The 71,459-nt window shown below is 40.7% G+C and overlaps 3 protein-coding genes across 3 annotated transcripts; 2 read left to right on the top strand and 1 right to left on the bottom strand.

Moving 5' to 3' along the window:
* Nucleotides 1-37,270: 37,270 nt before the first annotated feature.
* Nucleotides 37,271-43,398, bottom strand: C18H17orf67 (chromosome 18 C17orf67 homolog). Its single transcript, XM_054846764.1, has 4 exons — nucleotides 43,281-43,398; nucleotides 42,499-42,599; nucleotides 39,266-39,405; nucleotides 37,271-37,730 (listed from the first exon to the last, which is right to left on the bottom strand). The coding sequence occupies exons 1-3, from the start codon at nucleotides 43,333-43,335 to the stop codon at nucleotides 39,289-39,291; spliced, it is 273 nt and encodes a 90-aa protein (XP_054702739.1). The 5' UTR covers nucleotides 43,336-43,398; the 3' UTR covers nucleotides 37,271-37,730; nucleotides 39,266-39,288.
* Nucleotides 43,399-45,172: 1,774 nt separating this feature from the next.
* Nucleotides 45,173-61,556, top strand: DGKE (diacylglycerol kinase epsilon). Its single transcript, XM_054846721.1, has 11 exons — nucleotides 45,173-46,260; nucleotides 47,942-48,101; nucleotides 48,589-48,708; nucleotides 49,614-49,757; nucleotides 50,803-50,960; nucleotides 51,247-51,298; nucleotides 51,449-51,562; nucleotides 52,063-52,134; nucleotides 52,652-52,779; nucleotides 53,649-53,760; nucleotides 54,078-61,556. Exons 1-11 carry the CDS (start codon nucleotides 45,803-45,805, stop codon nucleotides 54,267-54,269), a joined length of 1,710 nt encoding a protein of 569 aa, XP_054702696.1. The 5' UTR covers nucleotides 45,173-45,802; the 3' UTR covers nucleotides 54,270-61,556.
* Nucleotides 61,557-63,733: 2,177 nt separating this feature from the next.
* Nucleotides 63,734-69,482, top strand: LOC129214681 (meteorin-like protein). Its single transcript, XM_054846719.1, has 4 exons — nucleotides 63,734-63,843; nucleotides 64,775-65,184; nucleotides 66,648-66,707; nucleotides 69,166-69,482. The coding sequence occupies exons 1-4, from the start codon at nucleotides 63,734-63,736 to the stop codon at nucleotides 69,480-69,482; spliced, it is 897 nt and encodes a 298-aa protein (XP_054702694.1).
* Nucleotides 69,483-71,459: the final 1,977 nt, after the last annotated feature.

Genomic DNA, 71,459 nt, shown 5'->3' with positions numbered 1-71,459 from the left:
TTCAGAATGGAATCTATGGCAATAGGAGATTTAAAGAGATACAGAGGGAAATTACTTATGCAGTAGCCTGATAGGAAAGCTGGAAATGAAATTCATTTCTTGAACCAGAAATCTGCTGTGCACTGAACCATGTTTAAAACTTTTTTAATGCATGTTCACCTCATTTGGAAAAGGAACCTTCTAGTAATTTAAGTGGTTTTCATGTCACTCCATTACTCTGTTAACAGATGGCTAGATAAATTGGCTCCTTCTAGTTCCTGGTATTTCTGCTGTTTCGGATCACAGACTTCATGTTGGTACCACCTACTTCGCCCTTCACTTGGGAGGCTTGTGTGATTTATGGCACTGAAATTACTTTTATTATCAAGTCAATTCACATTTAGTAATTTCCAGTTAGAAATGATCTACCTTCCAACCCAGCAAGCAAGTGAACATCTTGGTCTGGATACACCTGTAGACGAATCTGTGACTGGTATCTAACCATCCACTTAGTGAAGTTTAGGCAGTGTAATATGTGTCACATACATTGTGTAACAATTCCTGAAAAAGTCTGTGGTTGCTTTCATTAAGTCTTAGAAATTAACATCAACAGCCATAGTTTCTACATAGTTTTTCTGCCTCAAACTAAGGAAATGCAGGCACTTTGAATTACAGGAGTACAAAGTGATGAGTTGGTAGCTGCTAGGGGAAAGTGACATATCACATAGTGGTGTCCATCACTGAAATACTCTGCAAACATCAGCCCTCATAATCCCTCTTTCAAAGACACACGGAGGCAGAATTAGTTTAAAATAGACTATGCTGTGACTTGTCCAAGAGCTTGTATTAATTCACTGGCAGATGCAACATGAACTCAGGCTTTATCAGTCCTGTTACCGTGCACCCGGTTCCCCCGCTCTGGCATGGTGGCTTTGTCCTGTGCTGCTTGTCCTGGCCAGGCTCTGCCAGCTTGAGCTGGTAACCTCCGTAGTGGGACGAGCTGGGGAAAAGGACCGGTATTGGCAAGGCCTAAATCGTGAACTGCTGACCTAAAGTGTTTCCGTTCTTTGACGTAAGATTTCTTCAGTCTCTGAAGAAATGGGCCTTGCCATCCCACACCAACACAAATGGAAGGAAATAATATTTGGTGTATGTAAGGAGACCACAATGAAGAGCACTGCCACAAAAAAATTTTGTTTCAGAAGTTTTGGGGTGGTTGGAGCTCTAGAGTCAGGAAAAGACAGTTCATCTAAGTTTTCAATTTCCTTTTTTTCAGCATGCTTTATCATAATTTATTATTGCTGAAGTCTAAAAAGGAGTTGTGTGAGTGGCCAGAACATTTTCTGGTGAAAACTGCTAAAACTCCCTGTGACTTGAGTATTGTTACTTTGATTGGCATGGCTCGGGCATGGTCTTTCTGGAATTCAGTGGAGCTCCACTTGCATCAAAAGCAATTTTGGTCCAAGATGCACTCTGATTTGTGTTTAAGGTGCCTGGCAACATGGTAATGAGCAGCTTTATAAATAACTCCGTATTATTATCTTTATGTCTTAGTAGTAGTATTGTTATTTTTATGGTACTGTAATGTTTATTATGGCTATTTTATGGTGTAATTTGATTAGTGTGTTACCCTAATGTCACATAGAAAAGGGGAGGGCATTCCTGTCATACTTCTGAACACTACTCCTTCTGTTTTCATCCAAGGAACCCAAAGCCCTTTGGCGATCATTAATTGTCCCACACCATATAAGTAAACTCAAGCACAGAGAACTTAAATGATTCCCCCAAGCCCACACAACAAGTCAGTGGCAAAGCTGAGGGTTAGACCTCAAGAGTCCTGACTCCCTGATGTCTGTGTTAACCACTAGAAAACATTCCCATCACAGTAACAGCAGGTATAATAGAAATGAAGATTGCCACTTTGGAGTTTTTTTAGGTCAGTTGTAATGAGAACACTCAATGTTTTATAAACCCTTTAGGTTTCCTGTTTAGGACTTGATCAAACCATAAACTGCTCGTTTAAATAAGCTCCAAAAACAAAATGTACTAGAAAGCTGAGGAGTAAGGAGACAACATCCAACAGCAAACTTATGTTTATTGCTCATTTGCTTTCCTTGCTGGGATGATGCTGTGTACTTAGATTAAATATGCAGAGCCAAATTTATCCCTAGGGTGTAATTTTTTTTTGACTCTGAATGACACCAGGGTGAATTTGGCACATTTACACTCAAAATTAATATGGGTTTTACAAATATTTGGAACGGTGTCAAAATGTTGTGGGTTAAATTCTGTTCTCAGTTCCACCAGTGCTAACCCAGGTTAACGCTGTTCTGATCTCGCACTGGATTTACAGCAATGTAATTCCACTGGCGCAGCGTTCAGCTGGTGTGAATTAGTTTATCTGCAGTGGAATGCAGGCAGCTCAGCTGCTTTACACCAGCTAAGAATCTGACCCATATTTAAATAGAATTACTCCTCAAATACACAATGGCAAATGCAATGTGAATTAGGGCCACTGTGCCCCTAACTTGCAGTGGGGAAACAGTTCTGGTTCTGCAGCTGTGCTGTGCAACAACACAAGCTAGTGCTGCAAACCTGAATCTGACCCCCGTTCGGTCTTCTGATGCTTTATAAGTTTTAAAATAACGCCGCAGTAAGTGTTACACATGCTGCATGTGCGTAAATCATCCCAAACTGCTGCAAATCATCGTCCGTTCTCTTGTTTCAAAGCAGAGATTGGGAAGTGCTTGGTGATATTTGGGCTCAGTTCAGATATTCCAAAGCTTGGGTGGATGGATTGTTTTGATTCTTTCTTTGAACTCCTTTCCCACCCCTGCTAAAAGAAACAGACAGATCCACTCAGTTAAGCGACAGACAAGTTGGAGACAATGCGCCACTGCCCTCCCCAGTACCACCCCCCACACGCCAAATTTGCAGACATCTGCTAGCTGGAGCACAACTCTGCGGTAATAAAGAAGTGCTGGTATTCATGTGATGTACTGCCTTTAGCATTCACAAATGACTGAAATTAACCTCTGTTCTATGGGCCTTAACTTGGTTTACGACTGGGGGTCTTTTGTTTTATACCACTATACAGAGGTGCTTTTGCCATGCTAAAGATTTAACTAAATTATAATGAATGATCCTCACCAGTGCTGTGCCCCTAATTAGAACAAGTCGCACAGACATATTGTCTCCTTGATTTCCTCTGTTACATTTCTCTCACTCTCTTTCTCTGCCTGAGACACATGGGTCCCATTAAACATTTTAGCATTTAATGTGGTTCCCTTAAATGACTTCTCAAGTTTTCAAGTTCCATTTAGAATTGTACGTTACTCTCCTGACTGTGGTTTTGATCATTTTGTTATGTTTCATGCATTTAGCCAAAGCAATTGCTCTTCTCCCCCCTCTAGTGGGGAGTAGCTCGGGTCTGTGGAAGCTCGTGTGTAAGTATGGTGTAGCGTCTACCTGTACATTTTGGAGACATTCACACAAATCTCTCCCTGTATGTATAAAATGAAGAGATGAGAAAATAGCTCCTAATGACTGATGTATGCAAGCATGGTTGTGTGATGTTTTTCTGGTGCGGTTGATTTGTTAATGAAAACAAAGTATCTATTAAAGTTATATCCTATTTCTATCAAGATCACTTTAAGTGTTACTGTAATACACAGAGCTTCTATTTAGGTTGAAAATATCTAAAGATTAATAAGAAATTATTGACAAAAAGATTTTATAGCATGTGGTTATATGTACAATGTATATTATTCCCACTATGTATCTCTATTGTACAGATGGAGTGCTGAAGGACAGAGATTTTGTTGTCGATGATGTTGTCTGTAATGTAGTTCCTCAGCAACCACTACAATGAGAATACCAAATTGTCCTTTCCAAGAGTATCAAGTCAAGTTCAAGGTCTGGACCCTAATCTTCAAGGTATTTTGTGGCCTGGGCCCAAGGTATCTCATAAAGCTTGTCTGTGCTTGTCTTAAAGCTTGTCTATACCACTGTAGTTATCTCGTTTCAGATCTATGCCTGGATAATTATTTTGGAATAAGAATGCCTCATTTCCCCCACTTTTTCCCCATTTAGCTTATGCTCCTCTGAAATGGTATATACCTATTTATAGGAAAAGGGCATTCTTATTCCAAAATCTCTTTCCAAAAGTGGCATAACAGTGAAGAATATTATAATAGCATAACTTAGCAATATAATTATAAAAGGTAACTTTTATTTGAGAGAAAAGCCCTTTCCATAGTCATAAAGGAAATCTGTTACAACAGTGAGCAGTAAACCTGGGTTTCCTGGCTCCTGGTTACATGAGTGGCATCATACTGAGGACCGGTATCTTTAAAGCTGTTCACTTTCTCAGTACCAGACTGACACCGGTTGCTGTTAGGATACTGTTAGACTTGCGAATCCAGAAGCTTATTCCTTCCTGTTAAAAGCATTAATACCCTGGTTCTGATACCACTGTCGCAGTATTTTAATGGTGGATTTTGACATGCCATAGCAAAAACATAAGGCATAATTTCAATGACAATGTCTTGCTGCTTAGATCCCTCAGATGTGAAATCAGCTAAGATTTAATTATGGTGACTTGTTCTTTAGATAATTCTTAAAAGTTTCCGTGATGTATTGGCTTCCAGGTTTAAGCCACAAGAAGCTTGAAATTTATCTCTGGAGCTGAGATTTAGGTTTCATTAACAGTTAAGCCTTCGTCTGGAGTGCTGATGCATTCTGCAATGGGTAACTCAGCTTGTTAGTAACATTAGCAGATTTGTGAGTCCTCAAACATGTCCATGGATAATTGTGTTTCAACCTTGTGTTCTTTATTATAATCCACTGTCTGATAATGGGTGACAGGGTAGATAAGAGAAGGAAATGTGCCAGTAAGATTTCATTCAATCTTGTACATTCTACCCACAGCTGCTGTTTCCTCTAAGGTGATGGCTGACTTGGCATCTTTTGCTTTAAAACAGAGAAAGCCACGATTGATGGCAGGCTGTTAAATGTGTTTCTTACCAGCCAGTCATGGAGACTTTTAGATCACTGTAAAGAGATATTGCAGGTCTAGGAGCTGCTTTCTGGAATCATTCTTCTTGCAGTAGTGCAAATGGACAGCTTTTGTTTCTATCACAGCAATGATCACTGTTTAAATTAAATAGAGCTCTTTGAAATTTTTTTGACAGAGCAGTTTTCTGTTGATAAATGTAGTTTCACTAAAATTGAAGTGTTTCTCCAGGGAGGGTATCAATTTTGGCACAATTTTCCATGGGAAAGTGAAAAAGAAGCATCTTGGCTTTCTCGAGAGGAATTTAATGAAGTTGAAGCATTTTCTTTTGACTTCATAATTTTAATTAATGTTCAGATTTTTATTTTTATACAAAGGTTGCAAAGATAGATATTTAATAACATACAATTGCATTACTATATTTCATTGTTTCTACATGATTGTAATGAAAATGTTTAGCTAATTCAAAGTCTTAGAAATATTGATTTGTGGGGAAAATCTGACATGTCAATTTAGAATGAAAACAAATCTTAAATATTGGCATTTTCTGTTAGAAGTTCTGGTTTCTGACTAGTTCCTGTATTAAATGCAGACATTACTAATTTCTCTAGCTGATCTTTCAGTTCTTCATAGCTCTGCAGCCTTCTGGAAAAACTTCTATTGCGTGAGAGTTGTTCCCTAGAAAAGATTATTGTGACAAATATTTGCCTTTCTAAACTAGAGAGTAGCATTTCTTCATCTTTCGCAGAAAGGTAGCCCTGTTTCCTACTGGACTTTTCTCACAATAATGATCATTTCACATAAGTGAATATGAATACGTTATTATGAGTGCTTCTGCTGTCTTTGTGGTATATTATAATCACAACACTGATTCTGAGGTAGAGTTTAATTTTATTTTATGATTTAAAAAAAAAAAAATGTGGCAGAGAAACTAAGATCCAGACTCTCAAAGATTCTTATTCTGCTTTGGCTCCAAGTGACTTGCTCCGTTATAGTCTTCCTGTATGATCTTGGGTGAGGAATTAAGTCTTAATTTCCCTGGCTGCTTTGTGGCAAGCTTCTAGCAGCAGCTATGTTCTTCTCGTGGACGACAGCCCATGCTGAAAAATCCTGACTCATGTAACTCAAAGGGTTAAAAATTAAGGAGGCAAAGCACCAACAACAAAATGCCATGCCTTTGATTTAATAAAGAGATAATCCTCTTTCTATTAGCTACGATAATAATGACTCACCAGTAGTAAATGAAGGAATATACACAGAATGACATCATGTGAACAGCACAGTGTCTGTGGGACTTAAAACGAAGAGGATTATTCCAATATATCAGTTCTGAGCCTAAAACTGGCAAGGATGGATCTGGAGTAAAATTTAACATGAGAAATGTTTATTGAAGCACTAACATGAGAAAGGAATTATATAACTGAAGTTATTAAAAACAATAAGCTCCTATTTCAAAAGCTTTAATTTTGGTAGAATAATATACACCCAGATCGACATAAGGCTGTAATTCTATTGAGTCATTCCAATGACATCATGAACCACAAAAGGGGATGTACCGTGGTTTATCGATGCCTGCAAACCACACCCCATCCCCCAGATGGAATTACAGCCTCCATTTTACACTGGAGACCGGAGTCTCATCTGGTTCTTAATGTGGAGGGAATTGCCCTGAAACCAGCAGAATTAGTCTGGACTGACCCTGGTGTAAGGAAGAGGAGTTAAAGCAGTGATTGCTCACAATTCTGCATTTCCAGACCTTCTGCTTCTAGATGGGCCATCAATGTGCTATATCACAACAAGCGTTTCCAACTCCTTTATATGGATCAGAGATCACTTAAAACAAACTATAAAATATAGCAAATTAACATTTTGGTTATGGGGTCTTAATCTGATTTTTACAGACAAGGGACTTGCTGTAAGTTGATTTTGTGGGTCTGGATTGTCCCTGGTCACCACAGAGATAGCCTTGATCCCGTGAAGTGGGAGGTGGGAGTGGCTGGAAATAGCCACTTTGTCTAACTTTAGGACTAAAACGGTGGTTTTACTGTACTGTGAACAGAGAGGGGTTCCTATAGAGAATGATTCCAAGCAAATGTTGAGTAAAATGCAGGAGATATTCAGACTACATGGTTACATGCTGGGAGGGGGTGATACAACCAACTGTTCAGTGCCCCGACGCAGGCTTGGAAAGGTTTCTCTGTAGCTCTGGTGGCCCCGTCTGGAGGTAGAGCTGTGTAGGATGCACACCTGAATCTGGTCCCACAAAATACTTTTGAAAAATCTTGCAGTCCACCGATTTCTCTGTCAGAAAGTGCAGATAGTATCACTTGTGTGTTATCTAGATAAATTGGGCTAGATACCAGTAAATTTTTACTCATCCTAAGCTTGGATTTCACATTTTACTTATAACAAGTAAGGAAATGCAATTTAGATCTAACAGGCCAAAGCCTGCTTCTATTTGCTATTCTTATATTTAGATACTAAATCCTGAATATCTATTTCTGGTAAATTGGATTCCAGTGTCAAGCAGAAGAATAACTCGGAGGTCAATGAGATTCACAGTGGTGCCACTAAGGACAGATCCAGTGAGTTTTGTTTGTGCTGATGTCAACGGGAGTGCTGGGGGGAGGAATCTGCCCGCTCCGTTACTCAGAGGGTGCTGACAGTATCTTTTATGAGGAGTTTGAAATATTCTGGAATCTGCTTCCTACCCAAAGGAGCAGATGTGGTGACTTTCCAGGCGTGTTGCTAAAGACATCCATTTGTCAGAGATCTGGAGAAAGTGAGAATGTGCCTCTGTTCATTTGCCCTATGAAGGGGGTTGGTGAAATGCTGAGGAGCTGATGTCTGATTATTTTGTCTATGCTGAGATACCTGAGCTGACAACTTCATTATCTGAAAACTAAATAGGAAATATATACAGACTTGATTTGGGAAACTAGGCAATAAGGAATTCTACCTGCAGTTTGGGGGTAGGAACAATTCCTTACACTTTGGAAAGAAGGAATTGCACATAAAGACTGTCACAGTTTCTGACAGTCCTTCCATGTGTTTCTCTTGTCTTCCTCACCCACCTCTCCTTCCCATTGAATGATAAATGTAGAAATATTTTGTTATTAAAGGAGCTGATTTCTTGTTTTGGATGCTGGTCTTTGATAACCTAAGTTTCTAAATGCCTGATTAAATTTACCCCACTCTGCTGCTGCAGATTGCATTAGAAAGGCAATTACTAGATGAAGCCACATCAGTAAAAAGGTGGATAAATAAATGAACTGGGAAGAAGACATTTTGGAGCAGAGCTCTAAAACTTCTGAGTAGGGTCATTTTTCTAATTATAGGATGGTGAGGCCAAAGACTCCAAGTGCCCAGGCAAAGGATGAAAAAAAGTATCCAACTGAATAAATAAATCTCTTAAAGAAAAAGATAGTCGTCTGCCAAGAAACTTAATATGAAATGTTGAGAGTGCAGTTCTGAAAAAGATTTAATTGGAGATATACTCCTAACAATATGTAAATAGTCTTTCAGTTTCTTAACTAAAAGGAGAAACAGATGCCAGCTCTAAGATCTGAGATCAAATATGAAAAGTACTGAGGCCTCTAAATGTCACTTTAAACGTATATAATTAGATTCTTATCTTGCTAAGAGGTTGGGCAGTGCTTTTCTAGTGGAAGGTATAAATTCTTTAGGTACATTTTACAGCAAATGGTTCAATTGTCTGCTTTAAATGCAGTAAAATTCAAACATTTAGATTTTAAAATGTAATTTAAAATTTTAGGTGGCCTTAAGAGAAAAGTGATATGTCAGTTTTCACTAGCCAGTGTTTTGGTACTCATTAGTTTGGACCTATTGATTAGGGATCCAGTATCTATTTAGTGTTTGGGTACCCCAATAGTAAAAATTTCAGTGATGGCATGTGGACTTGACTGTGACTTCAGTTATAATACTGGATAGATCAATGAATTTGAGTAAAATAATAAGTAAATCCATTTTTATTCATTTAAGGCCCCAGTAGTCAACAGAATCGTAGTCCTTACACATGAAGGACAGCACTTCTGTGGGGTTGGAGGTCAGTCATTAAATTGCATATATTTTTACCCTCCCTGACTTTGGTAGGAACCATCAAGGAAAACTCTGAATCATAGAGTAGAAATTAATGTTGTCAGAAGGGATGGCTCAGTCACTGCCTGACATTGCAATTTTTCATTTACACGAGGACATTAGATAATTCAACAAAAATTAGTATACTCCACTATGCCTTCATCATCAGCCAACAGACTAAGACCCAGCAGTTTATTTTGTTTGTCTGGGGCAACAACTCTGACTCCAGTTCTACTGAAAGCCAAGACATAAAATGACTGTGGCATTTCTGATCCAGTAGGAATTTGTAAGTACCAGAAAATTCAAGCAACTTTCACTCCACAAGTCACAGGTTCAGGTAGGAGGCTTGGTCTTGGGCTCATTTTGTTCAGTTTTGATTACTGCAATAAATCTGAAATTAAACCGAGCTTTCCAACTCTGAGTTTCCAATGATGCCAGGCTAGATTTATGGTTCTGGGAACAAACCATACAGTTTTGCAGAGATTGTGGTGTTGCCATAGAATCATAGACCTAAAGAGTCTAGTCCGGTCCCTCTGCCTGCTCTGAAACAGAATGAATTCTACCTACAACCTTTCTGTCAGGTTTGTCCAGCCCATTTTAGAGACCAGTAATGGTGATTCTTCCTAGATGTTCATAGAATAGCACTTAGAAAATGAAAATAAGATGGGCCGGCTCCTTTGGTGCACCCAGCTGTACCTCAATGGCAGTCAGTGTTATGTGGCTGTGGCTCATACATGATGAAACCAGATCTTCCATTAAATGTTTCCATTTTGCTGTTCAAAAACACTTCAGTGAAACAGTTTGTACAAAATGATGGGGGGGCAAATGGTTGAAATGAGTCTGGTTCCTTTATCTTGGGAAAAAATCTTGGTTTAAAGCTTAGAAAAATCAGTACTTTCTAGTTTTTCCAAAGAGATGTCCTACTGTTAGAAGTTGCGACAAAATTTAAAATTCCCCAAAGCTGAAGTCTTCCAAGCGTTCCCAGCAGAAGGTCAGTGCAGTGCTAGAAACAGAATTTTGTACTGGTCCCTTCCCACCCCGTTCTGCTGGACGTGCTTATCAGCCCTGCTTCAAAGCTGCTTTAGAAAGACAAGGAAAGAAACAGCAAGTGAATGTTGTTGTCCATAAAACCAACAGGAAACCTTTCTGTTGCCCTCTGTACACTCTGGAACAGACCCAAACAGAAAATCAGAGAAGGATAAGGGGTGCCTAATCCTATTGGGTTCTTCTGCGTGGCCTTCTGTTATCTCTGTTATCCCCAAACACAAACTGCAGCTGTACCAGAAAGCACTGCTGCCTCCACTCACTGTCCTCTGTACTAAACTTTTGTAGATCCGCACCATAATCCCAGCACGCTGTCCTTTTTGGAATCGGCAATAAATGTTCAGCCTGGCCAGGATAATATCTGGGAGGGATTTTTACTTTTGGGGGGACAGTAGCCCTGACTGTTGTGCAGGCTGCGACAGGGCCGGCACAGACGGGTTGGCACCTCTGCAAAGCTGAAAGCATCACCTTTGCCTTTGCTGTCTGCCTCAGCACTCAGATCTCCCACACGGTCCTGGAATGTGCCTCTTGTCTGCTACCCGGCTGGCTGGGGAAGTTTTGAAAAGGTTTAATTTAGCTCTCATTTGAGTCTCTTTGCGCTGCCAAAAAATCTGAACTTTGGTTCCAAGCAGAGCTTAGGAATCTCGGTTCCCAGGAGAGAAGAGGAGGGGAGGACAGGGGAGAAAAAGTTGGATATTTTAAAGGAGAGAGAAAGAGATGATACCAGATAATTATTTTTATTTTCCTTTTTAAAGGGACAGTTGGTTTGTGTTCTTATCTGCTTCACGCTGTAGCACGGAGGACGAGTGACCAGCTCCAAAATCTGCGGTAACAGCGACACTCCGTGGCCAGCTGTAGCCACCCACATCGTGATTTCCTGGGGCCCTGAGGGCTCTCCTAGTAGGTGACAATTCTCTGCCTTATCCCTCTTTGACATGGATAGATGTGTAGGGCCAGCCTGCGGTCTGAGGAGCACCAGCATGGTCCCGTGTGTCGCTCACGACAGACTCTGCTTCATGGCGTCGCCACGGCAAGAGAGGTCCCGCTGTGCCTGAGGTTGGGGACGGAGGTTTCCCAAGTTATTGCAGGGTGCCAGAGTATCTCTGTTGTGCTACAGTCTTGCGCCTCAGAGCACAGGCGGAGTGAATGGCAGGCCAGCTAGCCTGGCTGCGTGCGGGGTGGGGGTCCACGGAGCTGGCGCAGGTGAGATGTCCAAGGCTCAGGTGGGCAGCGAGGGCCTGAGGAAAAGGCCAGGAGAGCGAGTCTCATGCATCATGCCGCAACATCTGTGAGCAGATTTATGTATGTGCAGCTGTGAACAGTATCTGGCCTACAGAACTGTGTAGGTGCAGAGCGGAATCGAATTTATTGTTTCATGGACAAACCAGGGACTACTGTCTCTCCTGGTGTAAATCGCCATCACTCGGCTAAAATCAATACAGTGTTGGTAAATCTTATTGGAAGTCTACCAATATTTGGTGCATTGCTTAGAACCCCAAGTCCTGTCTCATGTGGATGCACAAGAATCTCAGCTTTCATTTTGAAGCTTGTACTTGTGGGGAAAGCTTGATAATGTGACCCAAGCATTCCATAAGGACTTAAATAATCTGGAGGTGAATGGAAAAAACCCCAAAAAATCCAGTATGAATTCTCCGCTACATTTTCAAACTTTCAAAATAGCCTCATTATTCTGGAGATCCTGGTGGCTGCTTTGCTAGTTGGGTTGAAATGAAATTAAACAATTTGCAGTGTCTTAGGATTTGATCTAAATATCCCTAATACAATAGCATAGGTATGGAAATAAATTCTTCTTTCTTGTAAGAGAAGGACGTCTATTAGGAGCTGCATATGCCATTTCCTACTAATTTTTTAGACTGCTTTCCCCCTTTTCAGTGACATTAGTATATCCAGCTACCTATGTATAACACAGCAGCTTTGATCTTCTCACTAGCTGAGAGAGTCAACATTTGTGACTTATAGCTATTAATAGTTTTTGGTGCCATCCCAGTAATTAGACAAACAAGACACTTTGCGTGTGTGTGTAAGGAGCAGTTACACAAAGTAGCAGTCACAGGGACCACATTTGCAGGAAGATATTTCTTTCCTATCTGGTTTTGTCATCTATGATAGGCAGTTTAACAACCAGCTGTCAGGGAGAAAACTCTGAGACTTCTCAGAAGATCAGCAATGGGACATTTCCAATGATCTTGTTGACCTCAGATGTCAAACATAATCAGGTTAACACACCAAGCAGTGAGCTGTGTAGAGCTGTCAGCTTATTCCAAAACTAAGACCCAGTTCTGCAGCCTGTTCACCAGTCAATGGGACTCCTGATACAGGAGAGTGCTGCAGGAATGACCCCTAGGAAGTATAACACTCCAAAAAGAGTTCTGTATGAAAATATTACTGGTCATTAATTTACTTAATGGCTGTGGGCTAAGTTATAATGGGAAGAGCAAGAATAAAGGCATTTGTGTCTAGAGAGAGGAGGTTTTACTGTGGAAGATATTCATGCACTGTGGCAAGGGACACCAACGGCCAAAGACTGTCAAGTTTTCAAGCTGACTACAGCATAGGACGTGAAGATGGCACTAGTGCTTACACTGGAGATGTCAAAATATCTTAGGGAGTTGGGGACCTAAGTGCCAGGCACATCTGAATGGCAGTTAAGTAGAAAATACAGAAATCCAGACTTGTTCTGTACAGATGTAGAATATTATGAAGTCCTCTGCGACTGTGCAATGTAGATTGCAAGGATCCAATTCACAGATGATTATTGGAACTATACTTCAAACTTTTATACTATAAACTATACTATACAAAATTTTAAGTTTATACTTTAGCTGAGAATTGTATCGCCTGCTGCTGACCATTTCCAGACATGAGAAATGTTACCTGTTTTTAAAGTAGTATAAACTCAGACTAGGTAAAAGCCTGATGTACACTGTGGGAAGGTGAACTGCTGCAATAATCTGCTGCAGGATAAAAAAAAGAGCAGAGCAAAATCTGGGAAAGAAGGGGAATGGGGTGGGTGTGTGGAATAACCAGCTGGGGAAACACGCTGGCCATTTCGACTTAAAATTGAATTACCCTTATAACTGAAAGATCTTTAGTCAATTCTAAAAGCAGGAAACCTCAGCTTGAATCTGTTCTTATTACAACAACATAAATAATTACTTTGGAGACTTGTGTAATAATGCTGAGGTAATTAAGAGGAGAATTGGACCCGCTTGATGGTTAATGGAGAGCCTCAAAGTTTCAAAGGAGCAGGCAATGATACTTTGTTTTGATGTTGCTCTTCAAGTTCTTGAATGCTTCACAAACAGTAATTAAGCTTCAGAATAACTATTTTACAGATTACCAGACTAAGGTGTAAGGAGATTAAACAAATTGTCTAGATTGACAGAGAGTGAAAACAGGAGGAAAAGCATGAATATGTCCTGCTTTCCTTTGCAATGCCCTAACCAAGGTGCTGTGAAAATCCATTATTTGCGGAAGCAGCATCCCATCTAATTGGGAGACAGGTGCTATTTCTGTGTATATGCTATGTTTAAAGCTAGTTACAAATTTGATCTTCTAGGACTATATTAAGATTGGCAAACTTGAAGTAATTGTATTGGTAAACTAGGCTATTGCACATCACCAGAAGTTCTCAAGAGCATACAGTGCCTCCATATATATGACTTCAAATAATGTTGTATAAAGAGGAAACTAGGAAAAGAGTTTTTCAAGAGGGGGTGGTCAAAGTTATCAAAGTTACGGTTCTCTATAGCCCAGATGCTGCATAAATACCACTCACATTTCATGCTTCATTAACTTCTTTTGTAGGTTAATCCATGTTTGCGCAGAATGCTTTAAACCTATCTGCACTGATCCCATGTATTCACCACACGCCTTGCAGCTGAGGGCTGGTTGATCCCACTCTATTAGCAGTTCTGTGGGCTATGGGATATGAGCTGGCCGGCAGGTACATGCCCATGGGTATGGACAAGGCACCGAGGTATGACCTCTCTGATGCCTTATTCGTGATAAATCCATTTCTGCAAAGTCATTGTAAATCACCATCATTCTGATCTGGCTTGATTTCCCATTTCATTCACACTGCCCTGAACATACTGACTTCAAGTGCTGTCACACCTGATTAGAGCTAGGTGGGTAGAAAAAGAATTGGGTTCAAGTGTAGCTAAACATCTTAAATTCATGCTGTGGGCCAGATCTTGAGCTGATGAGTTTCAGCAAGGATGTTATTCTATATCTGCTGAAGACATAGCTTCTGTTTTTTGATTAGCTGGAAAATAGCTTTTAAAAAGCCTGGGAATATAATATGCTGGGAATTCTTCACAGACTGTTTTTCCATTAGATCTGGCTGCCAGCCTGCTTACGAGGCTGTCTGACAGGTATATCTTTCCTAGGAAGTCTCCATTATCTGATACTGGTATTATTTTTGTGCCAATGATTGAATTAAACTATTCTGTTCTTATTTCAAAATGAAACCATTCTAATGTAAAAGCCATGGATGGATAATATCCTTTAATTCAATTGGCTGAAGACACTTCCTTTTGTTTTAACCAAATCAACCTAAAAATCGAAACAAAGTGTTGATGGTCAAGAAACTGCAGTCCAAAACAGGTCACAAGTTGTGACAGAGCTGATCAGACAGTTGTCTGAGACAGTGGAAGTAAATTCTGATCTCATTCGCGCTGATCTAAACTTAGAGTTACATGATAAAAGTCATTGGAACCACTTCGATCAGCTCCAGGCTGAGATCGTAATCACCAGCTATCTAACAGCAGCATTTGACTAGAGCTGCAAATTAAATCTTCTGTCTCTATAAGAAAGCACCCTGTCCAGCTTCAGCAGTGACTTCAGGAGCAAGGAGTGTTTGAGGAATTTTTTTTTTTTTGTCCCTGACTATTGCTGAGGAGAGACTGATGAGGTGTTACACTGAGACACCTCAAAGGAACTGATTTTTGGAAGTCCTCAAACTATCAGGCTTTTCTCAGGGCTGGCTCAAGTTAGGCAACCCGGAACAAGCATGCAAAATCACTAGTCCCTTTTCAAAAACATCAGTCTTCGTTGGTCTAGCAGACATATTGGGGAAATCAGGGTAATGTAGAAATATTAGCTGTGAAAAGCCTTGAAAATTCTACAAATCTAAAAAAGGTACTTATTAGTGCCTGTAAAATCTGTATGTATACTGCAAGACTTTTCTTCTTCCACTGAGCAGTAGAACATGTTGTACTGTAGCTATCATCCCCATGAAACTGGTAATGATGCTATATTTATGAATAGTCATTAGAAAAAGCTAACTGTCTCGGCAGTTTTGGTACTCAGCCAGCCTGCCCGCTTGCCCTTATTCTAATAGAACTGATGCTGACTGTGATGTGTTGCTTTTGAGGATGAATTAAGGAAGGGAAGGAAATATTTCTGATAATGATGCAAACTTTGAAAATGGCTTGGTTCAGTTCAGATGAACTGTGCTCTAGGTTGTTTGGGAACCAGCCCAAATCGGTTTGAGCCACTCACACAGATCTGTTTACGCACATTGCTCTCTTATGTTAGTCCTAACAGGACTAATTAACATCAGTGAGATAATTTATTAAATATTTGAGTTCCCTTTGCAGTTAGAGACCACGTAAATAGGAGTTCCCCTGGAAACACATTAAGAGTGACTGCAACATGTTAATACAACCGCATCGTACTTTCAGCTTGACTCTAGGAACATGTGGAAAGGTATTGGTAATCCACCACTGGGAACTGAATACACTGTGATACATTTATTCAGGTGCTGGATTTTTTTTTCCATTTCTGCCTCTTACCTACTTCCACTAGTCCTACCCATGAGTCTCATCCTGGGATTCTGATAAGTACTGTAAAAATTCATGTGTTGGCTTTGAGAGGCAAAGCGATTCTACCCGTCTATGATGATAGTCACATTTACTAAAAACTAATGAAATAGATGGCATTATGATGTCAGGAGGATCAGAGCCAAAGGTGGTTTTCTGAACGGAGACTCTGCATGAATCTCCCCAGACTGCCCAGCAGTCAAGGAGATTATATTCTCAACTGTTAAAGCTGTTTACACATACCAACCAGCACTGACTGCCTCTTTGTGGCAAGTTGTTTACATGAATTTATTTTGGGAAAATTCCATTAGACGGGACCAAGATTTCTTCATAAATCATTGAATTTAGCTTGTGTACTGATAAAATCTGGTTAGTCATTTATTCTTCTGAGCAGTGCTTAGTTATGAGTGTTCATTACTTGTAAGGAGCAACTTACATGGGTAATATAAATATAATGCATCGCCTATGGCTGTTTTCAGTGGTGGAGATTTTACTCTGCTGGGAAAAGATGTATTAGAAAATGACCCTTCTTACCAATTCATCCAATAAAACAAAGGACTCATTAACTGGAGTCACAGACCTAATGTGTGCTCTGAAATTTGCTGATTTAGCCAGCAAAAATCTCCCAGTGAGACACTGAAACCGCTTTGAAAATGGTCCTGCAGATCTGTTTGCTGTAGTCTGTATTAGCTGTGTCCCCTGTAGCAGTAGGGATCTGGCTTGAGATATTACTGCTTCTGCAATGCTCGGTTCTTCCTTAATTAAAGGAGAATCAATGCTATTGGACTGGACTGCAGAGTCCTAATTTCATGCACTACCAGAGAGTGAGTTTTCACAAAAGTACCATTTACCAAATCATGGGAGGTATATATAGAGTTTGAGAGGACACAAAATTCATTCCGTAGTTTTGAACATAAACTGATTCTTACTTTGAACTAGCATATGTGCTTGCTCTGCAATTTCAGGTGAACATATGAAATGTCTGAAAAAATCTAATACTCTTAAAATTCTATAATTGATAAAGCATCTTTCTGGTGATTTGTGGCTTTTCTACTAGCATTTGCTGCAATGCATTCATTTAGCCATATATCATCACTATAAAAAGATGCATTTTAAAAAGGCCCAGAAAGCAAGACTAGGATCTAGACATCAGTTTTAACACAAACTTCTGGCATGTTCAGACCCAGGATTTTGGTCGCTTCATTTCAGGCAAATGGACCAGGGTCAGATTCTTTGTCAGTACAACTGGAATAACTTTTTTTATAACTGTCTGCATCAGTTTACACTAACATGGAATTTGACACCTTGCCATCAAATGGAAGGTGGCTTTTCATCCTCTAAATTCACACAGACATATTAGTCCAACACTGAGGTTTGGCATAATCTCTCATTTTATATAGCACATTTCTTCTCCAAGTGCCTTACAAATATCACTCAAATGCAGCCATGTCTGGTAGGGAAGTTAGAAACATTCCACAATGCTCACCAAAGAAGGCAACTTAGCACCTCCTTTTATTAAAAATAACATTAATTCAGAGGACCACAGTTTCAATTGTGTTGGAAATATTCAGTCACTCAGACTAAACGGCACGAAGCTCAGTTAATGAGGTGTTTAGCTGCTCCTTCCAGAATCTGTACCTCTGCTTCAGGCAGTCTCTGTGTCTTCTTGGATGATTCTAGGTTTTTACCTGGAATTAATAATTTGCATGTAAGAGGTGTTCTTCAGAAAATTGTTTATTGTAATGTACAGTTGCCATAAAGACAAATTGATTATGCCTCGTGGAAACAAATCTGTTCCCACTGAAGTTAAATGATAGTAAGCAGTTGGCAGTAATGCTCAAGGGTAAGCAATATTTTGTTATGGAAGAAATATTTCTGATACTTGACATATTTGGTGAAGTTGAATTTCTTGTTCCACAATGCTGTATCTTCACCTTCACCAAGAAACCTAATATGTGAGTTATTGTGTCTGCTTGTATGTCTCAGTCCAAAAAGCAGGTCCTCTGAATAAGATCTTTCTCTGTGTGCAGAGAACTCAGATGGAGATTAGGCTGTCCTCTCAAGATAGAGGAAAAAATACAAAATTCTGTCTTCAAACAACAGGAGAAGGCTAGGATGACACAGGTGGTTCATAAGTTAGTCTCTGGATTTAAAGGTTGGTAGGATGGACTGGCAGAACTGGAGTCTGGATGTTGGTTGCCTGTGCAGGCAAGGGAGAAATGCAAGAGCTACCACAGCACTCCCATAAGCTTCCTCCTTACACAGATGCCGATTTCAGGGCTGCTCTTTACCTTTGCAGAGGCAGCGGCAGCAGTAAGTGGAAAGCAAGTTCTACATGTGCAGGTCCAGGTGGAGGCATTGCCCTTGCTGGACTGCAACCTGCCACATTGCTGCTCATGTTCAGGAGAACTTCCCTGAACATAAGCAACACCTTTATTTTCCAGCTTGTGTTCCTGAAGGACTCTGTCAGCAACCTTTCCCTGAAAAATGCACAGAATCAGCCTACCTCTCAGCCAGCTCAGCCCTAAACTCTGCTTGTTTGGACCAACCAGCTTCAGGAGCTCACCAGCCACATCTAAGCATTTAAGCCTCCCTGGAAGAACAGATGTGGCTGAGGGAAAGAACCTGGGTGTGAATTGGGCCCCAAAAGAGTACACTTCCCTCTTTACTTACACTTAGCACAATGTGGGAAGTTCTTGAGTAGCAACAAACTTCAGGCCAAGCAGTTACTTAATTTTTTTCCTCCCTTTATTGATTGTTTGCTTTAAAAAAAAAGTTTGGCAAATCCAATGATCATGAAAGCCCTGGATGAATCCAGATGCAGTGTGGGCAGGATTTGCGTGAGTGCCTCCACAGAGCTCTGCCAATGCACTTTTGTCCTGGCCAATTTCTTCTCTTCTATTCCAAACCCTGGCTTCTCCAGTGCAGACACTACCAAGTCAGGAAGAACTGAGACATATTATTAGGTGGTTTTGAGCATGGATACTTGTATATCATTTTCTGTAGGCTTGCTTTCTCCCCCAGACCAGACGCAGTGCTTATGCGAGGCTTCCAGAGGCAGAAAGTGGAGCAAGACTAAATGTGACTAATATGGAAAGGAAATGATGAAGGGCCATGTTCAGACCACTCACCAAAATATGACCTGTGGTGAGGGCCTTGCCGTGGGAGTTCTGGGGATGTTATGCTTTCTGGAGCATTATGCGATGATGTGGCTCCAGTCTGTCTTGGGGATAGGATTCCCCTTGCTGGCTGAATGTGGAGACCTCTATCTTAGGTTGCTGTGCTATGCCGGTCTCCATGGTGTTCAAACCCATCCCTGGCTAAGGGCAGAACCTGCAAGTCCTCCTGGTCCCAAAGAACAAGGAGGACCATTGTGGCCTCCCCTAGCCTGGAGCTGGTAGGTCGAGGTGATCCTGGCTGTTCTTCCCCCTGACAATTCACATGTACACGTGCTGGGGCTTGCTATATCCAGGTGCTTGGCACAGGACCAGAGATCCAGAGAACTTGGTTTCTGCCTGGCTCTGCCAGATTTGCTGTGTGAGTTTGGGAAAATGACTTGGCATGTCTCTTTGTCTTTACCTTCTTTGCTTTTTACACGATCTTTAGGGTAGGGCACTACCATATAATTGCATGTACTGGAGGGGGCTACTGTGTTATAAATGATCATGTTCTTCAAGCTGGAAAGTCTCCCACTGAACTGAGAAAATGAAGAAACTGTGAGGGCTTTGATGTTTCACCTGATAGATAGCAACTTTTAACTAAAAAAACCCCCACAACCAACCAAAACGAAAGTAAAGATAAGTAATTAGAAGAAAGCTATCTATCAAACAAAATACAGAACTCACAGAAAACAGTTTCCCCTATGGCTAAAGGCATGGGCTATAAAATAGAATTTTTTTTCCCTTCACAAATCATTTAAACATAAGTAAGAAATCAGTAGTTCCCTCTTCAGAAGCACCCTAAGGAATAAAAATGCAGTGAATCATGGGTATTTTATTACTAGTCTGTGTGTCTATCTGATGGCAAGCATCAATGGCTTCCCTTACACAGGGTGCCCAGGGGGATAGAAGAATGCAGGGAATAGCTTACTAGTTTCTGTGTCTGTCTAGTGGCAGAAATCCATGTTTTCTTATGGAAGACACTGCGGTAATGCACGGGCAGCATTTCAGCGTGTGTGCCTGGCTTTCTGGTGGCAAAGCATAAAGTGGGATTGAAATGTTGCCACTCATGAAGTGCCTGCTGTGCCAGCGAGGCACGATTCTTGGGCTCAGCCCTGGCAGTAGAGGCAGATGCTTTTGCCATGCAGATTTGTAAGGGTAGCCAAGGACAAGCGTTAGGAGACCGAGAATGCTGGGGGGGGATATCCAGAGTTCAGTAATGAAACAGCCGCTGATATAGGAGTTTATTCTGCCATGTGGAGGGGGAACACAGGTAGAAAGAATTTTCTCAGTGGTTGATGCTCTGGTTAGGATGGGAGTGCAATAAGGCATTAAACACTTAATGTTTGTACATCTCACTGGTGTCAAAGAAAGCTGCTTCTGTGTGAATCTTGACAACGGTGCAAACTAGGGAGGTCCTAATGCTTGACTCTCCGCATAGTCTGAAGTTCACAAACAAGAACAGGGGGTCAGGGAGGGCCAAAGCCAGCCAATCCCAGAGGAAGTAATCTGTTCTAGGGCTGATGTCTGAAAGGGGTTTTATTTTATCTGCATACTCTTTAGAGAGGGACTGTCTACCAGGCCATGAGCATCATCCAGTGATCCCTCCATGGAGCCCATAATATCCGTCTGAGCTTTAATACTGCTTATAGAAAGTCAGCCATGTTACATCTACACTGGAGACCACAAGGAAGAGTAAAGATACATAGAGTGACTTTAAATAAGCTGGTGGGGCCAGAGAGCAGTGTAGCTGAACTCAGAAGGGGATAATCTATCCTACCAAACAGCTGGATAAATTGGCCTCATTAATGTGTACTAACTATCTTTCTACTGCTAGACTCACGTTACTATATGAGCTAGGTGGTTTTAAAATGGATCTCATGTCTCTGCTTTACATCGCAGCGTGACACACAGACATACGCCAAGTCTTGATTTAAGGACTGTAAGTAACAGGAATCTTGTTCATCCCTAGATAAGATACCACAGTGATTAACTGCCCTCATTGTTAAAATTGTGCATGTTATTTATTAGTATAGACACAGTCTCTAATGCTGACATTCTGGTCTTAAAGGGAAAGGCTTTCTAAAGATCATGGCTGGTGCTCTTGAACCTCTTGGCTGCTTCTGAAGGTTGCTTTTTTCTGATAACAGTGCTCCAAGATCTAGGCAAGAATAGCTATTTGCTCCTTAGTTTGGTTCATGCTTCTGTTCATCATTTCTTATAGCAAAACATAATTTAAAAAACAAGCCATATAAAATTTTGTTCCTCTAGTGATTTATTTTATTTTCACGGTGTCTGGAGACATGATGTACTCCCATCCTCTCAGAGTGGTTATTAGAGTTTGGCCTGGCTGTTTCTTGTGGAAAATCATAAAAATATTTGGTGAGCAAGAGAGAGATGCTGAGTGCTTTGGTGGTCTGATCAGGGAGGGTATTTAGAAAAGACTGCGTGTTTTGTTTTGAATGAAATGACTAGCTGTATCCTTTATTGACAGCAGAGACACATCAAATTGCAGCATAGTTCTGTATTTTTCTTTTAAATAATCCTTTTCATTTAGAATTAATTGAATTCTTTTCATTTAGAATTGAATGTTTTGCCTGAAAGTCCTAACTGGTATGTTTTCAGTTTAAACTACGTCTGGTGTTTTGGTGAAGGTAAATAAGCATCCTGGCAAGGCAACCCTTGGAGCAGGCCAGTAGCCAAGGCCAGCTGAAAGTTAATAAGACAGTTAGAGGGTGAATAATTTCCAGTGTCACAGAAGATCAAGACATGGATAGTGGGTCTGAGTCAAAGAAATGGAAATCCACCTCAGCAGGCTTTGGATCAGGCGAGTGAGAGAACTGGCTAGCTGAGAGAGGACAGCTTCCCAGAGGAAGCTTGTTAATGCTTCAGAAGAAACTTCTTTGGGGGGAAAGCTGTAATCAAACCTTATTAGCACCAGAAATATCCTTTTCCCAATGTCATAATAAACATTGAGCTTATAGGGAATTAGAGGTACAACTTCAGTGAAAACATGCTTCCTTAATTCAGTTTTAACAAGAAAAGGAAATTTTGTTAGATTTTTCAGTGCTTTTGATCTATGCTATTTTTGAAAGAAAAGCCATTCAGAACTCTTTCATAAATATATTGAAATCAATAAATATGAAAGAACAAACTTGAAAAGAGCTATCACTGAAATTATACTGATATAACAGAAGCTTAAAATATTCAGTTGCTCAATATCAAATTAACACCTACAAAATTAAAAACAGGAATCATAACAGATTATCAGAAAAGCTAAATCATTTCATTAAAATTGCAGGTAAACTATACAAATCCTAATCAAAAATTGAAGAAAATGGCAAGAAATAACGTTCACTATAAACACTCTGGGACATGGCTACGTTCATAGTGGCATATGGATAATAGTTTTATAAATAGTCCTAACTCGCTTGTGGACCAGGCATGGAGTTACTGTTACCAGCATTGATATTGGCGTCATTATTGCAATGACCTAAAATAACATTGTGCTGCTTCTTACCCTGTAGGATTCCTTGGATCTCAACACATCCTAATTTATTGTGCTTCTATGATTTCTGCAAAGATATTGTCTATGTTGTAATCAAGTGGCTAAAGAGCTGGTTCATCCCTTGGACCTTTCATTGCAGGCTCTCAGCTGATTCAGGGAAGCATTGGCCCAGAGTTTCATGGCTCTTTCCATGAAGTAATGTGCAGGGAATCACTTGGGGAAGCTGAACCTTCACATATCTGCCTGTTCTAGCCCAGAAAGGTGATGTCTTAGGGAAAGTAGAAAACTTGCAACAGGCAGTCAATGTTTTGTCCACATTCTGTATCAGTCAATATTCCATATCAACCCCTTTTTGCTACAGTCCTCACTTTCTATCTCTAATGTATATGCATACACATACACGTTTTGATTTACCACTTCATTTAACTCCTCTGTGCTAAGAAAAATACTAATATTTATTTCAGAACACTGTAAAGCTTTTTTTGCTGCAATGTCTGCTTTCTGATTCCAGGAGAACACTATCATGTGAAAGAACCTATTCAAAATCCATTGCATTCCCGTCCTTTTAATTTATGCAGTCAGATTTATACTCTAACTTCACATATCAGTTCTTGTCTGCTCTTGAGTTCATTTGCTTTCATAGCAGACGGAGCTGCTAAAGTGGCTGCATACATACCAGCCTTCTTACACTGGAATGATATTGTCCCTAGGTGGGTTTCCTTATAAATGCCACAGATCCTCCCAAAAATTCTGGCAGAGCGCGGAGCACATCACAAGTTCAGCGAATGTGAGACGATCAGATGATAAAAGCCTGTTTGTGCTGCTCTTACTCAGTAGGAGTAATAGCTGATTCTTCACATGCCCAAAATGAAATTAAGGGGGCTACTCAAAGAGGCTGTGGTTACATGGTCACTTTAATCTGGCATAAATCTGGCTGCTGCTGAAAGGGGTTGTTCCACTCCTCTCCCCCCTCTTCCTCTGCACCCAGTCACTTTTTTCACCCACTCTTGTCTGACACCAGTGTTTATATGGCTGTGCAACGAGTTGGACCACATGGAACTGATGCAGCTGAATATCAACTCAATTTTTAAAAAAAAAGCATACGACTAATTAGTTTCTCAGGGTAGCACAGCCACATGAATGCTTGTGCTGGCGTAAGAGAGCACAGAAATGAGTGTCTAGGGGAAGAGGGAATGGAAGAACCACTTTTTCAGTAGCAGCCCAAAGGGCCATTGAATGATGGCCTGATTAGACTAGCAGCATCCAACCCACGCAAATGAAACTAGGCTAGGCTGTGAACTTCTCACATTCCTTGGTAATTCCTCTGCTCCTTTCTCATAAGCACCTTCCCATTTCTCAGTAGCCACTGAACACTTACGGTTTTCAGGCACTCTTTGTTCTGGGAATCCTCTGCCCTCCTCTTCAGTGGTAAACAGTTATCTGCAGTGCCACCTTTTTTCAGTTTGTAATTTCTACAATTCCCCAGCAGTCCTAGTCCCAGCATGACAAATTAATTCAAATTTCTTGTTTGTTCTCATTTTTTTCCTTTTTACCACAATGTGCATGCCATCCTAAACTTTTCCGGAGACCAGTAAACCAAAGAAAAACAAGGTATTTTTCCAAATTATCTAAACAATAAGCATTTCAGTTCTAAGACACAGTCCAAAGATCATTTCCCAATTCAGTGAAATATTGTCCTAGTTCTGTTGGGCTTAGGGGCAGCGCACAGTATACACTTGAGTTATCCCAACAGCAAAGCAGTGCTTCAGTTGTGGCTCCTGGGTTTCTTCCTTTCCAAAAGAAGCAATCCGTGTTAGCATTGTGCTTGGCTCCGACTGCGTTCCCCTCCTTGCCGCCTGGCTGCCTCGGTGTGCGAGGGGTGCCAAACCAAAATTCCTCAGCTCCCCTTCCCAGCCCACCCGTTCCCCACCCGTCTGTGTGGGAACAGGGAGGGCCACTGCTGGGACCTGCCACACCAGCAGCCAAGGTAAAAGAAGAAAGGGAAAACTCTCTCTCCGGAAACTCTACCACAAGAGAAAAATTCTCGTACCCACTACTCAGACCGGGCAGGTTCAAACCCATGGCAATAATAACTTTTGTAGCATCTGTGCCTTTTTTTTTTTTAATTTGATGTAAAAAGCTCTTGTGTGTGGCACATTTGCACAAGACTTGAGCCTAGAAGGTGCTGACAAAGGGAAGCATCAAACCCAGCAGCAGAACAAGAGAAAATGCAGGCTCACCCTGGAAAGACACAAATCTTCCAGGTCAGTTTGTTCATCCTTGTTCCAGTTTTATCACAGAGCTGATGACAATTATCGCTAGTTAAATGCACCGTCTGAATCCAGTTTTCTGGTGCAAAACAGCTTAACAAACTCCACAGATTTCAGCCTTTTCTGTGCCAAGAATTCCAAGAAATCTAAAATCTCGTTACTGAAATGCAATCTTTTGGGGAAGCAAGGTATCCATGCGCTAAGATGTGTGACTGACGATGTGACACTAACCTATCTCAAGGTATAGCCTCTCTTTATACCTGCAGTTGTGAGTTAGCTCTGACTGCTTCCAGGACAGTCTCGCAAGCCGGCTTTCAGACACCATCAGCTTCCACTGCCTGAAATAGAACAAATTTATCAAAACAACACAGAATAAAAAGTGACCCATTTCAGATCCCTCTACCACTGTTTCAATCATAATAGGCCAGAGTCTGTGACGTTTGCTAGCAGTTAATATCTCTGTATTCCACAAACCAGCCTATTCAGTACAGGTGGCAGAATTTGGGTGTAAACTATTACAGAGATTTGTTATTTTTTCCCCTGCCACAGTGGTGGCCGATATGCATTGAAGTCAGTGATCTGTCCAGGTTTATAACAAATGAGGGTCTGGCCATTCAACTTAAAACCCCTTGTTGGAGAAAAAAATTATCCTGAAGTGAGGATTTATTTTCAGATGGAACCTCTGAAATCAGCTTGTTAGGACTTGCCACGGGGAGTACTATCATTCTACTAAAATCTGGTCCAATGGGAAATACTTGTACTATTACGATAAAACTCAAGGTGAGAGTAAGGGTTGCAGCTTTACCGTAACTATGCTCTGAGATAAATCATATGCATAATTATCAAAGATTCTATGAAACGAACTGGAAGTTCCAGCAGAGAATTATCTTCATGGTTTCAATGAAAACACAGGGCAAAGACACTTAGCTGCTTTTTTTATTTTACAAAATTTTATTAAAAATGTGCTCTTACTTTCTTAAAATTATTTTTTGGTAGTTTAAAATGATTTCTTATTCTCTGAACTGCTCTGGTCTGTTATATTCCCTCCCTGCTCTTGGAGGTAATTTCTATTTCTTTGTCTCAAAACATGATTGTATTTGTATCTTCTCCAGGCGGGTCACAGGAGGTGCATTGCATCCACACTGGATATGTTGCACATCTGGTTTATATCCTCCTCCACTGAGCTACTTCATATCCCAGAATGCAGCGTTTCTGTATATCAAAACACGAAGAAAGACAGTGGAGCTAAGTGGACGCAGCGACATGAGACACAATTAAAAATTCAATTCATTTAAAATAGCCACTTTTAAGCACCATTCCTGATTCTTGAAGTAGAAGCAATATTGATCTGAAGAACCATGCAACACAATGTAAACTTCTCCACTAGGCAAAAAAGGCCAACAAACTCAGTATTCTGGGTTTTCTTTGCAATAGCCGTTTGGCATTCATATATAATCCTGAGAAGACTCGGTTTAGGGACAGAAAATGAAATTTCTGTTTAGACAGAATTTGTGGCAGTCTCTCATTTTTCATGATATGGACTAAACCAGAGATGGCTATACTAGCTGGTTTTTGTAGATTGCTTCTCAGGGGCCCATGGACCATAGTTCAGGGGCTTTAACAGAGGGGATAACCTATATCCTGCAGGTGACCAAAGGACAAACGCAATGGGAAGACAGACACTTGGTGCCTTCAGACTGGCATTCACTGCCCCTTCTCTGCCAATTCATCTACTTTCCTGTCACGAGACAGGACAAATCTTTCTCGGTCAGCGCAGGACAATAGCTCTGGAGGCAGTGTGAAAGGACTGCGCCAACAATAATCCCTGAGCCACCACCACTGTGGGCCAAGAGACCCTCACAGCACAGGAGAAAGACGACGAGGGTATATACTTCATGCTGCCTTGAGCTTCTCTGGCAGTCTCACTGTGAAAGCATTTTGTCCCATAAGCAGGTTTGGTTTGGCCTGTTATCAGCAATAGAAACTTTCTTTGGGTTCATTTGTAAGTTGGAACTAATTACCCAGATCTGCTCGGTGTTTCAGACTACTGCAGCGACAAGCCAGGCAGGGTTACAGCCGTCACTTGGTGCGATGACCGGACACGGTTCTGAGGCAAGCAGGCAATGCTGGTGGGCTGCCTGATGGACCGATGGACTGACGGACAGACTGCCTGACAGACGGCCGAGCAGACAGTTGTGCTGGGCAGCCCCAGAACAAGCAGGTTCCTGAGTGACTGGAGTGTGCAGCCCCTTGGCACCGCAACCTCCCTGCGAAACTGCAACATCACGAGGGCACCAGGCATCCCAAAGATGGTATTGCAGCTCTTGTAATTGAAATCTCTGCTTCTGTAAGCACTTGGGTTTGAAAAAAAGGCTGTCTGGGGGTCAGACCTGGGCCCTGGAAAGGTGTGACAGCAATGGGAGCTGGCGCGGGCAGCGCAGGGATGAAATGTGCTGGGAAGAGAGGCAGCACTGATTGCCCGTCGCCTCCATCCTTCCATCCATCCCCCCAAACATACGTGCACACCTGCACCTACACACACCCAGTTTCACTCTGATTTGTCCCTGGATTGCATTAAGCTGAAGGATCAAAGAGGAAAGCTGGGACACTGCTCTGAGAAACCAGCCCAGTGTTTATCCCTGCTGGCCTCACCTGATTCAATCAAAATACAGCCAAAGGACTTCTGTTTCCAGCCCCAGCTCCCTCCCATCACATCCCCCTCGGGTTTCTTCCCGCATGGGCTCCTTCCAACTTTGCCCCATGTTCTCCAAAATGCCAGAAAGTGTAATTCCTTTTTTACCCCCCTGGAGTTGGCATTAAAGCTGGAAGCAAAGACATTTCTGTCTGGTCAGAGGGGGAGAATACCTGTTCCAAATGCTTTTGAAATAGGCACATCAAACTTTATGACACTCCTTTTAGAATAGTGGATTCTATTTTCCTTTCATAAACTTTGGCGGAGCAATTTTCCATGTCTGCATAGATGCAGACTGCCTTACTCCTGGGTTTGGGGAGGCTGGGTCTCCATTAATTGAGTGGTGCACACAGTTTCTTAAACAGTTTCTTAACATAAGCTTGAATTTTTGGAAGGATTACATCTGCAATTTTAGCTTAAGGTTCTATTGCAAGTGTAATAAAATAAACAATAATATACAGTTATAGACCTTTCAGTTAAATGCAAACTCTTAGTGCTAATTTAAGCAGAATTAAGATACTTTACTTACTGGTTTGCTCAGAACTTGCAGTTCATTATTCCACCCTAAAAATTTTAGGATAGTTGTGGTGATGTATTTATAGTTCCTAAGTACCCCAGCCCAATAACAATCAATGTGAACGATGGCGTGCATTGTTCATGTGATAGCAACGGAGATCAGAAGGTGAGGTTTGTAGGTAGTAAAATCTGGTCATGAGGCAGATGAAGTGAGCAACGTCTGAATGCTACTGTTATGGTAAACGCTGATCTCCCTGATTTTCAGTAACCACTACAATTGCTTGCAACATCTAATCAACCCTGTCACCACATGGGTGAACACAGCCATTGCAGGCCAAAGTTAGTAAGTTTGTCTACATAATATATAGGGGAGATGTTTGTACACTGCTCACCATAACAGGATTTGAGTTTTAACGGGGAACATGAGGCACTTCTGAAACTGAATTCCAAAAATAAAAGGAAATTACCAAAAAGTGCATAAACTAATAAATACCTAGCACCTTTTGTGGTCCTTCGCCGCAGATAATGCTCTGTAACCATCTGTTACAGGATAGAGATAGCAGAAGAGCAAAGTTGAAAATAAATGAGACACATGTGTGGGCTTAAATTGGAGCAACAGTTAAGGAAAAAGTGACCTTGCTGTCATTTCATATATTTTCTTGTCTTGTTTAATTTAAGAAGTCATGTTCTAAAAAATCACGTTTTGGTATTTCTGTTGTCCCTGTGCTTCTCTCTCTGCGCTGGTGATTTACTGTGTGTAGCCCAGAGCTGTAATCCATTTCTCCGTGGCTCAGAGGGAGTCGTTCTGGGCACACGTGTGTCCTGCTGCTGACAGACTGGAGCCACAGGTGCTGTTCACTCCAGACCTGCTCTTGAGAGAGTGTGGTTTCAACAGCAAAGCTGTTGATGCATAAGGAGCAGAATTAAAAGCTCGGGAATAAATTAACTAGGTGGCTTGAACATTTGTCATCCCTGGTAAATAGGAAATAGAAGAGCAACTGAAATGATGGAAGTAGCTTCCTCTTACCCCTTGGCAGCCATGAATTTCAGACCATGCAGGATAATTCCTCTTCAAAGCAGAACTGAAGATGCATCAGTCTGAGGGCGTAAATAACGCTGCAGCCCTTGGTAAGCCCGGTCAGTATATCATCCGTGCTAGAACCATGCCTCCTCGGGATGGATCCTAGCCAAAGTTAAAGCAATGCCCTCTGTTCGGTGCGCTGTTTGAAATCTTCCGTTAGACTACTTTGTTTGAGGGAAACCCCTGTTTTTTTCTTGGGTGGGATGAAACACTGAGTATGTTTGGGGTGAGTCACCTCTAGGTGCAGCTGGAATGATTAGTGCGCAGGATGGGCTGTTGCAGAGCTAAACAGGACCACCTTAGACACATTAGTAGTATTGGGTAAGAAAGCTTTAACCTCCTTGGGCAGTTTAATCACAGCTGCAGAATTTACTGAGTGGAGGAGGCTGTGCAGCTGGTAAAAGCACCCTGACCTGCAAGGAAGCATCCCCAGTTCCTCACAGCCGGCATGGAGGAGAGAGAACCGAGATAGTCTGATTCACACATAAAGCTTAGGGTGAGAAAAGGAAGACGTTTCTGACTCCAGAGCACATAATCTATTGCATCTACAAACTATTCTTTACTGAGGTTGGACTGGAAAGCTGTAACTGATACAATCACACATAACGAGTTCTGTAGGCATGCACCAAAAAATAAATAAATTGGCTTACTATCAGCTGGAGGGATTTTGGTCTTTGACTCTATTTTTGTGATTGTTCGCTTTGCTGAAACTCATTCCATTGAAGTGCCTCTTAAGAAATGCTTTTAGCCCCAAAGCCATATTAATATTTAAAATGTTTTTCTCCAGCAGTGCAACAGCTGTGCAATTTGAAATAGAAGATATTTTTCTCTCTTTCCCTGGGCAGCTCTAAAGCATCAAATGGTAAACAGAGAAGAAGGAGGAAAAAAAAGAAAAGTTTTGTTTCTGCTATGGCTCTTATCTAAAATACCAAATATGAACAGTCCACACACACACCCAACCCTTCTCCAGGGCTATAGATTTGATGTTAGCAAAACTTTGTATATCACTGAAATGCCCTCAAATATTGAGGACTTAAAAATAAATTACTCTGGCCAAAAAATGTTCTTGAATATCTTAATTTCTGCAGCCGGAATGCTGAAATGCAAGTCAGATTCATCCACTGTTGAAACATAAGCTTTATTTCTGTAATTTAGAGTACATTAAAATATCTGTAAATATATACATATATAAAAATAAATATAGATAGACAAAAATCTACTACATTTATTTGTTTTGCTTCTGCTTTGAAATGAAGTTTGTTGCCTGTGAGCCTAAAATTGTGGGTTTCACAATTGGAAAATGAATAAATTAATATTTATTTCTTAATTATATTTTTAAATTATTTCTTTTTCAGGCTCAAGGCCTCCGATCATTGTGAATCATAGTATTCGGTTGTTGTGCAGTCTGAGAGTTTTCTCTACCGTGACCTATTTGAAATGTGATTCATACAATAATAGAGTATAGCTGTAGTGTAAAATAGCAGCAGTAGATAATACAGAATAGCACAGTGAGGACGGTAAAAAATAACCTAATACAGACTAGAAACAAGTCAAATCTAGAGCTGCACAGTATTGCTGTGTACAATTTCCAGTACATATAGTTGCTGGGCACAGGCTTGGCTGGTGTGTGAACAAAAGAGTATGTCTCCCAATAGTCTTTGTTTGCTGTGCAGGAATCTGTTCTTATTTAACACTAAATACCTGTCAGTTGCTTCCAGGAAGAATTTGCTTTGTGAACATAACATTTAAATTTCTTTTTTTTTTTTAAGCCATTGGAGTTTCATTTTTAGAAAGGTGAGGAATCCAACACATCCGTGTCTGAGTAGGGCTCTTTGATGGGTTAGGATGATGCATGAATGATAAATACATCCGCAGACTCAGAGTAAATATTCAATGGCATGTAACTAAGGTATAAAGGAGTAAATTTTATACAAGTTGGCCACAGACACCTTGTCATTTCCCAGTAAATTAAAGAGTCTTCCATTGGACCTATAAATTTATCGTACTAGTATTCTTGCATGACTATAGAAACAGCCTGACCCTGTTTTGATGGAGTGTTCCGTTCCCCACAGGTAACAAGAGTCCGGTACCGTTCTCACACGTACCGTGGCACCAATAAATCGAGCACAAATCCCTTTTTGCGGCTCTTCCCATGGCTGCCTCTCAGCATTGGTCTTTCTTTTTTACTGAGTTTTTTCCCCAGAACTTTGATCAGAGTCTTTGACAGAAAAAAAAGTGCTCTGCTAATTACTTATAGGCTTATAAGCCATGTTCTGGTAACAGAAGCATAGCAGTAGGAAGGAAATCTTTCTGCTACTACGAATCACATGGTAGGCCGCCAGTATTGCCCCATGTCCCCAGTTGCTTCCCAGCAGAAGTTGTAATGTAAAAGTAATGGAGCTGAAGGCCATACTATTAGCCTGGATTAATTTCACACTCCAGATTTGTGTGTTTCTGAGGTAAAGCTACTACCTTCTTTGCTTAAAATCCTGTATTTTTACATACCTTACCCCTCCTCGTGACACACTGAATGCCCGTGATTGCAAAGTGTCTCCTGGGGGAATGGATTGATGCTGGGCTCTGCAAGGAAGGGAGACTTCTTGCGTGGTGCTGAGCTTATGAAATCATCCTTGAGTGGTGCAAAGAGCAGGTGGGAGCGAGCTGGGGCAAGGAGGGAGAGCCCTGCTCTTATGCCAGACGGGTGAAGCCAAACCATGTGCTGTGAAGGGTCTGCCACATCCTGGGCAAGATTTGCTTGTACAGAAAAATGTCGCCATTGCTCTGTGATTGGAGGGTGAAGATTCTCCCTCCCAAATGTCCCATGGGCACCTGCCTCTCTCTCTCATTAGCTATGGACAAAGATGCCGCCAAGTGAAATTCAGAACTTCATAAGTGTTGGATGCTTTTCAACCCCAGGAGTAAAATGTTCAAAGTATCATGAACACAGGCATCTCAGCACAAAAACAGCCATGTCAGTGCCACACAGTTGTTGGTTTTGCATAATAACTGAGGATCAGACTTTGAGAAAATTCAGTTACAATTTTTACAGACTTCAGGTCCCTCCATAATCAATGAAAAGAAATGAACACTAGTAGAATGCCCATTTTAAGAATCTGTTTTAGGATTATAGGAATCATGACCTAGAAAGAGCAGATAAATCCCATCTTCGTTCATTATTATTTTAAGAATGCTTTATTTACTTTTAATCCATTCCTATTACTGCTAAGGCTTGCTTTGATGTTTGGCTTTTTTTTCTATGCAGGTATGCAGAAAACCTTGTTTATTTAAATCAGCCATGAGTGATCACACCTCAGATCCCTGTGAGGTAGGTGAGCTCTAGTATAGTCATCTTATGGACATCGCTTGGCCCGTTGTCTTCCAAGCAGGGAGGGGCAAACCTGTCATTCTGCAGGGCTTAGTTTAAGCTGTGCCTCTAACTGATCAACAGAGGCCGTGAAAACAGTCAGAGTAGTCGGGCTGTGTCTGTTAGGCCTGGTTTTGGCCGAAAGTAAAACTGGCCCGCCAAAACATGAGCAATCTGCTGGTTGAACTGGGCAAATCTATGTACTCAAACTATATATATTAAATAACAAGGACAAGCTCTTACTCTGCAAGTAATTATGTGTGCGAGTAATTTTTCTCATCTGCTTGAAGTTTATTACTGATGCTGGAACTAATCCTATGCAGTACATGGGAAGAATACAGAAGTACATCCTGATTGCGTTAAGTGGAATGTTGGGCTCTGTTGGTGTCTGGACAGTAGAAGTGCTGTGGGTCTGATAATCAGGCTTTTTGTGAACTGGATTCTGGTCTCATTTTTATAGGCAAATATTGAGAGTCACACCAAGAGAGTTCAAGAGCAAATCTTTAAGCCAAGTATATTCTGAACATTTGGAGCATTTTGCTGAATTCATCTTTTGAAGCCACTCAATAGTTGCTCTTTATTCTGAAAAAAAAAAAATCAAAATTAAGCAATATTCTGCCTCATGTTGTCTTTTGTCTAAAATCTCCTATACTTAAGGTTGGCTCACTCAGTTTAATAAAGGTATGTGTATGATACTCATGTTATATACACTGTGCAAAAAAGAGAGATGCCCAAATGGATCCTTAGATCCAAATCCCCCCAGATCTGGGAAAAAAATTGTACTTCAACTGATGATCACATAGTGAAATGTCCTGAAAAAAAGACATGAAGTACCAAGATAAGCTTGAGATTTGGAACAACGCTAGTGCTTCCAACTTTTCACTTCTTGTTGAGCCTACCCTGGGCTGGACATGCCTATTTGATAGAATAAGGATAGTTATATTAGCTCAAAGTTCATTGAGCCTTTTCTGCTTTTTACTGTTTTTCATTTTAGCACACATCTCTACCCCCAGACCTGGAAAAGGATTAAAATGCCAGAAAGGAGACAGATCACTCAGCATTTCTAATCACATACCAGAAATCTCAAGACACATAGTTCTCACAAGATTTTCTACTCTTTGTAGACCATAAAAGGCTCAGATAACCTTCCAAAGTCCACTCTGATCTCTTTAGTCATTAAAAAATAAGTTTTTACTGAGAATCTAAGCTAAATTCCTACGGCAGTGATCACATTCAATCAATCCAATTTCCCTCCACTGTTTCAGAAGTTATTTATGCATTCATTCATTAAGACAGAGTAACAGAAGTCTTCATTCAAAACAAGATTCTAACATTCAAAACAAGGCTGTAACTATTGCAAAGAAAGCCCCAGAGTACTGCAGGGAAGCATTTCCCTACGTATGATTTCATTTCAGATTTTTATAGTCATTTTCTTTGTCTCTCTCTTTCATGTTCACTTTTCAGAACCGCTCCAGAGAAGCAGTCCTGCCATCGTGAATAGAAAAGTGCACTCACCTGTTCAGCCTCCAGGAGAAGCAGGCGCGTACTGGATCATCTAAACTACAAACTGGTAAGTTTAATTTTGCATTTTCCGTTACCTTCACCACTGTGAAAGTGAATTTCAAATAAAGCAACTGATTACCTTGCTTTCAGTGAAATTTCTGGAAATTCCAGTCTTAGTAAGTACTTCCAGTGCATGTTCGCCTGAAAGGCAAGGCAGTCGGGTAGAAATAGCCAATTAGCTGAACCGCCAAATTGCTTAGTGGCAATAGTATAACTACTTCAGATACTATTTATCTGGCTGTGAAAAAATCTTTTAGTCTTGGCCTTGCTGAAGAAGTTGATGCTTTCAAAAATTCCAGCCTTTGTCTCTTTTTCCCCGAGTTGTTGCATATTTAAATTAAAGTTGATATTATTTATCTACTCTTTATAGAGGGGTACTGCATTTCAGACCCTGGGCACAGTCTGCCTTTTCAGTACAGGTTTGTACAGCACCTAACACATAGTCCCCCCAGCTGCTAAAGATAATAAATGTAATAAATTAATGTCATGCCATGAAGAGTGATGCTTTTACCAATTAGTCTGCAGCTTACATTTTGGGCTTACTGAAGATAGATCAAATGGGACCTACTCTGAGAGGGAAGAGCTTCTGCAAACACACAGAATCCTTTCCTAGGATCTGTGTTTGAATGGCAGACTGTAAAAAGTCACAAGCCACTACAGTGCGCTGTGTAGAAACTTTCAACCATTTTCTCTGGTGTAATTGGGTGCACCCACTTCACCAGACACCACACTGACATCCTCATTCACAGTGATCTTGGATCCAAAGGGGAAAAAATCAGCCATTTGCTAAAGGTCTTTTTTTTCCAGTTAGAGATGACTCTTTATTTCAATCATCTGAGCTGAACGTTTTAAGAAAAGGAGTGAAAAAACAAGGGGAAAGGAGGAGGGATACAGTATTTTGAGTCAAACAGCTATTGAGGGCTGTGATGCCCTTGATACGCAGAAACAGTGGCATCTAGCGGGCAGTTTTTCAGATGAGAAAAGACAAAGTTAGCAGACATTGTAAACAAGTCAGCGATTGAAGTTAATGATATGTTTATCTCTTTCATAGATGAAAGATTTTCCCGTGTTTGTTGTAATCCTTTTCTGTGAAAGCATTTCGAAATCAACTATTTTGCAAATTTTCCTGTCTTCAGTATACAACTGTTGGAACACTTTTCTTCCTATTGTCATTATATTAAGCCTTCTAATGGCTTTCACATGCAAATTTTAATTACTTAACGTCATATAGATTTTCATAAATCTTCACCCAGTAGCAAAGCTAATGGTTTGCATGTATTCATAAAAGGCTACCATTTTCCCCCAAGATTTTAGACATGGATAAAAATAAACCTCCAATTAGTCGTTGAACACACTTCATCTAGTTCAACTCATTCTAGTTCAACTTCGGAAGATTTCAAGCACAGCATGGCTTTGGAGGAAAGATCTCTGTAAAGGAAGAGAATAAAAACACAGTAGAGCTGCCACACTGGAGGACTCTGAAAAAAAGCTTAATTACATAATTTCTGTAGCTATAACAGAAATAACTTATTATAACTAAGTGTAATGTTTATGCAGTGTTAACTTTTTATGCTAATTATGTATGAGTTTTTTCACTGCTGAGTCATAATAAATGCTTGAGTTAATTTATTTATACCTGACCTTAAGATCCTGTTCTTTTATTAGTCCACTGGATTACATGTAAAACACTGTATATATTTTATGGACATACAGAAATATATAATAAGCAGGATGAAGGGTTGCTACATCCATGGCAACAATCTAAAGCACTCCCACTCATGCCTTCCCTCTCTCTTTAGACTTCAAATGCTGTGCAAACTTCTGAAATTCTGCTGTGCTGTGCTGGCCTCCTCTTCTTTGGCTGTCTCTCAGGCACACTGAAGGGTGTTTCCCTGTTTACTTGCACAGCCCAAATTAATTTTTGAATGGAGGACTTGGCTTCTTAAAGCCAGCAGAAGAGCTGGATGGCTTAAAAAGAAATACTTCACCTTTCTATGTTTCTAGATTTCTCCTGGTAAATTAGACTTAATAATACTTAATTGTTCTTTGGGGATACCTATATGAGATCCTTCATGGAAAAAAAACTTAAAACCAATAAGACAATCTCTATTCTATATGTTTGCTTTAAGATTAGCTCAGTGTTACTGAGGTAGACCTAGAAGCTACTATTTAACCTTACTAGCTAGCTAACTCATGACTGAATATTACTAGGTGGGAGTTCTTTTATTTCAGAGAAGTACTTAAATTGACTTTCACTGGGTGAAAGTTGGCATAATCGGGATTGGCATGAATTTTTCACTGCACAAGAAAAAACAGAGCCAGGATTTCACCTAATGACTTTAACTTCAATAGAGATATGCAAATTGAGATCTATGTATTGAGAGTATTATGAATGAAGCACACAATAGCAGCCTGATTATACTTTTTTACACTCCCAGATTTAATCTATGATTTCATCTGACAGTAAGGGAAAGCAAACCTTTGATGCTTTGAGATTTAAATGATTTCCCTGGAGTCATCTAGGAGAGCTCTCTTACTGGAAGGAAAGTATACTAGAAGGACTGCTGACCTATTTCAGCCTATCAAATGCTCTGTTGCAGCAGTAATTACCTTATGGATCTTCACAAAATTGTGTTTTATTTTGCTACCAGTCCTCAGGCTCTTAGTGTGACTGCAGTGAGGAACTCTGAAAGTTACTTTGGTCCATTCATAACTAATTCTATTGCCATTATAGATCGTAACAGCCACGTACAAGCCATCAAAATATTTTTCATGTTGTTTTGCAGATATTGTATGTTTACCATCTGACCAAGGCATAAGTTATAAAGGCACACAGGCAGGAAAGGGATGGCTGGATACATGTGCCTGACCTGACAGAATTATAAAGGAAAGGGAAAAGTTGTGCAGAGAAACTACAAAATGATTAGACTGCACCAAAGTGCTTCCCAGCTGCTGATCCTAGAAAGTCCTCTGACGTTTCCTTAGTACTTCACAATACTGAGCCTCAGTGCCAGTGACTTTTGTCAGCATATGCTATAGGAGACTATGGTAACAAAATCATCCAAAATGGATTTGAATCAAGCTTTTATTATGAAACAATACATGAAATACTCATCAGGCAATTAAACATAGATTAGCGTTGCATAAATGGTATGTCTTCATACAATATTGTTATTTAACGTAGAAAACTGTAATTAAGGATTCCTCCAACATCAAGAAGGCTGCCCTTCTCTTCATGTTTATATTCCCCAATTTTCTGTGGATCTCTCCCTCTAAGTTCCTTTTGCCTCAGACAGTCTAAAGCTGTACCCTTAAAAAGCATACCCTAGGACTAATCGGTGATTTATTCTTGCCTATACCTCACAAACTGGAGGAAACCCTTGATTTCTTTATTCATGCAATCATTACTGGTAGAAAATATATGGTGGTCTATAACATATCTAGCCATTTATAGTTGGAAGTTTTGCTATAGCACTAGGATTGCACTGTATTGCAAAGAGGCTCAGCTCTACAATGAGCACATAGCCAACGCAGGAATAATCTTGTCCTCCTTAACATAATCGTAGTATATATTCTCTTCAGTGTCCATGAAGATATCTGCAGGAAAAAAAGAAAATATAATTAAAAAACAGGCTGACATTTGCCATACTAATAAGATATAAAGGGCTCCATATCATTTAAGCACTTTTCTAACATTAATTCTTCACAATCACCTGTGAGTGGCTATTGTGAAGAATTACGATAGCTAAGTGAGCCAGCTTGCAACTGTGTCTCAGCTGGAAGATTTTTGAAAACTGCCAACTTACCTCCTAGGGCTAAAGTTTGGGAATTTTATGTTGTTTTTTTTTTTAAATAAGTTTCAGACCTTTGGCTTATTGTGGATTAACATAGCTCCATTGACGTCTACCACAACCAGATTTTCAAAGGTATTTAGATATGTACAGGTACAAATAGATAGCAGAATTCGAAGCAGACAAACTTTCTTTTGAAATGGATCAGCCCTGACAGACTCCATGTCTGTATTCTACTGCTTAAATGGTTTTGAAAACATGGAGCTAAATCTGCAACTTTTATGTTAAAAAGTTAACTGTGAGTGATATAGCATCACTGTTATGGTGATGATTCAAATTTATCCCAGTCGACAAATTTCATGTCTGTTTAAAGAATGTAAGCAGGAAGGCTTATCTTGTTATAAAAGCATACAGATTTAGGTATATCTTCTTTTTTGGCATCACAAACGGTTATTGGGTAATTGGAAGAGTTTATGATTAATACTTATATTTTACAATCCTATACGTTCCTTACCTCAATACATCACATTTTTTAATGTAGTGATAAGTTGACGCTGCATGTGAAACACACAAGGGAAAAAGGAGGACCATATCACAAACCTACTGTGCGTGGAGTACTACTCGGATGTGTCGTTTGGTCATCAATCGGCTGGTGAGTAGTGCCTCATTTCTGAGCTGTGCTTTGCAGTATATTTTCCCACTGAACTCTATGATGCATATGATAAACATTTGCAATAGAGCAAATGATGCTATTACACTGATGTTGAAAATCATAAACGGAACTAATAATCCATGCAAGCTCTGTGAAAATGTTCTATGTTAGTGTTTACCAGCATGTATACTAAATAGTAAATTCCATTTAAAAAATCAGCAGCTAGCAAATTATTACAGCAGAGATCTGGCAGAACAGGCTGAACTCCTAGCAGGTCAGACTGCATCTTAAATATCTCAAGGATGACAACTATGAGTTTAATCCTGCCACAGTCCTACTGAGAGCTAAGTGAATGAGTACAAGACTTAAATAGGTGAGTTGGAAAAGGAACACAAGCAGACATGAAAGAAACAGGAGCAATCTGAAGCAACATTAAGAATGTTGTGCAGTCACCAACTTGTATCCATATAGCAGAGACATGCATAAGCAAATGTTCTATTAACACGAACAGAGCTACAGTGCCACGGTTGATGCCTAGGACACTTAGGTTCCTGCCACTGTTCTGTTGCCAGATGCCTTTCAGTACAAGGTTCTTCCTCCAGCCATTGGTTATTCTCTTCTCTTCCAGTTTGTGGCTCTGCCTTTTATTATGAAGAAAGAAATACATGCTGTAAAAGAAATATATATACCGATTGCAGGGTAGGGAAAGCCATTAGATTGGATGCACTAAATCCCTGTTGCAATGTGGGAAGCAATGTGGATTCAACCAGTGTTCAAGGAATTGTTCTTCCGATCTCTGCTCCAAGTGCTGGAGGTAAAGCATATACTCCTATTTAAAGAAAAGAAAAATTAATTTAATTATGTAATCACTCCAGTATGATGTCAGGCCAATGAAACAGGAGAATTTTGCAGCTTATATAAGAGCAATTAATTTACCCCTTAAAATTATCAAATATAGTGAAATGGTGTTGCTATTCAGCTTGCCCCAAGCTAGCAATGTTTAATGAATGACATCATCAGCCAAATCAGTAAAGGTGTTGAGCAAGAATTTTGCAACAATATTCATAAATTAGGAATTCTACATACACATTTCGTATTTGCATATCAACACAGAGGCCTCTGTTGGTCCTGAGCATACAGAAGGATTCTCACAGATAGGGCTGTTGTAGCCTCTTTTGAAAGTTGATTCCTGCTGATTAAAACCATTAACCCCTTATAGGACCATGTGGCGGTAGTCTGAAGGGTTCTAGTCAGGAGCATGCAGCAGTGCTGATTGGTCTTTCTGTAATACATAAATAATATGAATTTCCCATACTAATTTACAGGGGGTTTGGTGTAAGCAACAAGTTATCAAACTAAAGTGGGCTGTGTACCAAAAACTTGACCTCTGTCAGGAACAAAATTTACTTTTTAAATGTTCCAGTCCCAGTGCATGTGGGCTCACAAGCGTTGTGAGCACTAGACACATTTTTTCAAAATAGACCAATATCCTCCCATTGCTTTGCACAGTAGGCATTGTAGGAATGGAAGCTGTAGCGTAAACTCTTTGCACTGGCCAAGTATTCCCGCTGTTATGCAGTTCTCTGCTCTTTGTGCTGACCAGAGGGTTGGTACACTGGGTGCCAGCAGGAAGCATTAGTATCCTGCCTTTTACTGTGCTTTCTGTCCTCGCAGCACGGGGAGACTTGGCTCAAATCCTTCAGCGAGACTGCATTATGAACTAGCGGAGAACAGGGCTGTATGACTGGGAAGATGCCACAGGATGAAAAGCAGGGTCTCAGTCAAAGTCAGATCAAAACATGTGGATACCGTAAATGACATTTTTAAAATAATCGAAGAGGCAGATCTTGCTGTCTGTAATGGGCTTTTTGACTGAAACAGCACTGTGGAAGTCAAACAGTGTCACAAAGAATTGCAAATTAAATTCCCCAGCTCAGCATGATTTGGCCTAGTACAAACAGCTTTTGCTTAAAATAGATGAACAGAGGTATGTTCATCCCAGCATTCACTGCATTCTGCTACAAAGAATCTATACAAAACCAGTTTTTCTCCTTGAGCCGGTTGTAGAGCCGTGCACAGGGGTACAGCAGCCATGCACCTTCGTTCACAAGGGAAAATCTCCATGTTCCACATGGCAGGGGGGAATAGGTTTTTTTATTGGAAGATATTTCCTTTTCTACTGAAAAACTTGACGTTTTGTGAGAAAAACAAATACTCTTATGTTTGGGTTTTCTTACAGAAAGCTAGCATTGCTGTATAGAAAAAAAAAAAAGAAACAAAAAGAAGGTCAGAATTTTTCAACAAAGCGTTTGCTACTAGTCGTGGTAGGATGGAAAGTGGCGAGGACAGAGCAGCAAAGATCAGTAACCAGACACTTCTGTAGCCCTAGCTCCCTCTGCGTCCCACCTGGAATCATAGAGTATCTTGAGTTGAAAGGGACCCACGAGGATCATCGAGTCCAACTCCCTGCTCCTCACAGGACTACCTAAAACTAAACCATATGACTAAGAGCATCGTATGTGTGCATGTAACTTCCTGTAATGCAGGATTTAACTCAACCCAACTTCTCTAGTGTTTTATTTATTTTGTATTTAAGATATGCTATATTTACTGCGTAACATTTTGTATAATTGTGGTGGTATATTAAGCATAAGCATAGATGGGAGCTGTATGCCCACTAATTTTCAAAAACTGCAAGGCTCATTTAACAGCACCTTAGAAATCACCTCGGTCCTGAATGCTGTGGGCAGCAGCGAAGCCCACACCTTCTGGTTTTTGGGTCTGTTGTACAGTCTTCATTGTACAAGACTGTTAACAGGCGTGGTGTAATATTCTTGCGACAGCTTTTATTAGTTGTGGCCATCACATTCGACAAAGTGTGTACATCAGGAGTGGCACACAGCCAGCCACCCAGGACAGCCAGGTGGATTCTTTTTGGCTGGAATACAATAACCATTGGAAAGGCAAAACCACAAGCTGTCCCCCCAAGCCTGGCACACACTGAGCTCAATCCTGCAAGGTACGTAGCGCTCTTCATGTCCTGCAGAGTTAGGAGTGTTCAGCACCTTGCTAAACTGAGCCCCTTGTATTCATCGTACATGCACAATCTATTGTGTGCTTTCTACCTTCTGTGGGTTTTGCCTCTTCAGGGCCATGTAATTTTAGCACAGTTTATTTACTTTGGAAAGAAATAGACAGTAATTTTAAAATACCTTAAGTACCTCTTGAGAAGTGCAGAATTATATGTTAAATCTTGTCAAAGCCAGTAAAACAGAAAGCTCCTTAATTCTTTTACTTTTCCTTTTGTAATATGGTTTGAAAATAAATAAATGTACATATTGCATGCAAAAACAATGCTGTTGCACTAAGCTAGCAACTAAAACCAACTACAATATCATAACAAGCAGTTGTATCTGTAGCATTCATAAATAGGTGAAAGAAAGTAAGTGATTTTAAAAGCTAGTTCAGAACTACCTCAATCTCCACACTGACCACTGACACCTACATCTCCTTTCTGCCCTGAGTGCAGAATGTACTGTAAGCAGAAGACATTTCCTGTTATTTAGTTTTTCAGGAACAACCTGATGAAATCCACATTTCTATAAATGAAAAGCCACTTTCTTCTCAATAACTTAATCGGCATTTTTGAACTGTGATAAATAATTTCCACATTCTGCAAGTGTACATTTCCTGAGCAATATTCAGCACTTACAGAATGCTACTTAACAGTAATTGAAAGAATGTAAAGACATTTTTTAATAGTTAATGGAAGAACTCAGCTGCTTGAAAGGGTGATATTATAATGTATTGCTTGGAATTAAATCTATAGAAATATAATACTAAGCACAAATGTTTGGGGGGTTTTGGTGTTTTGGGGAGTTTTTTTAGTTAATGTAATTTAAAAATAAATATCATAAATCACCCTCATTGGCTCATCAGGGAAACCAGCTTTTCTCGGTCTGTCTTCACGACGAGTTCTCAGAATCTGTTTGGCATCTTTTTCAGCTAAAATTGGTGAAGTATCTAAAGACAGGAAAGCAGAAATTAGTTCTGAAATTAGCAAGAAGTTAATATTTTATCTGTCAGTTGTAAAATGAAATGTCTCCAAACTTGATTTTTGACTATATACAAAGTGTTCTTTCATTACAGCCCCTTCCCAAGGGATATTGCATTCCAGGAGATATGAGTGGAATTTTAAACCATTTTTATACTTGTGCTTTCTATAGTTCTACCAGTATGAAGCAAACCCTACATACTCATGTTACTCTCTAAAATGAGAAAATATAACAGCACCATCTAACCACTGACGTTAGTAACCTTTCCAATTCTTCATTCTTTTCTGTGTTGCTTTACTTTTTACGACTATTTTTCAAAGTAATGAGTTAGACTTTTGTCTAGAGAGATTGCATTGAACATTTAGTTTGCAGGACCTTGGTAAAGTAATATTAAAATAGTAAGCTCGTAAAATTAAACTTTTTGGTTTTACAATAAATGACTACAGTGTGGTAATGCAGAGAGTAAAATATCTAATACAACAGCATGTTTATTAAAAATCAAATCATGGAAAGTCTGCAACATAAAAATAGTTAAGTATTAAAAATGAAATATGGAGATACTGAAATACAAGGTTGAAGAACTAATTCTATTACAATATGCTCTGCAGCTCTATGTACAAACGCAGGTTTGGTTTATAGAAACTCCTACCTGTAAAAGTGGTAATCAGGACCAAAAAGAAGACAAACACAAGTAGCGTCTTCATTTTGATTCTGCTTTCTCTCAGTCTGTTCCAAAATGAGTAACGCTGACTGAGGCATTAGCCTATTTGAAGTAGCTACGTCAGTCACAAATGTTTGTTTACATTTTAACTGAGTGATAGTATGATTTTGAAGACATCTGGCCTGAAGTTTTCAATATGACTATTATCCACTCACACATTCTCAGCATAACTCTGTCCCTGAGGGAAAGAAAATAGAAGACCTTTTTTCCACTTCAGGCTTCAGAGTTAAACTCGATATTTTAAATTTGTGAAAATTACACCACCTTACATTTAGCACAGCAAGCAGGTGCCTAAGATAAATGATTGTTTTTTAAAAGAAACAACTGTCCATTCCTGAATGTTAATCTCAAAGGCAGCCGAAAAGGGGCCCCTTTCTCAAAAATTGCCTCTAACTTTACTCCAGCCCAGAAGTACATATTAATGTGGTTTAACTCTAGCAAAGCCAAATTATTACTGCTGACGAAAACAGCAGAGAGATTTTTATCAAATTAATAGAACCACACAAATGAAAACTCACATAATTCTTCTCTTTTCAGGACAACTTAGTAGAAAACAGGATTATAAATGTCCTTACTAGTCAACATAGTGTGAAGTGAGAATATAGGTTTAACAAATGTCATTGCAAACAGCTAGTTTCTGCCTTGAGAAATGCGCCTGTCTGGACCTCTCTAAGCAGCGCTACGCCGGACATACGGCACCAGCATCACCAATTTGTAGGAAAAGAAACAAGTGTCCCTTTGAGTACAGCATATGAAATACGTACTCAGAACTCATCAGCGGCTCCTGCACAAGGGACGTGAGTAATTAGCACTTTCCCTCCAAGGGGAAGGTGCAGCACATCCCCGCACCTCCTGCACCACGGGGATTCACCCGGGCTGTGCCAGCCTGGCTCTGAGCAGCCCTTCTCATCTGTGCCTTTGCATTTCCTAAAGAAGTGGTGTTTATTCTGTCTGCACCACTATATCGGCGCAAGTCGGTTTCAGTGAAAACTGGCGGGGAGCTGCGGGTCTCAAAACCATTAAGATACAGAAAGGTTCAGGAAACCAAGAGCAGGTGAGAGGGAGAGGCGCTGGAATGTCCCTCACACCGACACCTTCAGGGTGTGCCTAATGTCGGTGGACATGTCTCCTCGGCTAGCCGGGCTGGATTAGCTCAACTGCTCACACAATTATTAATGAGTTTATAAAAATCTGACAGAATCGCAGGCGAAAATGGAGCGTGCTGCAGGCGTGAGGGCCTGAGGAGAGTGAAAGCAGGTGATGGGAACAGAGCAGTTCAGGGGTTCTGACATCCCCGTATGGGGCTTCTCCTGGAAACCTCAGTATTGCCAAACTGTGGAGCACTGGCATTTTTCAGCATGTGTTTTAAGACACCAACAGCCTAAAATCCAAGAAATGTTATGTATGCCGTATGCATTTATGTAATTGTTCAAGATACTGTTTTGAAAGTACAAAACCCTGTAGTTTCTAATAGCAGCAACTATTTATTTTTAGAACTGCTACAGGTGAGACAGTATAACATGTAAGGCCAGAATGAAGTTATGGGGGGAAAAGCTTTTATGGGTGACGTAATAAAAGAACAAATACTATGATAATCTAGCCCGAAGCCAGTTCAGCATCCTCCTCCACCTTCGCCTTGGGTTTGCCGCCCAGCGAGCCCCAGCCTGCTCCCGCAGGAGCTGAAGCCGGGCCGCTCTGTCGCGCACTGTCGCGGCTGCCGGGAGCCCTGGCGATAAACCCGGGATCGAGATAACTCGGTGACAAACCCGCCCGCTTCCGGGCGGCGCCCGTCTCCTGGCAACCGCCCTCCGCCGCTTCCGCTTCCGCCGCCCCGCGCATCCCCGGCGGCCGCCGCTCGCCGCCTCCCGCGTTGCGGCTGCCCCTCGGCCCGGCGCAGGCGGCAGCGGCCGCGGGGAGACGCCGCCAGGAGCCCCCGCCGTGCTGCGGAGGGGGGACCGGGCGCGGGGCGAGGGCGGGCGGCGGCCCCCGGCGCGGGGCAGCGGAGGGGGGCGCGGCGGCCTGAGGGGAGGCGGTGTGAGGGGCCGGGGCCTCGGCGCGGTGCCGGTCCCCTGCCCCGGTAGAGAGGCCGGAGTGGAAGTGGGGCGTTTGGGGGCAGCCAGAGCCCTGTGGCCGCTCCCTCCTGACGCCTGGGGAGAGCGGGCGAGGGAAGGGCCGGGCTGGGCCGGGAGGAGGCCGGGTGCCGGCCGGCCTTGCGCTGGGCCCGGGCAGGCAGCGGAGGAGCCCCTCGCACCTGGCCAGCACCGAAATCCTTCTCTTAGTTGGTGGGTCAGATATTGGGGCAAATAGGTGCTTAGCCCTAATAAGGGATTAAAAGATGTTTCATGAAGCTCTGCGTTGGCTCCTTGAACTAAGGGGCCGTTCCCGGGCTTGCCCTGCTGCCTGCCTGACTGGTGTGAGGGCTTAGGCTGGTGAGGCTGAGCTGCTGAGGAATGGAAGGGACGGAGAGCAGAAGCGGCACTTCCTCCTCTGTCGTCGCAGACTGGAGTTTAGTGTTTTGGACTCTGTGCTCTGTGCTCCTGCCGGTGCTGATCACCTTGTGGTGCAGCTTCCAGCGGTCCCGGCGGCAGGTGTTGATACGAGACATCTTTCGCAAGAGCAAGCATGACTGGCACTACACGGACCTCTTTGGCCAGCCTTCCTACTGCTGCGTCTGTGCTCAGCACATCCTTCAGGGAGCTTTCTGCAACTGCTGTGGGCTGCGTGTCAGCGAAGGGTGCCTCAAGAAGGCTGACCAGCTTTTTCTCTGCAAGGAAATTATGATGAGGAGCAATGGCGGAGCCCAAACCTCTATGCCACACCACTGGATCAGAGGCAATGTCCCACTCTGCAGCTGCTGTATGATATGCAAACAGCAGTGCGGCACACAGCCCAAGCTCTGCGACTACAGGTACTGCAAGGGAATTTGGCTTTGTATGAGAAAGTGCAGTGCTGTATCAGTATTGTATTTTCCACAGGGTTATTGGAACGCATTACCCCAAAGGAGATTCTATAGTAGTCAAATACGAAACACTGTTAAAAAAACAACTTCAAAGAACCTGAAGTTAAAATGAGTGCTTGTGGGTAATTTGAGTCACAGATTAAGAGCATGGCATTGCATCTCATGTCCACTTGTTCTCTTACTTGGGTTACTCCAGCATGATGTGCTAGCTACTGTATAATTACATATAAAAGGTTCTCTATATCCAACAGAGTTTATGCGTCAGGGGATGACCTTAAGAACGTTCTAAGGCACTTGTTCTTTCTACAGTGGATAGCCTGAGCAATTTTGGTGGCATAACTGATAATTCAAAGCACCAAATGTGTATGCGTCTCTGCAAAATTAGCATCTGGTTGGTGTAGCTAGAACAAACAACCATTCTAGAGCTGGTTTATGTTGTTTAATTTTTAAGGATGTTCAAAAACCCCTAATGGGAAGTTTTAAAAGCTACTGTAATATAATCTATTGTTAAAGTTTGTGGTAAGAGTGATAAAAGATTTCAAGGAACCATTGAATGAGCTTGTACCGTCATCAGTAAGACTGCTTGCAAAGTTGTCAACATGACATAGTGGCATGTCATGCTAAAATATATAGCGCTAGTGGTCCAGGTTCTGGGTACAGTGTGTTACTCCAGCCTCCTCAAAGGATGTCATCTTTCTAGAATATATTTCTGCCAGCTTTTGTTTTGCTTCTGTGTGATACTGTCAAATTGCTTGATAAGTGAGCAGAATTACAGTGTGAACAAGCATACTATCGGAAACAAAACCTTGAGAGAGAATGTGTGTAGGAGTGGAGGGAAGGAGAGGATTTTGGAGGCAAAGGGGGGAGGAAGAAGAGGAAAAGAAAGTCACGGTACAGGGCAAGTATCATTGCTACCATAGTTGTGTGTTGGATTAGTCAGAAGGACTCCAAAAATAGCTTTCACAGCTGCTTAAACCAAGGCTTTGGATGTGGCAAATGAGGATTAACATTCTGCAGAGGCTGGCAGTGGATATTGCAGTATTTCCTCTTGTTCTGCTCTGTTTTCCAGGACAGCTTTTAGAATAGGTCAAAAAGCTGAGCAGTTTTGCATAACAAAATCCTATCAGCCTTGTACAGTACTGTGTGACCTTTTTGGTTTCAGACTTAAAGAGGTTTCATCAATCTTAAGAAATGTGTTAATTAACGTTACTAAATTGAACTCTAGTGTTTTATCTGTGCCCTTTAAGGATGGGTAGGAGTTCAGTTTCTCATACAAGCTTTCAGTGTAACTGTTTATATTGCAGACAGTGGAAGAGGGTATTTATAGCACCTGGGTTTGGAATAAAAAAGAATAGAATTAATTTAAATCTGTTGGGTTTTTCCCACAGAATTCAAATACTTTTCTAGACTTTGAAGCACATGACCAAGTTATGTAATTTTCTGTAGCCAATACATAGTCATGTAAATTTCTAGGGAATGCATGGTTTTCTCTGTAACGTGCTTAAAATATTACTTATAATGGTGCATGTAAGCATAAGTACTTTTCAGAAAGTTTGTCTGTCTAAAATGAGCAAAATCGATGTGCCTGTTGTTTCAGGATCTTTTTCATGTTTTTTGGTTTGTTTTCCAGATGTGTGTGGTGTCAGTACACTGTGCATGATGAATGCATGATGGATTGTTTAAAGACTGAGGAGTGTACATTTGGAGAATTCAGAGACTTAATTATTCCACCATACTATTTGTCTACAATCAACCATATGCGTAAAGACAAAAGAAGCAGTTATGAAAAGGTAATTGTCTACTGCTTCTTGGGTTTATAATACATTTTAAAAAACCCAAAAAACCACACATTAAAACTTGAACTCAGTACATTGTCAGGTTAATAACTATTAGGTAAATGTTTCAATGTATATGAAGTACTTGCAGTGTTAATTTGGAGGTGTTTGTCATTTTATTGACATGGTAGTTGAAGCATGAGCAGACATTTGGATTTAGTTAGTCCAAAACAACACTGAGATTTGGGTACCTTACTTCCTTGAATGCTTTGTAATTCTTCTACTACTGTGTTCATAACATTGTAGTATTTGTTGTCCCAGGCACTGCAGAACAGAAATCTTCAACTTTAGTGTGTCAGAAGGATTTGTTTTTATTTTGACTACTTCAGGCTAATTGGTAACTTTATTTCAGCACTTACAGGGGACAGGTTTTGGAGCAAGGCTTTAAACGTTTTCAGACGTGCAGTATTTGTGTGACTGACTGACTGTTACCTTTTTGCAGGTAGTACCGTACTGCAGAAAACACTGGATGCCAGTAATCATCCTGGCTAATACTCGTAGTGGAAACAACATGGGTGAAACTTTACTAGGAGAATTTAAAATTCTGCTGAACCCTGTTCAGGTATTTACAGTGAAAAGCCACTATAATAGAAGTTTAAATCAGAAAAAAACCATCACTTTGCTTATACAATGGCAGTAGGATCTAGTGGAAAATCAGTAAAGGAAACAAATTCATGCAGTTTGTTCTTTTAGAAAGAATAGCTTTATATAGAGCAGAGGCTCCTCCCACCCCCAACTTTGTTATACCTTTAACACTGATTTGGTTTTGTATTTATAGTAATGCATGCAATAATTCTGTTAATGATAAGTATCTGACTCTTGAAATAGTGTACAATTTTTAGAAAATGAAATATTTAGATCTTAATTTGAAACCTGTATTTGTTTAAATCCTCACTTTACTTGTGAAAATGTCAGTGTCGAGAGTTGCTGCTTTGTGTTGTCGCTTTCCCCTTAAAATCCACTGGAGTGGCACAGGATGTTGACGTAAGGCAGTTAGTTGTTCCTTGGATTTCCTGGCTGCACCTTAATTCTCTTCCTTTAAAGTTCAAAACCTAGCCTTGGAAAACAGCCTAATAGAAATCACTATGTGTGTGTTTTAAATGCATCCCAATAAGGCTTTAAAGAATAAACCTCTTTGTATGCTGAGTATTTAAAAATAACTTTTATCTGAAGTCTTTCATCTTTCCACGATTCATCATAATGCCTCTAGATACAGACTTTGCTTAGGACTCTGTCAGCTCGGTTTATCAATGGCATTTATTCCATGTGAAGCAGCTGGAGCTCTGTTGTGAATTTGTGAAACAAAATCCTGCTCATAAAAGTCAAGACAGCTCATTTGCTAATATAATATTGTAAATGGAGAATCTTTGTTTTGCATTAGAATGAACTTCAAGTTGTTTATCTGTGAGGCAAATCCTGAGTCATGTTCTGTGAACTTACAGAACTCCTTCTTTTCCTTTCTTCTAGGTCTTTGATCTAAGCAAAATTGCACCTGCTAAAGCACTCCAACTTTGTACCTTGCTGCCTTGCAACACTGTCAGGGTTCTTGTCTGTGGTGGGGATGGCACAGTAGGCTGGGTCCTGGACGCAATTGATGAAATGAAGATAAAGGTATTGTGGTTCAAATTAAAAGATGTCTTATGGTGAAAGGACTTTTGGAGCTGCTAAAGTGTTCCACCTAATCTCTTACTTGCATTTATTGTTTTCATCTTCCCTTGTTTTCATTCTTCTTCTTGGAGTTACATAAATACTGTTGAGATTGTCACCAAAACCTTTTTATTATCAACAGTAGTTTATTTGCTCCCTTCATTTATCTTGACTCTCAAATACAGGTTACCTGGCTGATAAATCTTCTTGAAAAAAAATAGTAACTTATTGCAACTACTTTTCACAGCTGAATTTCAAAGGCCATAGTACATCTGAAATAACTGTTCACCTTCTGTGGTAAAGAGAGCAAAGACCTTTGCTGAGGTGGCCATTTTGAATGTCTGCTTCTGTCTCTTACTCTGCGATCTGCAGAGGTGATTATCGTCTGCGGGTGACGGTTGGGTCTGTGTGTATGCCATCTCTGAAACTTAGATACTGACTTTCCCTCTTTGAGTATGTGAGTTTCTGTCTGCAAATACTCTAGTATTATGTGCATCTGTTGTTTTAGGCCTAACTTCACTTCAGTCTTGTAAGAGCATTTTGGTGTCTTGTTATGATCACAGGCTTGAGTGTTCTGTCTCTCTTGGTGTTCATATCACCTCTCTGAGGTATGTGCAGCAATAGCGTTAATAACTTACCATGGCTGCAGCAAGTCAGCAGCACGTAATCAGGAAATCAGATGAGAAGTTCAGCCTTCCTCTTCTAGATCCAAAGCATCATTCTTTTGAAGGAATACTCTGTTCAGTATTAATAATGCATTGTTTCCATATTGTGTTTGTATTCTCTTTTCTTCTTACAATGGTTTAACATTTCCTTCCTTTGCATTATCCCTGCCACAAGTACTTATGTGTGCCATCTGCTATGCTAACGCTGACAGCTCTATTGCTCTGCACTATGTCACAAGCTGCTATGAAGATAAATATTATTAATCTAACCTGAACGTTTGGGGATAAAATGGAGAAAATGAGTGCTGAAGAAGGAGCTAATATACAGTGTTTCTGTTTCCTAGGGGCAAGAACGCTATATTCCACAAGTTTCGATTTTACCTCTGGGAACAGGTAATGACCTGTCTAATACACTGGGCTGGGGTGCAGGTTATGCTGGAGAAGTCCCTGTAGAGCAAATCTTACGAAATGTCATGGAGGCAGATGGAATCAAGCTAGACAGGTAAGTAACAGTGAAAAGATAAATTCGCTAGAACCAAATACTACTGTAGCTCTACTGATACCGGTTGCAGCAGTATAGATAAACAAACACAGGTATTGCTGCAGGGACCTGCAAAATAACTGAGGTCCAAAATTAGTCTCTATTTAATTGTTCTAAAAGGCTTAACTCTTTCATAATTTAACTAAATTTGAATCTTGTGACTTAATCCCAGTATAGATATGAGACTCCTTTGATACTGAGGACAGTCTGTCTGTCATGATTCTCAGTAATAGCTGTTGTTTTTCAGATGGAAGGTACAAGTAACAAACAAAGGATACTACAACTTAAGGAAACCAAAGGTATGATTTGCAAGTATAAATATGGATTCTGTGGAATACCTGTATGTTTATACTTACTTTCCTGGTTACCTACTTCCCATTAAACACTATGACTTTTAAATCCTAGTAATGGTATTTAATAAGACCATAACTAGAAGTCCTATCTTACAGGTATTCACAATGAACAACTACTTTTCTATAGGACCTGATGCTCTCATGGCTTTAAATTTTCATGCTCATCGTGAGAAGACTCCCTCTCTGTTTTCCAGCAGAATTATTAATAAGGTGTGTTTGGTAAAGTGACATTTTCTCCTTGTAGTTGTTGACTTGACTTAAGGTTGGTTTTTGCTTTAAATTGCTTTACTCCCTTACTTCCTTTCATGCCATTTTAAGAGTTTGAACTTATTTTTCTTGTGGAGGGGATTCCATGGGTAAAACACGTTTCCAGCCTACTCACAAATGTTCTGCTTTGCCCCTGCTTTCTTGCTTACAGAATGCACTGTTTGTTCAATTTTTTGTATAGAATGTCTCATTTGCTTTGAAATTTAATGGGTTAAGGGCAATGCCTATTTCCTTTTAAAGTGGAAAGCAAGTTTCTTATGCAAGTTGTAGCTTACCCCATGAAGACAGCTTAGTTGAAGGATGTACAAATGTTACGTATGAATATTAGATAAAATTTGCAGAACAATAACTATGCACAAATATTTCAAATAGTTTTCAAATCTATTGTCTTTTTCTAACAATGTTTTCTGTTCTCCCTGTGTGTTTGTTTGGGTTTTTTATAGGCTGTTTATTTTTTTTATGGAACCAAAGACTGCTTAGTACAAGAATGTAAAGATCTTAACAAGAAAGTTGAGGTAAGTTTTTTTAACTTGCTTATTCTCTGGACAATCAGCAGAGTGTAAAAACTTACCTTGTGAAAGAAAAGGGGAAAATCTTTACAGTTACATCTATATGATATTGGTATAAGGATCGCTCTGGACTTGGAGTATTTTTGATGTTTGTTTTGCTAACTCTAGCTTGCTTCATGGAATTCATGTCTTTGAGCTTATTGAAAATTTCTGAATTTTTTTCTGGCCTTGACTCAGTTCTATGAGTTCAAGTACTCATATTCAGATAAAATTTGCCTTTGCACCAGAGACTTCCATAAGTGAGAGTTCCTTTTTTCTTCATTAACAGAAATTTATTACAGCTTAGGATATCTTGTGAAATCAGAAGTCATTTTTTTAAAGTATGAAAATAAAACACGTTCTACTTGTAGAGGGCCAATTTTTCTTCAAGCGGAAGCCTGTTAAATGCATAAAGAGAATAACTAGCTTATATTGAAGTACTGAATTTGATCCACAGTAATTAACTTCTGTTTGTCTTTTAAAGCTAGAGTTGGATGGTGAGAGGATTGAGTTGCCCAATTTGGAAGGCATCATTGTCCTGAATATTGGATATTGGGGAGGTGGCTGTAGGCTCTGGGAAGGAATGGGTGATGAACCTTACCCCTTGGCAAGGTACACAGCGCATCTTTTTCTTTTTCTTTTTTTCCCTTTAACCGTTCTTGTAGTCTAAGCAATTCCCTACAGTAGGCTGTGCTTATGTAGCATAGATGTAGCATCCCACACGTCAAGGGTTTTTTAAGACCTTGTCAAAATGTCTGGCATGATTAAGCAACAGCATTGAAGAGGTTATTAAAAACAAAGGTAGCCTTCAAAAAGTAGAAGATACATTCTTTTATATGCTGAAATGGATATATCTTAATAGAGATTGAAATATAAAATAATAACAAGCAAACCAAAAATTTTACTCCCATGCTTGAGTAAGTTGGCTGGAGCAATACTAAGGAGGAGAATAGGTGGGCACATTAGTTACTCCCTATCATACCTTCCTTCTTCAGAAGCCATATATATATATATATATATACACATACTCCACAGTTCTGTTACAGGGCTTATGAACCTGGATTTCTAAAAATTATTTGGGCAAAGTCCTTTACCAAAATCTAAAAAATTAAGCCATTAAAAGATCTTCCTGTAGATTAAGAACTGACTGAAAAGGCAGAAAACTGTACAAATTTATGGAAGATAAATCCACTGTGGGCCTTAAATATGCATGATTAGTCTTGCAAGGTCATATATCCATAATTTCCAGAAGCTAGCTAGGGTGTACCAGCTGGTGTATTGCTCCGTACTTGTGGTTTTGTATGGCGTCCTTTGCCATTCAGTGTGATTTGCTGTCCAGCAAAAATAGATAGTTTAAACATATTTGTAGGATAACATTTATCTTTTCTATAGGAATAGCCATAAAAGGGCTGTGTAATATTTGGATAGGTATTACAGTGCTCACGAGCATCACTAAAATTAGTTTCCTTTCTTAATCATAGACATGATGATGGACTTCTGGAAGTTGTTGGCGTTCATGGTTCTTTCCACTGTGCCCAGATTCAGGTGAAACTAGCAAGTCCTGTTCGCCTAGGGCAGGCACATACAGTGAGGGTAAGTGGTGTTTATGAACCTATTTCCCTAATTTTTTTTTTTAATAGACTGTATAGAATCTGAAGCACTCGACTGTCTGATCTGAAGTTGCAGTTTGGAGTTGAGCTAGATGTTTCTCTTGCTTAGTAAAAATTAATTATGTTATAATTCACAGTCCCTTGTTGCTGTTGTTGGTGGCCTGTGAGTGCAACTAATAATATACTAAGCTTCTCCCTGTCCAGGCTGAAAATGCGCAGATGGGTATATTGTAGTTTTAAAAGGTATCTTCAGAGCTACTTTGAACCACTATGATTGTGTCTTCTTCTATTTAATACTAGCTGATCTTGAAGAGTTCAAAGATGCCGATGCAGGTGGATGGAGAGCCCTGGGCTCAGGGGCCCTGCACTGTTACCATAACTCATAAGACACATGCACTGATGTTGTATCACTCGGGTGAACAAACAGATGACGATGCTTCCAGCGTGTCTGAGCAAGACCACGTGAGAGAACAGACGGACGAAGATGTATAGATTTTGTTGAATTTAACATAATACAGTGATGAACTTCAGCTTACTTAAGACACTGAGTACGCCTAATCTAGATTAAGGTTTATGCTGTAATGTTCATACTTGTGAATGAGCTAGAGTTGAGGAAAAAGCCATGCTTTCACATTCATGGAAACTTCCACAGCTGAATTACCACAACTGTTTTGCCTTTTAGATTGGTGGTGATGCCCAGCCTTTCTAGCTGGAAGAGTTAGTTATTCTATTGGCAGGAAACAGACACGTACTGCAGCCCTTCCTTGCTATGGAGTCAGATCTTCTGCACATGCACAGTATAATATGCAGAAGGTTTGATACCCTTGGAAAGGAGAACAACTGGGAGTTTGGCCTGCTTCCACCTGTCCTCTTCCCCGGAACAGTTCCAGAACAGAAAACCAGACCAAGTAGGATGTGGGCTGATTTTCTGACAACAGTCTGCTCCTGGCTGCCATCTCTTCCTGGGAGCGAGGCAAATACTTTTTGGTGCACCTACTCGTGCAGTGCATGTCTAGTAGGCTTGACTGGGAGAATGGAGGATCTGGGAGCTCTGGGGAAGGTAGTTAGCAAGGAAAATGCTTTTGGACCAAAGGTTTCTGGAAAAGTTCTGTTAGTGATTGACCTTTTTCAGTGGCTTTGTAAGCCATTGACAGAGTACTGAGGTCCTGAGTACCCAAGACAGAACTTGAAAATAATTGTACCATGGCTTGCACTGAATGATCCTGTGACTGACTCTGCTTCAGTTCAGTGAGAGACTAATTTTAGGTTTTGTAAATAGCAATGTCTTAGTTCTTGAGGAGACTTTTTGGAGGAAAACTTGGACAACAGAGCTGTCTTTTTTTTAGCTGTTTACAGGAGGGTTTTAAAGAAATAATGATGATTGACAAATGCCTTGTCTTTAAAGGCTTGTTAAAGACCTTGCTTCATAATCACCTGAAAATGATCAATAGCAAGTCAGTCTGTTAAGTCTCTAAGTGTGGAGGTTGAGAGCTAAGTTTGCAGAAGTTAGCAAGTTCTGGTGTTCATGTGTATAAAATGATTGTGGAAAAAAGCATGGAAGCATTTGCCTTCTGACTGGTTCTTAGGGTGTCAAAGATACCTTGTTGGACCTGAAACTTCATTTTCCATGAATATAGGGCGAGGAAAAGGTTGGTGGTCTATACTGATAGTAAAGGTTAAGAATACATACAACAGTACAGGGAAACTCTGTTTGACATATCTGAAGCTTCTCAGGTTAAAAGCTTCTCAGGTGAAAACATCTTCACGGTTAACAGAAGTAAAAATCTACTTCCTTTTTTTTTTTTCTGTTGTAGGCATTTTAAGTCTGCAGCAGGCAAGAGCTATGAGTTGTTTAAAATTTGTCAAAGTAATTCAGTTAAGTCCAGTTGAGTTACTGAAGGCAATCTTCCACTGGGAAGAGAATTTATGCTGAGTATATACTGCATGAGCAAAGGTCATAGGAGAAGTTGAGAGCTTTGGTCTGAACCCTGACTGTTGTTGCTTGTCAGAACTCTCCCAGTCTTTTTTTTTTTTCTTCCTTTTTTTCTCTATGCTAACTGAAAGCGATACCATTGAGTAAAGTAGGCTAGGTTTTTAGTTTCTAGGTTTTGTAAAATGAAACTGTTTTTCAACAATCTATAAAATGAAGTTTGCATTAACAGTGAATGAACTATTTATATTTTAAAATAACTTATTGAAACCTTGGCAAAGTCAGTATTTTTAAAACCTTCGATTGTAATCCTCTTTGGAGAGCATTTTTAACTTGATGGTATTCATTGTAGAAAGCGTATGTACTAGATCTTAAGTACTACTGATTATCAATGAATTTATAGCTGTCTGAAAATGTGATTGGAGTGTAATGAATTGTAAAGTGGAATCCATTTGTAAATTCCATAGTCATTAGCCTTATACACCTCATCTTAATTATTTTATCGTATGTATAGAGAACAAATTAATAGTTAAATATATGTAAAAAGTGTTTAAAATACCCAAAAGTATACTGTTAGATAAATTCACTGCCCTTTTTTTGTTATGAGGCTCAATTTGTATTATTTTAAAAAAATCTTACTAGTTTTTTTTTTTAATAACTTGTAACCATCAGCATCCTAAAAAATAGTTACATTCTATGCTACAGTTGCTACATCCAACTCTTGTTTACAAACAAATTACAAGTCTCTGGAAAAGCAGGGTATGTGCTATGAAAGGCAGTATTTTCTCAAGAGAAACGACACCACTGGTTACTTCATCTAAACTATTCATAATACAGTTTAAAGAGTTGCTTGAAGTTCATCAGATTATTATTCAAATTGTTTTATAGCCTAGGAACCTTTAACTGTTCAAAAACTTCACTCTTTAAACTCCTGACATCTAGAAAAAAAAAACAATGGCTGCCAAGTCTTTGAGTGTCTCCCTTTTTTACAGCAGGTGAGCTGGCTTCTCCACTCGTGCTTTGCCTGAGTGGGTACCAGTGATGTACTATGCGCAGGCAAGATCCTACCACTTCTGCAACTTGCTAGGAGTCCAGTCCTAAATGTGTGAAAAATCCTCTTTGCGAAATGTAAATCCATTGTTCCCTCTGGAGAAACGAAGGAGAATTAGAAGTGAAAATAGCAGCTAATTGGGTGCTTATTTGGGACGACCTCTGGTAAATGGTCTTGCTGGCATTAGACAAATCGTCCCCTTTTTGCGTGTGGAAGTGAAGTTTGTTTCACATACTGACTGCTAGTGATTGCAGCAAATGATAGGTAGCAAAGGTAGCCATTGCAAGCATGGGGGAGCCACTTGTAAAATTGTACTTATGATATGGAGAATGTTCTGTGAGGGTGAAGTGTCCGGTTCCCAATCAGACATAGGGTCATCCTTCCATTGTAATGATATGTAGCTCTCATATGCATGACCAAAACAAGTTCTTTTTAAACATACAGTGTTAGCGCTAGAATCTGTTGGGAAGTCTTGCTGGTTCCAACATGCTGTCCTTTGATTTCAGTGTATCCTCCTTTCCAGTATGATGCAAATTGGGTTAAAGCCTGCTTTGAGTTACTTTTATGGAACTGGTTTAAGTTTTAGTGCAACTGCAGACAGTAAATGTCAGCAATGGGCTCCCAGATTCTAATGCTAGCATAAATGAACTTTTCTAATTTGTAATGTAGCTGCTTAATGTTTTCATGTGTGTGTTGTGACTGTAAAACTGTTACATGCTTGTTTAATGTTGTAGGTGCATAAAGCACCGATACAAATTGCTACTCGGTAGCTTTTCTGAAAACGGATTGGAAACCTGAAAATACTGCAGTACATCCTCTGTCCGGAAGAGGGTACTGTGCAGCTGGTCTCATCTGCACTGAAGAATTTTCCCTTACCCTGTTAATGATTAACACTGGGAAAATAATGAAAGCGATGTTTCAGAAACATAAATAACGAATAGTTTCTTCTGGCAGTCTTCATGCAATATACCTTTGTGTAAAATGTACAGGGTGAATAATAACATCAACTGTCAAGCACTCAAAAGTGAATTCACAAAGTTGATTGTTAAGTTTTATTGCTGCATACACTAGCTTAACTGAAGCTTGGTCAGATTCTGATAACTTTCTTTACTGTAGGTTCTCAATCCTGTGACAGGCAATACAAAAAACTTAAACTTGTATGGAGACCCTTTCTGTGAGTCAGCTTCCTCTTTTGCTCAAACCTCACTTGTTTGCACACACATTGAGAGGATGTGTAAGCATGTTTTTATGTGCATAGAACTCCTTGTCATAGGCTTTGTTTTACTTTGTGTTTTAAATTCAGCAATTCATAGCAGGGTTAAACTGTTTCCAATGCCACCTCAATTTTGGATCTTTCTCCATATCTGGACTTCTTTAAAAGTTGTTTGATGCTCAAACTTGCATCCTTTGTCTTCAAAAACAGCTGAGGTGGAGGACATTCACTTTGTTTGCTTTTTTTTCTAAGTATGTCTCCTGGTGTTTAAAGCAGGTTATGGCAGTATTTGGAACATTCTCTTAAGAGCACTTTGGAATTATTGAAGTTATCAAAGAACATAGTCTTGTGTTTTCTTTCTACTGCAATGGCAGTATTTCTGTTTCTAATTAATTTGGAATTATGTTCAAATTTGAACATTTTTCTCAGCACTCTTATGAATTGCATTTCATGTTCATAATATAAAGACTGTATAGCATAATTGATGTATTTGGTACTCTTTTTCTTTATATGTTCACTTTTGATGTTGCCCCTTCATAGTTCTCCCCCCCTTCCCCCCAGGTCTTGCTTTTCTTAGGCACTAAGTAACTCAAAACATCATTTACTTTAGTTAGAAGCTTTAAGTACTTGCTCTCAGAAAACAGACTTGAGTTTCTCCTGGTTGCAAAAGAAAATGCTACCATGTTTGAAAACACTTGGAGAAAATCATCTTGTTGAGGCAATGCTTATAGCAAGAGTAAGTTAGACATTTCTTCTGTATAACTTCAGCTGATTCAGACTGAGAATTTGTTTCCCCATACATTTTGTCTTGCTAGTGTGTACAACTACTCAGTAACTACTTTGTAATTTAATTACTCATTTTTTGCTGGCTTACTTTGAGCTAAAAATGTTGGTTGGGACATTAGCAAAAAGCTCTGCTGAAATCAGGACAGTGAGCTTCTCTTTTATCCACTTTATCCTTTATGCCAGCTAGTGTGTCAGAAAAGAAAATTGTAATGGCTTCACACTTATTCTTAGCCCAGTAACCAACCTGTTTGGCTTTCTCAGCCACCATCACCGCACCTGGAAGATAATAGAAAGGTCACCAGAGGTTCCCAGTCCCCCTGACCTATTTTGGAAGTACAGTTTTTGCTCTTTGCTGCTGGGGAGGAACATCCCCATTCTCCACAGATTCTGAGAACTGATAGTTAAAGGTTGTGGTTTGAGTTTGGCCAGTTCCTTCTGGTTCTGCATTATGTTGCACTGGAGCTCACAGCTTTTATAGTGTATGTTATTGTGTCTCACTGGTTAAAAAAAAAAAACAAAGCACTGTACCTTAGCTGTGAACAGCATAAAGGTATCAATGTTGTAATACTTACTCTTTTTTTACTTGGCAACAAAGGATTTTAGGTAGAGTACCACTGTATCCTAGTTAGTTAATCTATGGGTAAGAGTAGGACTCTTAGAAATCCTTGCATGTGTTCTAACTGAAAATCTTTTTTTGTTCTGTATTTCATACCAACTAGTAGCAGTTTTCTTCCTTTTGGGGAAAAAAAAAAAAAGATTTGACCTTTCAGTTAGAAGTAAACTAGGATGTCTTAGGATGTAAAAATAGTAGTACATAGCTGTTCCTGTTGAATGTGAACCACTTATTTAAAAATGCTCTGACTTTTTTTCTGATAAATGATAGCTGCTTCTTGAACACAGGAGTGAGACAGTAGAGACCACTTGTTCATTTAGCAATTGAGTGTATTGAGAGAATTTACACATTATTTCAGCTTTGTTTAGGCCACCATTTAAAAGCACGGTATGATCAAAATTTCTTTATCTCACTAAGATCGTTGAATACCTAGTTCAGGTTTTGGGCATCTCAGGGAGAGACTTCTAGCTGGAGTAAAGCCACATGCCTTGACTAAACCTAGTGAGGTTATACTGACATACATTAGCTGAGGATCCGGCCTTTAACTGTTCAAAAGTATGAATGTATTCAAAATTTTACTTTGTTTCCCATTATTACTGCCCTGTGTACTGTGCTGTATGCTCTTATTGCTGTATGTAATTCATTTGTTGCATTGTTTCATTTGCACCTTGTTTGTAGATTTCAGCATAAAAGTAATAATTTGATTTTTAAGAGTAAGTAGGAACTTATGTTGTGAATTTATTGCATTCTGTATCTTCAAAGTTTACATCCCTCAAAAGCCATTTTGTCCGCTACCAACTTGTAATCCTTAGAGTACCTCCAGCCATCTTCTCTTTCTAGGATTTTTATAGTTAAACAGAATGGATTTTTATTTTTGTAGCTTGTAACTTCAATATGTATAGTAGTTATTTCTATTTAGTAATTAGTGATCGGAATACTGTAAAAATGTTACTTTTAAGAGCTGTAACTTTAAATTAGTAATAACTACTTACAAGAAAATACCAGCATGTTAATGGTTTAAAAAAAAAAATCAGTTATTCTTTAGCTTGGAAATACTGTGATGCTGTGACTTGGGATTTGTATTGAATGTGTTTCTGTATATATTCTGAAGTTGCACTAAGTAGGTAAAAAATGAACTTAAAATGCAAGTAATAGATCACAAAATAGAATTAATTTATAACATCTTAGGTTTTTTCAACCGAAAAAGGTGACATTGGGGATTCGGTATTTTTTGGGGTTTCCCACAGAACAGTAAGGAAGGAGTGGTCAGTGTTCACAGAACAGTTGTTTCCTTGTGGTGCAGTTTGAGATATGTATTATTCAGTGCCCAAACATAAGCAAAAGCCTCCTGCAGCATTCCCACCCCTCTTCTCAGAAACCAAAAACTCAGAGCAAACCTGAATGTTCACAGCTGGAAAGTATATGAGATCTTACATGCAAAGAAATACAGCCAAGGTAATATTGAACCTCCAATATAAATGTTTAAAGTCAAAATTTGGTTGTTTTTTTTTTCTTGATATCCAGTGATGCTTTCAAATCCCAAATCGTTTTTCCTTTGGGGTTTTTTTTTTTTGGGGGGGGGGAGGGAGGTGGAGGGTGTTGGTGGTTTGTTGTTTTGGGTTTTTTTTTTTTAAAGGCAGGCTGAAATGAGAGGATAAGGAGGTATTACTGTAACACTCTTAGTCATAAGAGCTGGGAAGTGTGTTCTTTATTTGCTGTGTAGGCGTAGGAACTGTGATATTGTTACAGCTCAAAGTCTCTGCTTTGTTTGCACCCTCACTAGCTTCATCCAGGATTTCTGAAGTGGGTGATAATACCATTGCCCTTGGTAATTGTGACATTTGCTCTAATAATTACATGTATTATTTGAGTACTTGGGCCAGGTTCTGTCTGAAGTCCCAGAACTCCACCCAGGTGTGTGGTGGTACTGCACATTAGCACAAGTGAAACTAAAGAAAACTTTTGTCTTCAGTCAGTTGTATCATGACCTCTCTCTTGTGACTGAAGCTCCCAGAAGGCTCTTTTGGAAACATCTGCTCCATATTCTTCATATAAGTTTGTAAATACAGATTTTTTTCACAGCATTGACTCTGTTACTGAATTTCCTAATGCATCTTTTTGTTGTCTTGTTATTTGTACTGTATTTCTCTGTAGACTAAACTGTGTGGATTAAAGTATTTAAACTCGGTTTTTCCTGTTCCTCACTATGCATAAAAGCCAATGTGAGTCTTCAGCTCTGTAACAACCTGGTGATGAAAATAACTGCCTGGCTGTTGTATGGTCAGCCTGGTCATTTTGAGAACAGAGTTGTGTTTTTGTTGAATGCTGCAGCCGTGCTTCTGCCTGAGCTGCCCGTTGCAAAATGCAAACATTTCAAACCTCAGATACATGGTAAATTTTCTAGACAATGTGGTAATGTCAGTCAGAGGTAAAACTAATGCTGTTTGGTAACCTACGAAGATGTCTCGGCAGCTGCTTGCCCACTTCTGGTTCATCCTTTTCGAGCTATTCACCCCGGGGAAAAGCTGAGTTTGTGAGGCTCTATAATAGACATGTTTAAAAAGCCCAGGCTTCAATACTAAGTTGAAATGTCTAGATTGTTCCTTCTCACAGATGTTGTCAGTGATTTAGGATCTTAAAACAGTTTGTGATGCCCAATCTTTAGTCTAAGGAGGGAAACAGGCCTACAAATTTCTTACCTGTAAAGAGCAATTTCTAAATAAGAGTTTTAATGGGAGATGTTTTGGTGTTATGTGGTGGTAATGTAAACTGGAGGCAGGAGGGCTGCTGAGCACAAGCCAGCAAAGTACATGCAAGATTTTCCACAGAAAAAGGTGAAATGCTGCTGCTGGAAGGTGTTTGGAGATCAAATGGCTCAGTGCTTTCTTCTGATGGCAGCAGATGGGTTAGTTGGGGCTTTTGGAAGTGAATAAATCCTGTGGGGCACTTTATCATAGTGTCAGTTCCCTCCCCAAGTCCTCTCCTCTGTTCCCTGATCTCATTTGCACAAAAGAGAGAATGGGCTCTGGCCTCTTAGCTCCTATATTATCCTACAATCAAACCTTTTTCAAGACTATTTGTGTGTTGTTTTCCATTCACGATAGGGTCAGAGCATTGACATTCAGCAGGCTTTTTCTTAGATGAGTAAGACAATAGTTTCACAGAGCTTTGAGGATTGCTGATGCTCGTGTTAATACAAGATCTAGGTTTAATGCATTTTTAAATGTTTTTAGAACTGTTGGAGTGAACTACGCAGCACCAACTTGAGCCAGGCTTTAGCCTAAAGTTATGTCAGAAGTCACACCACAGGTACGTGTGGGAAAGAACACAATATCTTAGAAAAGTGGGAGTCAAGACTGAAATTTTATTTCTGTCTTTTGATAATAAAAGTAAAAATGTAAAATGTTTGGTGAATGAAAAGCAAAGTGGTCGTATGCGGGTCCAAGTAACGTTCAAGGTGTTAAATGCTTGAGAGCTAAAACTCTTGATTTCAGGGTATCTCCTCTAGCAAATATATTTTCCTGTTAAGGAAAAGCCCTAAGCGCAGAAATGCAATGGACGATCTCTGCTTCTCTTTCCTTGTGCATCCGCGGGCAATATGAGAACACGCTGCTAACCACAAGGTAACAGATGGCCAGAGAGTCCTGGTGACCATGGGCGCTGTCGCTCTGGGTGGGGAACAATGCCGTGTGGATCTTGGCATGTGCCACCCAGCAGCGCCGAGTGCCATTGTCCCAGGCCTGCCGCAAAATCCTGATTCCACGCTTAAGAGCTGCAGAAAAGAGCTTTGCTCTCTCAGACCTGCAAAAGAGCACCTCCCCATGTCGTTCATTGAAAATAGGGGAAGGGCAATGCATATAGAAATCTAATTATTGGCAAGCACAGCCTGGCTTTTAGCATGATAATTGCAGGCCCTTGTGCTTTCTTGTGCACAGACCCCTGAATGGTAATCATGAAAGCAAAAGTTAAAACTGTTGAATGTCCATCAATCATTCAATGTTTGCTTTGATTATGTTGACAAGATTTTTTGTTTGTTCCTAAACCGCAATGAGAAACTGTTATTAATCACTTTAAAATATTTTGGAGACAAAGGGCGGCTGCCCGGCCCTAGTTTGTAAAAAGTAGTAAGAAAAGAGAGGTGCAGCCATCGGGATGGCCAGCTATCGCTTTTGTGCCCTCCTCCCCCCCACCGCCGGTGGTAGAGTTCTCTTCTTTCTGTGGCCGTAGCAGGGACCGGCGGTGCTGGCAGAGTGACCCGGGGGCGGTGGCCGGGCCCCGGCACCCCCCGCTTCCCGCCCGCAATTATAGCCCGGCCCGCGCCCGCCCGCCGCGTCCCTGCGCTGGGGGTGCCGGCCGGGCCCGCATGGCCGCGGAGCGGGGCTCGCCCTGGCTCCCGGCGCTGCTGCGGCTGCTGCTGCTGGCGGGCGGCGGGCAGCGCCCGGGCACCGCCGATTACTGCAGCTGGAGGGGCAGGTAGGTGGGGGGGTGGGGGTGCCGGGGGGGCTCCGCTGAACCGGGGGGCCCGAAGGGGCAGTGGGTCGGCGCCGTCCTTTAACCAGCCCCCGGGCTCCCCTGCCCCGCCTCGCCGCTCCGGGGCCGGCGGGTCCGAGGGGTCTCGCCCGTAGCGTACGGAATGGGAGCGGCCGGTCCCAGCTAACGAGGGTGGCGGCTTCGCCTTGCTGGCGGCTTTATCTTTTTAACGCTGATAGGAAAATATACAACAAAACTTTCACAAAAATTGTATCCCTTTCCTCTGTGTTTTGTTGCCCTTTTAACTAATTCTGCTATTACGGATTTGATTTTCATAAGCAAAAGTGACTTTCCTGAAAGCAATGAAATTGCACCAGGTTGAGCAAGAGCTGAGGAGCAGGGCAGCACAGCCTGCTTTGATTTGGAATGTTTTCTTGATGAATTCTTATCAGAAGTGTTAAAAATAATTTTAGAAATTTAGGCTTTTAAACCCCATTTTTCAGACATAACATCAGTACTCTTTGTGCAGCTCCTACTGCAAGTCAGTAGCTCTCACCCTTACCTGCCTACAGGTGGGATTTTTTGGAGAGCTGAGCATTGGCCAGTCCTACCACACAGAAAGTTTTTGCTGCTCTTTAGCAGAGAGAAGTTTCCCCCGTCATGTCTCTGGATGCTGCAGGCATCCAAGCATGGATTTGCAGGTAGGCAAGAGGAGCTGAGGCTTCTTTCCGTGCACCCCGGTGTGGCACCAGGTGTGAGCGATTCCCCTCCCCATGGCACTGCAGCTGTGGGGAGGGAATGTAGCCCAGGTGGAGGAAGTTAGGAAGAGCTGTTGGGATAGAGTCAGAGTTGGGAGCAGGAGCAGTGACTGCCGGGCTGTTTTGCCTGTGCTGTGCGGATTGTTAGTGATGGACCGATGGTATTGTCTTGGCAGCGGTTTGAGCTGGGAGCCCCATTCCCGCGCAGTGGAGCAGGTCCATCTGCGCTGCACCGAGGGCTCCCTGGAATGGATGTACCCGGCACGAGCCCTGCGCGTCGTTCTGGAGCCTAACCTCTCCAGTGCCCGGCACACCACTGTCTGCATCAAGCCCGCCAGTGACTTCCAGGGTGCCAGCATCTACGTGGAACGTGCTGGGCAGCTGCATCTGGTGGTAAGCGAGACAGAAGGGGCTCGACCCCACCACGTGTCTTGCTTCAGTGCCCACACACCGCAACGAGTGGCCCTCTTCCTGCAGGCCAGCCCGCAGAGGGACATCAGCTGCCGGACGGCCAGCTTCCAGTACGAGCTGCTGAGCAACCAGAGCGCTGCTGGCCCAGACTTCAAAAAGATGGCACTGGTCGAAGGTAAGAGCAGGGCCAGCCTCGGGGCTCCGCTGTTGGGGCAGGTCCAAGGTGGCATCCGATATCCATTGACCTTGGCAGTGCGTCCCCAGTGGCAGATGCTGTTTTGGGCTGAGGGGTTTGTCACTGTAACAGAGGTCCTTCTGCCGGCTCCCTGACTGTTGGGCAGGTGCAGTGTGTTTTCAGATCGCCACCGTGAGGGGCATCCTGTAGGTGTGGGAGGGAACACTGCAGTATCAAGAGAAACTCTGTCTCTCCGTTAGCAGCCAGCTTGGTCTTGGACGTGCTGTGGTCATGGGATGGCAGTACCATCTCTGAGAGCACCTGAGTGGGTTTTAGGAGCCTAAATCCCGTGTTCAGAAGAGATTTAAATTCATCAGGAACCCAAGGCCCCAAGACAGTTTCTGGAAATTAGAACAATCTTTTGAAAACAGGATTAGCCATCTACATTGCTTGAAAATTCATTTACCTTTCTTTCCTTTCATAATCCTGCATCCGATAACACTTATCCCCCCTAGGAGCACCCTCAGTGCTCCTATGTATCCAAGGAGCACTGAGGCTGAAGAGGGCTCTTTTCCATCCTAGTTCTGAAAAATCAGGACCCACCTACTGCTGCCATCATATCCCTGCTGCCCCAATTAAGAACACCCTGGGCAATGTTAAAAAGGAGAGTATTCAAGCCACGTTGCGATGGCAAGAAGCTGCCCTTAAAATGGAGACGTTAAATAAAAAGAGCAATTACAGCACTTTTGGGTTGTCCTCTCCTCTTTGTTAACCTGTCCAAGGTGCACGGCTTTGCTGTTTGAAGTGTGTGGATAACAAATTACATTTATGGGGGAACAGAGCCCGATTGATTCAATGAACCCTACAACCTGGTGTTAGACTCATTAAGGCTTCAGATGTGCTGTGGAGTGTTTTCTTTTATCGCTGATATATTGGATGGCTTATGTTGCTGCCCCACACTTGGCATAAAATTCAACCACATCCGTGCTGGATGACTAACATTTCAGTAGGCAATACTGGAGTGTTCCCTGGCTGTGGAGCTGCACGCTGTCTGAAGTCATCGTGGCTCCCAGCACACAGATGCCTATCTTTATTCTTGTCTTTTGTAATCCGGAAGTAATACAGGAGGATTTTCCCCTCTTTATGTCAAAACAGAACAAAATTTGAAAAGGCTGAAAAATGATGGAGGGTTAGTATGTGCCAGGTGCTGTGTTTTCTGCTGGTTTTTGCACGTTTCATCAGTTGTTAAAGGGATTATATGCTGTTGTCGCTCAATGACTCTTAGAAATCCTCTGTGCTTATTTCTTTGCTTGGGTTGTATTTGCATAACAAGAATTTTAGTTTGCATCTGATTATAATGCTTTTTAAGCTAGTAGTTCAGCCCCACTTCCTCTGGTAATCCACCAGTCCTTTAGCAATGAGAGACATTATAGTATTATAACTAACTGTTCTTTGTTTTCTAGCTATGTGCCGTCCTTGTGACAACGTGGAACTTCTTATGGCCATTTGCAGCAGTGATTTTGGTAAGCTGACTAAAGGCTAGTCATTCAGTCCTTAATTATGCGTTGATTATTTGGATTTATTTGCTTCTTTTCTTAAAACAGTGGCATGACTGTGGTCTCTGATGTGAGAAAGAGACTAGCTGTGTGAAAAAGAACTTGAATGTGGGGAAAATATGAAACTTAGCGGGGAGAAGCAGCTTGCTTTCAAGGTCCTCACTTCCTGCGGGCAGAAAGGTTACGATCTAAAACTGAACTGAAAGCAATTCTCACAAGTGTGCTGTTGGCTCTCACATGTAGCGGTCACATGCATGTAGACACAGATGCACAGAGGTTATATATGCTTGGTATGTTCCTTTTTATTCCCTTAATCTGATTTATTTTCTCCCCCGATGATGAATATGCTCCCCTCTCTCTCTTCCCTCACAATTTGTACGCTTCCTAGTTCTTTTTCTACAGAGGTCGTGAGTTGTTTGTAACTGAGCTAAGAATTTCAGGTGATTTAAACTTCCTTCAGTGATGTACTGATTGTTTCATGCCTTATGAGAAAACAAAGCAGTTAATATTCCATAAGATAAGAAATAATAAGAAATACTAATTTGATGGTACATTAAAAGCTTTTTCCATTTTCTCTACTTAATCATGCACTATAATTATTTTTCTTTTTCTCTTGATCATGATTTGTTCATTTTATTCCCATAGTTTTGCACGCTAGAATTTGTACCTCTTTGACTATGTCTGATAGCTAAAGCTGTAGAGCTGCCTCCCCACGTGGCTATATGGCTATAAAGAAACAAAACTGAACTATATTTATACCTAGTCACCCTTTAAAACAAAACACCAAATTACTACTTTGCTACCAGGAAAGGGCTACCAATAAAATCACCCGCCAACATCATTGTGCTAATACCAAGCTAGAGTGCAGAGCATGCTTCCCTTACAGAGTGCTCCTTAGCTGGTAATTTTTCTTCTTCTTCTAAGTTAATCGATGCAATCCAGCCCATTGTTTCTACTTGAAGAAGTTATCGTTTCCCATGCGAGATGCTCTCCCTCTGCGCTGCCTGAAAGACCAGAGACTGACAGATGTGGAGGCCCGGGGCGCACAATGGGGACGCTTACACTTACAGCAGCAACAGAGCAGAAGGAACAGCCCTTTGAACTGACTCTGGCCTGACTTCCTTGCCCTCAGCTCACAAATTGCTATCATCAACTTTTTGGATTAGAGAAAATAGCTGCTAATGAAAGTGTAAAAGATGCTGGGACTGAATAGGGGCTTTATAGTTATTCTTAAGGTGCAGGTCTCCAGTCGCTGGGCCCTGGGCAGCGCTGGAGCAACTTGGAGCACCGGGAACAAGTGTCTTATAGCTTGGCAATAGACTTGACTGCATCCAATTAAAAATGATCACACAAAGAGGGAGACAGCAGAGACATCTGTTACACAAAATTTTAGATTCCCTTGGAAATTAAATGAGGAAGTTCTTGGAAACTTCAGAAACCAACTTTTTCTGCCTCTTGGGTTGTTGAGTTCTCTGTACCCGAATGAAAAGTTTTGTGGCAGAAGCATGGTGATGTTCCTTTTGCATTGATAACTTCTCATGTGCTCTAGAGCTCTTGGCTCAAATGGTGACATGTTTCTGAGCCTTCTCTGGATATGGGATTGAAATTAATTTAGTTAGTAGAAGAATAATTGATTGCTGTGAAAAATGGGGGTGATGAGAATGAGACAGATGGCTTCAGGACAGCAAACGCCTGTCAGATGGGATGTTTCACTCTCCGTGTGGTTGATGCAAAGGATGCTTTCAGTCAGACTATGGCTGCTTATGCTTTCGTTGCCAGAAAACAGCTAGGATCATTTCGGGAGAAGGAGGTACGTATATGCTATCTGATTTTTTAAATAAGGTTGCAAATAAAGTCACTTTAAGAGTTCTGCATGTTGTTCATCATCATCTAAAGTGTCTTTTGGTGGATGCATGACATTTTCTTTTGAGGCAAAAAAATACCAAATCTTTAAATGAAAAACGTTTAACAACCAAATCATATTCTGATTCTTCTTGCATCAACCTCTGTTACTGCTCTCAAAGGAAAAGCTTCAGAGGCCCCTGGAGACAGGAAGGAGATAGCCTGTGACAGTCATTGTCTTGGAACACAGACTGAAAAAACTGAATCCCTGAGCTGACCTCTTTTCACACGCATTTTATCCTTTACTGCTACTTTGCATTATCAACCCAGTTATATGCTTTTTCGTCAGATATAGCTGATTTGAGTAGTGATAAAGCATGCTTCCAAGCACATAGTACCGTTTGTGTAGGGATCCACTGTGTAAAGGGTGCAATGTAAGCTCAGAAACGTGTCCACCTGTAGGTGGTAGGCATGCAAACCGCACAACAAATCTTTTTCTCCAATTATTTCATTCAGTGAGCTCCTAGTACCTGAACTACTTACCTGCTGCTCCATAACCAACTCCTGTCTTCTTCACATCTAGTGGTGAAAGGATCTATCCGAAATGTTTCCCACGATTCAGAAAACCACGTGTCACAGGCTGATGTCAGCGTCCAGAAAGTCTACAGGCAGAAAAACAGAATTTTCCAGCAGGATGAAGCAAGCGGTGAATGGCGAGGTCCTATACGAACCCTGCTGCAATGCAAGGTGAAGAAGGGAGGTGGAGATTTCCTTTTCACTGGAAACGAACATTTTGGCGAAGCTTGGTTGGGCTGTGCTCCGCGATTTAAAGATTTCATGTTCGTTTACCGTGCTGCCAGAGAAAGAGGAGCCAACCCATGTGAGTTTCAGCTCAACTGACAGGAGTGACGCTGGAGTTGAGAGCTGAAAAATTTCAGCCCAGTTTTGGATACTGAGTCTGAAGTAGAGTTAAACCCAAGGACTAAAGCTAACAATTTCACCAAAACTGGGGCCTGGAAAATTTCCTGAAGATAACAGCTCTGTGAGCCCTGGAACCTCTGACTTCGAATCCACATTTGCATTAATTTCATTAGTTTCTCCTTCATGTCTTCTTTGTCTCACAAAATAACTCTGAATTTTTGAAAAGGTGGTCTTTTTTCATAGTTAGAAAGCAGCTTGTGCTCAGTGTTACATAATCCTTTCTAACATCTTTTGCTCTGCGTGCATAGTATGTGCTTTTTCTCTCTTCCCCCATCTCTACTGGATTTCCCTTCCAAATAGCTGCCTTTTTTTATTTTTATGTGATTCCTATCTACAGACTTAGCCATAGTTACTAAACCTTCAGGCAATTGGCAGGTTTGCCAGGTTTTTTGCCTTCTGTATGCTATCAGAGATTAACCAACCCTCTGGGGCAAAATCACAGCTGATGTAATTCTGCAGCACTCTGATTTCTGCACAGTTGACAGCGTCTGATTTTGCTCCCCATGCAAACGGGCCAATGGGGGATCCTGCACTTTAGCTAATAGGAACACTAACGCTGTATCACTACCGGATGAGAAAAGGTGTTTGGGAAATGCATTGAAGTAATTGGAAGTTTTGGTTGTAACGTTGTCTGTGTGAGAACATAATATTTGGTAGTCATAGTACTGGGCCCAAAACTACCTCTAGTGAGTGTTTAGTGCACAAAGGGAAAGACCGAAGCGAACTGGCCGTTGTAAAGTATTGGAGGACGTACAGGGATACCCAAGTACTTTGAGAGTTGGAGATCAATGCTACATTTGAGATTTTAAATGGAGTACTCTTATTTAGTTGGTATTTGCACTGTAAATATGAGATAAAATATGTTCTTTCAGTATAGATTGGAGGTACTGCATTTCTTGTTTTGCATATTCGTATATGTCAAATTTGTGTGGGGTTTTGCCTTTTAAAGGAGTCTTAAGCCATTTCTTATAGCATCAATGTCATAATATTTGCTTTCATAGAGTATCATCCCTTTGAAATTGAGTTCTTTTTAAAGCAAATAAGTAGTTTAGTAAATGAGTAGTTGAAAAACTAAAATAACCCAGTGTGAAGTGAAACAACATACTTAAAAACACATGTGATCCGGTGATTTAATCCACAGCTCTGTGGACTTGTCAGCCTTGCAATGAGCAACGTGAAATCCTTCCAATCAGTGAGAATAACGAAGAGCTTATTAGAGATCAAGGTTGTTGAGTTTGTTAATTCTATTTGGCTGTAATCTCCCTATATTGCACAGAGTTGAGATAACTATCATGATACCAGTAACTAGTAGAGGTACTTGAATGTTTCCAAGTGTTGGAGTAAAAGGATTTTTTGGAGAAAATATTTTTGGTTTCATTTGTTTCAGATTTTAAACAAATATTCTGAGTTTTCTGGGGAAAACATGTATGGAGTGCCCACACTCAAAAACAGTTCTGCTGTGTAAAATCAGTAGTGCTACTGCTGTTTACATTTGGTCCAAATTTCTTCCAACAACAAGACTGAGGATGTTTAGATACAGAATTGAGTAACAGTGGGGCAAAGCAGCTAGCATTTCCGTTGGGATAAGATGGAAAATTTGAATCAGTGGAAGAGCAGTAACGTAGTTGAAGAGTAACATAAGATCAGGTCATACATTCTTTAATTTCAGTGATTTTATTAGGGTGACAAAGTGGACAGCCCTTATCACAGCAAGGAACTGTGGTTAGCTCACGGTATCTTAATTTTGTCTCCCGGTGTTTTAAGCTCTGTCAGCCTAGGGTGATACTGTGTTTTTCCAAGTACTTAGTTCCGAGGGCAGCAAGCGATGTTTCTTCCCCTGGCATCTTACCTCGCGTAGTTTCTAACTGAACCACGAGTCCTTTCTGTAGCCATGGT

Source organism: Grus americana, chromosome 18 (genome assembly GCF_028858705.1).
Source record: "Grus americana isolate bGruAme1 chromosome 18, bGruAme1.mat, whole genome shotgun sequence".
NCBI classification, from domain to species: Eukaryota; Metazoa; Chordata; class Aves; order Gruiformes; family Gruidae; genus Grus; species Grus americana.
Note: the sequence above shows the minus strand (reverse complement) of the source record. Positions and strands in the feature narration are given on the sequence as shown.

Coding starts and splice junctions, on each gene's coding strand:
- C18H17orf67 (XM_054846764.1), bottom strand. CDS start 43,335: ATGAAGACGCTACTTGTGTTTGTCTTCTTTTTGGTCCTGATTACCACT. Junction 42,600..43,280: donor CCTGATTACCACTTTTACAG/GTAGGAGTTTCT, acceptor TCCTGTCTTTAG/ATACTTCACCAATTTTAGCT. Junction 39,406..42,498: donor TCCCTGATGAGCCAATGAGG/GTGATTTATGAT, acceptor TTCTTTAAATAG/GAGTATATGCTTTACCTCCA.
- DGKE (XM_054846721.1), top strand. CDS start 45,803: ATGGAAGGGACGGAGAGCAGAAGCGGCACTTCCTCCTCTGTCGTCGCA. Junction 46,261..47,941: donor CCCAAGCTCTGCGACTACAG/GTACTGCAAGGG, acceptor TTTGTTTTCCAG/ATGTGTGTGGTGTCAGTACA. Junction 51,563..52,062: donor CCAGCAGAATTATTAATAAG/GTGTGTTTGGTA, acceptor GGTTTTTTATAG/GCTGTTTATTTTTTTTATGG.
- LOC129214681 (XM_054846719.1), top strand. CDS start 63,734: ATGGCCGCGGAGCGGGGCTCGCCCTGGCTCCCGGCGCTGCTGCGGCTG. Junction 63,844..64,774: donor TACTGCAGCTGGAGGGGCAG/GTAGGTGGGGGG, acceptor TTGTCTTGGCAG/CGGTTTGAGCTGGGAGCCCC. Junction 65,185..66,647: donor AAAGATGGCACTGGTCGAAG/GTAAGAGCAGGG, acceptor TTTGTTTTCTAG/CTATGTGCCGTCCTTGTGAC.